At 45.2% G+C, this 72,089-nt stretch overlaps 1 protein-coding gene across 1 annotated transcript; it reads left to right on the plus strand.

Moving 5' to 3' along the window:
* Window positions 1-8,657: 8,657 nt before the first annotated feature.
* LOC141273805 (uncharacterized) lies at window positions 8,658-57,038 on the plus strand. The gene is made up of 14 exons (XM_073686176.1): window positions 8,658-8,910; window positions 10,146-10,250; window positions 13,320-14,336; window positions 25,123-25,276; window positions 29,881-30,072; window positions 30,147-30,270; window positions 30,355-30,437; window positions 30,525-30,630; window positions 36,371-36,507; window positions 36,593-36,787; window positions 36,866-36,989; window positions 37,496-37,593; window positions 37,743-37,851; window positions 55,772-57,038. The coding sequence occupies exons 3-14, from the start codon at window positions 13,321-13,323 to the stop codon at window positions 56,617-56,619; spliced, it is 3,186 nt and encodes a 1,061-aa protein (XP_073542277.1). The 5' UTR covers window positions 8,658-8,910; window positions 10,146-10,250; window position 13,320; the 3' UTR covers window positions 56,620-57,038.
* The last annotated feature ends 15,051 nt before the right edge of the window (window positions 57,039-72,089 follow it).

A 72,089-nucleotide genomic window follows, 5' to 3' on the forward strand; every position in this document is an offset into this window, starting at 1 on the left:
AAGAGTGGTGGAGGTCGCAGTAGCTTAACAAGACGGTTTTAATGCCCCTTGGAAGAGTGGTGGAGGTCGCAGTAGCTTAACATGACAGTTTTAATGCCCCTTAGAAGAGACGTGGAGGTCACAGTGGAATAAAAAGACAATATCAATGCCCCTTGGAAGAGTGGTGGAGGTCGCAGTAGTTTAACAAGATTATTTTAATGCCCCTTACAAAAGCCATGCAGTACAGCATATTCAAAACATTATTCCCATTATTGGGGAGTGGGTCTCCCATAGTCTTTGCCTATGCCTTCCAAGCAAAAACTGCCAAAAATTAGGATGGAGGAATTTGCAATGCTTGCAACACGGACCACGGTCACCCTGGTGGTATAGTGGTGGTGGAGGCTGAGGATAAGGAGAAGAGCAAAGTACAGCCGAAATGAGGAAGCGTATACCCATGTGTGGGTGTGAAGTGGTGCATGGGAATACACCTCCCGAAAAAACACAGTGGATTTGACTTTGTTACTCTGCTGTCATTTGGTGGTGATGAGAAGTCTGGCCCAATCCAGCCCTTGTTCATTTTGATAAGGGTCAGCTTGTCAGCATTGTCAGTTGACAGGCGAGTGCGCTTATCAGTTATAATTCCCCCAGCGGCACTAAAAACACGCTCTGATAACACGCTAGCGGCAGGGCAGGCCAGGACCGCCAAGGCCTACAGAGCGAGTTCATTCCAAGTGTCCAGCTTGGATACCCAATAATTAAAAGGCACAGAGGAATCACGGAGGACGCTGGTACGGTCGGCAAGGTACTCCCTCACCATCTTTTGAAACTTTCCACTCCTTGTTAGAATACCCCACGCCTCAGAGCCTGTAAGCTGGGCGGGTCTCAGAAAACTGTCCCAGAATGTTGACAGTGTTACCCTGCCTCTGCTGGATTGGAGTTGCGTCTCTCTCGCCTGTACGCCTTGGTTGGTCAACGAACTGTGACCTCTGCCGCTAGCGTGTTCAGATGGGAATTGTTTTAACAGTTCTGCAGCATGGGCCTTCTGGTACTGCCCCATTTTTGTAGACCTCTCCACCTCAGGAATAAGAGAGTGAAAGTTCTCATTGTAGCGGGGGTCTAAAAGTGTCACCAACCAGTAATGACTGTCACCCAACATTTTGACAACGCGAGGGTCACGGTTAAGGCAGCGTAACATAAAGTCAGCCATGCGTGCCAGACTGGTAACGGGCAAGACTTCCGTGTCCTCACCAAGATGACGACTGACCATGCTCTCCTCCTCCTCCTCCCCCGTCCTCAGGCCACCCACGCTGAACCGACGGTATGACAGTTGTACAGGTACTACCGTCTACAGCGCATGATACCAGCTCCTGTTCTTCCTCCTCCTCTCCCTCATTGTTCCCCAATGCACGTTGGGATGAGATGAGGCTGGGCTGTGTGTAATCGCCCGCTACGGCTTCTTGATCCATCTCATCCTACTCTGGCTGCAATGCCTCCTCTTTAATTCTCTGCAGAGAGCGTTGCAAAAGACAGACAAGTGGGATACGGACGCTAATGATGGCGTCATCGCCACTCACCATCTTGGTGGATTCCTCAAAGTTTGTCAGAATGGTACATATGTCAGACATCCAGGTCCACTCCTGAGGTCTTATGTGTGGAGTCTGACCTGAATATCGACGGCCTTGTTGCAGCTGGTACTCCACAACTGCTCTCTTCTGCTCACAAATCCTTTGCAACATGTGGAGGGTAGAGTTCCAACGTGTGGGGACATCACACACCAGTTGGTGTGCCGGAAGCTGCAAACGCTGCTGCAACACAGCAAGGGCGGCAGAAGCGGTAGCCGACTTCTGAAAATGAGCTGACAGGCGGCCTACTTTGACGAGCAGATCTGGCAACTCGGGGTACGATTTAAGAAATCACTGAACCACGAGGTTAAGCACATGAGCCAGGCATGGTACGTGTGTGATCTCGCCTCGCCTCAGAGCCGCCACCAGGTTACGGCCATTGTCACACACGACCATGCCTGGATGTAGGTTCAGCGGTCTCAGCCACAGATCTGCCTGCTCTTTCACAGCTGTCCACAACTCACAAGCAGTGTGAGGTTTATCACCTAAGCTTATGAGTTTCAGCACAGCCTGTTGCTGCTTGGCTGAGGCAGTACTGCAGTGCTTCCAGCTTGTAACTGATGTGGTGATATCTGAGATGGAGGCTGAACAAGAGGAGGAGGATGATGTGCAGGAGCTGTACACTGTGGGGGCAACTCTGACTGACATAGGACCCGCAATCCTCGGTGTGGGGAGGATGTGTTCCATCCCAAGGTCCGACTGGGTCCCAACTTCCACTATGTTTACCCAGTGTGCCGTCAGGGAGATGTACCATCCCTGGCCACAAGCACTTGTCCACGTGTCCGTTGTCAGGTGGACTCTCCCAGTAACTGCGTTGTTGAGGGCACGGCAGATGTTTTGGGACACGTGCTTGTGTAGTGCGGGGATGGCACACCGGGCAAAATAGTGTCGGCTGGGGACCGAGTACCGAGGGACGGTCACCGCCATAAAGTTGCGGAAGGATTCCATCTCCACTAGCCTAAAAGGCAGCATTTCCAACGCAAGCAGTCGTGAAATGTGTGAATTTAGGACTGCGGCCTGTGGGGCTTTGGCTGCGAATTTGCGCTTTCATTCAAAGGTCTGGGATATGGACAATTGAACGCTGCGGTGGGACATGGACGTTGATGCTCTTTCTTGAGAAACAGCCATAACAAGTGAAGACTGAGAGGAGGGGGCATCTTTGCATGCAGTATGGACAGGGGATTGCCTTGCACGCACAACAGGGGGTTCTCTTATACGCACAACAGCGGAAGAAGCAGTGGTGACACCCGCTGATACTGGTCGTGGACCCTGGGGTTCGCCCCACAAAGTCGGGTGCTTTGCTGACATGTGCCTGATCATGCTGGTGGTGGTCAGGCTGGTAGTTTTGTCACCCCTGCTGATGCTGGCCTGGAAGGTGGTACAAACGGCCTTTTTGGGGTTATCAACAGAGTCTTTAAAAAAATTCCAGACTCTGGAAGACCTACCAGTTGTACTGGCAACGTCCCTCGTGTTGGTGTTACGGGGAACTTTTGCCCGCCTTCTGTGTGCGGCCACTACACTGCTTCTTCCTGCCTTTTGGGGTACTCTGCCTCCCTCCCCCTGTGTGCTGCTGGCCTCGCTCTGCGTGTCCTCCTGCCACGTTGGGTCAGTTACTAGATCATCCACCACCTCCTCCTCTTCCACTTGCGCACCACGATCCTCCTCCTCACTTCGTGGCAATTGTGTCTCGTCATCGTCCACTTCTTGTGACAAATTGCCAGCGTCGCCTTCCTGTGGCCGTGGCTGTTCAAATATTTGGCCAACGCTACATGGGATCTCCTCTTCCACCACTTCAAGCGGAGCAGGCGAGGGGCCCAAATATGGAAATGGACTAGTGAACAGCTCGTCAGGGTGTCCAACTGTGGGATCAGTTGCTGTCTGACGACACTCGGCATGGTGGGAGGAAGGAGCATCAGGGTGAGGAGGAGTATGCGGTCGAGACTCATGGCTACCAAGACTTGACCGTGTGGAAGACAGACCGGAGGTGGTGGTGCACAGGTGACTGGAAGTATTATCTGCTATCCAATTAATAACCTGTTCACACTGATCAGTTCGCAATAGTGGTGTTGTTGTGTGCTTCCCTAGTAATTCGGTCAAGAAGTGGGAGCGAGAAGATGTGGCTGTTGGTTGTGGCACATTTTCACCTTGGCCACGGCCCCGTCCTCTGCACGCACCATCACCAGAACGTCCAGTTCCACGTCCTTTGCCACGCGCCTTGCCCATTGTAAATGAAGTAAAATACAGTTAGGTCCATATATATTTGGACAGAGACAACATTTTTCTAATTTTGGTTCTAGACATTACCACAATGAATTTTAAACAAAATAATTCAGATGCAGTTGAAGTTCAGACTTTCAGCTTTCATTTGAGGGTATCCACATTAAAATTGGATGAAGGGTTTAGGAGTTTCAGCTCCTTAACATGTGCCACACTATTTTTAAAGGGACCAAAAGTAATTGCCCTAAGGCAGACTTATATATGATAGTGGAACATTTTGCTAATACAGCAATAATTTTTCTCAACTCTAATTGGATTTTTACAATCTTTCCACCTGACACTCATATCTAGGCTATTCCAATATATGGGGATATCACATGTATATATATAACCTCGGTCCTACATTAGAGGGACTAGACTGAGGTGTCCCAAAATTTGCCCTACACTACATCCAGCCAGATCTATTAGTGGGTACCACTTTTACAACTAGTAGGTGGTTACCTTATATGCATCTACAGATGCATGAGCAATTTTATATCTATAGGATTTTAATTAATTAATAAAGCTTATGTATTTTAAAATTTCTTTATATCCACACTTCTCCAACTTTCCCCTTTCCCTATCTTACATGATTATTTTGGTGGTGCACACCTGTGGATATAGATCTGATGAGAATAGACCATTCTTTTGATAAATAAATCTGGCAGCTCACGAACATTTCACACAAATGTGAGAATGCAGCCTAAGGGACTTTACAGATAACATTATGACTACAAGTCACACAGCGCAGATACAGAATAATATTTACATCCAGGCACTTACCGCTGACGTCTCATCTGATCAGAGACGGTTTCTGCTGCTTTTTCTCCATCTGGTCAGACCTTCATATCTACATCTTCCAGCCACAACTCGTCTTGTCACAATGATCACCGCAGCCCTAAAAAAAACAAGGTCACAAATATTGTATACATACATGTGTCTCCCCGGCACTGCACCCCTGAATACAGATATTTACCCCACCATTAATATGCGATTGGCCACGCACCAATCAAAATATATCCATTATTGTACTATCACCTCCCACCTCCATGATTGTTTTCCCCATCCTCATCATTGCTCTCCCCATCCCCATCATTGCTCTCCCCACCATTGCTCTCCCCATCCCCATCATTGCTCTCCCCACCATTGCTCTCCCCATCCCCACCATTGCTCTCCCCGTCATTGCTCTCCCCATCCCCACCATTGCTCTCCCCGTCATTGCTCTCCCCATCCCCACCATCCTCATCATTGCTCTCCCCATCCCCATCATTGCTCTCCTCATCACCACCATCCTCATCATTGCTCTCCCCATCCCCACCATTGATCTACCCCACCACCCCTCATTGTCCTGTTGCTCTCCCCAGTGTATCAGTAAAAAAAAAAAAAAAATTATTTACCTCTCTGCCCGTTCCCCGCAGCATCCTCGTTGCCAGCAACTTTCTCCATGACACAGGCGCTCGCTGCATGATGACGTCATCAAGCCGCGCGCCCGTGTCAGGGAGAAAGCGCCGGGCAGGAAGCATTGGTTTGGATCCCTCAGTTCCGCTGCCATTTTCCTTCCCACATTGTGAGGGCAATCTGGCCATGGGCCCCCGGAGCCTCAGGCTCCGAGAAGCAGGCCAGATTGCCCTCATCATTAGTCGCCCTGCAATATATATAGATAGATACACACAAGTGCATCTCACTAAATTAGAATATCATCAAAAAGTTAATTTATTTCAGTTCTTCAATTCAAAAAGTGAAACTCATATATTATATAGAGTCATTACAGAGTGATGTCTATGTGGACAGAAAAATAAAAGTTGCTATGACTCTGGGAAGAAGGAGAGGAAAAAATGGAAATGCAAAAATTAAAATTCGCCACGGCATCAAGGGGTTAAACACTTTTTTTTTTTTCTTTCAATCTGCAAAAGTTTTTTATTTTTTTTGGTAGGTGGTTTGGTTCTACCTTAGGTGTTTACCTTAGGCCCCATTCACATCTGATTTTCTTGTACATGTGCTGTCCATTTTTTAGCAGATGGTACACGGACAATTATAACATAGGGCTGAATTCACACAATCAATGGTTTAAAAAAAAACAAAGAATCAGAGACATGTCCAAGTTATGTCTGATTAGTGTGAACGTGTTTACGATGTGAAAAAATGACAGAACAGGGTGGCCATTCATGTTGCATCTGTCTGTTAGGACTCATTCACACATCCGTGTTTAAACAAGTATGTGAAGAAAATGGTACCGGTGTTGTCATTGTGTCCGTTTTTACTGTACCATCAGTGTAGGGTCCATGTGTGCGGTATTTATCCCTTGTATGTGGTATTATTCAGTCACTGTGGTGGTAATATGTGATCCGGTCATGGTGTGGCAGTATTTGTCCCTTGAATGTGGTATTATTCGGTCACTAAATGGTGGTAATATGTGATCTGGTCACAGTGTGGTGGTATTTGTCCCTTGTATGTGGTATTATTCGGTCACCATGTAGTGGTAATATGTGATCTGGTCATAGTGTGGCGGTATTTGTTTCTGTATGTGGTATTATTCAGTCACTATGTGGTGGTAATATGTGGTCTGGTCATGGTGTGACGGTCTTTGTCCCTTTTATGTGGTATTATTTGGTCACTATGTGGTTGTAATGTGTGGTCTGGTCACGGTCTAGCAGTATTTCTTTCTTATATGTGGTATTTATTGGTCTTGGTATAGTGGATTGTGTTGTGTATGGAGGTCACTTGTTCTCTGTGATATCAATAAGGGGAAGATTGTTTATTTCCTGTAGATTAAATATTGGGATGTGTAACCCCTCCCTGTCCTGTGACTATTACAGTAGCAATTATTTACTTACAGAGGTTCTCTAGTGAAAACAAGTAATCACCTATCCTAATGTCAGTATTTGGTCAGTTTTTTACCTCAGTATCTTTAAGCCAAAACCAGGAGTGGGTGATAAATACAGAAGTGGTGACGTGTTTCTATTATACTTCCTCTGATTGTTCCTCTCCTGGTTTGGCTTACAAATAAGTATATAACTGAATGTGTGAACGTGGCTTGGATAAATGATAGGTTATTGATTGGTGGGGGTCTTACTGCTGGGACCTGCACTGATCGGCAGAATGTGGAGCTTTTATCTCCATTAGTCTGAAGATCATGTGCGACTCGACCACTGATCCATTCATTCCCTCAGTAGCTGCGAGTGCTGCTCTTGGCTTTTTCTGGTGCAGAAGTAGAGTTTTTCAATAGTGGGTGGTGGGCCTGTGGAAGGTATAAGGGGTGGAGACTGGGCAGAGTCTCAAGGGGGGCCGAAAATGTTACCAATATGGGGACCTGAAATTCCTGGTGGCAGCCCTGGTTGACATACTGTAAAAATAAAATAGCATACCACCTAAAGGCTATGTGCACACGGTCAGGAATGGCTGCAAATTGGACGCAGCATACTTGTGCTGTGTGCAACCCGCAGCGGGCAGATGTTACAGCATAGTGGATGGGAATTCAAGAAATCTCATGCCCACTATGCGTCTCCGTGCTCCTGCGGACACGCGGTGTGTCTTTCCAGACCACGGCATGTCAGTGTCTCTTGCGGAGACGCTAGTCTACACAAGAGACATTCTATCAGTGCAATGTATAGGCTGCGGTGAATCCACATGCGGAATCACCTGAGTGTACCACTGGAAGAAACATAACTGCTGCATTCACAGCGCTGCCAGGAACGATCGTAGGCACATACCCTGATACTCCTTTACTATAGAGACCTATGGGGGAAGGGTGTACATACGGTTTCCTTCAGAGGCAGCGACGCCTTGCGCCAAACACGGCTACAGAGAGACCGCTAGGTGGAGCTATTGGCACATAACAAGCAGTGTTGTTACATCCATACACTACACATAGAAAAGAACACCCGGAAACCGCCCGGGGCACACGGGCTCCCATACTGGAGGTCGCCTCTGTGCACACGGAAGTGGGGGACAGGTTGTCTACACAGCAAGCGCAGCGCACCGCAGACACACGGAGCAAGCGCAGCGCACCGCAGACACACGGAGCAAGCGCAGCGCACCGCAGACACACGGAGCAAGCGCAGCGCACCGCAGACAAACGGAGCAAGCGCAGCGCACCGCAGACACACGGAGCAAGCGCAGCGCACCGCAGACACACGGAGCAAGCGCAGCGCACCGCAGACACACGGAGCAAGCGCAGCGCACCGCAGACACACGGAGCAAGCGCAGCGCACCGCAGACACACGGAGCAAGCGCAGCGCACCGCAGACACACGGAGCAAGCGCAGCGCACCGCAGACACACGGAGCAAGCGCAGCGCACCGCAGACACACGGAGCAAGCGCAGCGCACCGCAGACACACGGAGCAAGCGCAGCGCACCGCAGACAAACGGAGCAAGCGCAGCGCACCGCAGACACACGGAGCAAGCGCAGCGCACCGCAGACACACGGAGCAAGCGCAGCGCACCGCAGACACACGGAGCAAGCGCAGCGCACCGCAGACACACGGAGCAAGCGCAGCGCACCGCAGACACACGGAGCAAGCGCAGCGCACCGCAGACACACGGAGCAAGCGCAGCGCACCGCAGACACACGGAGCAAGCGCAGCGCACCGCAGACACACGGAGCAAGCGCAGCGCACCGCAGACACACGGAGCAAGAGCAGCGCACCGCAGACACACGGAGCAAGAGCAGCGCACCGCAGACACACGGAGCAAGCGCAGCGCACCGCAGACACACGGAGCAAGCGCAGCGCACCGCAGACACACGGAGCAAGCGCAGCGCACCGCAGACACACGGAGCAAGAGCAGCGCACCGCAGACACACGGAGCAAGCGCAGCGCACCGCAGACACACGGAGCAAGAGCAGCGCACCGCAGACACACGGAGCAAGCGCAGCGCACCGCAGACACACGGAGCAAGCGCAGCGCACCGCAGACACACAGCGCTCCACACAGAAAGCGCTGCGCAGACTCACTTTACCACAACCAGCTGCAGCACCACGCTAGGCCGCGCCCACAGGTCACGTGATCTTGACGTCGGCCCAGGTCCTTTGACGTGTAGGCTCGGCAGGCATAGGTAGGTTAGTAGGGACGTAGGAGCAGACACTGCTGTATGTAGCGTTATCCACGTTTATGTACACACGGCCTGTGGATGAAACGTGGACATAAGGCCAGTGTTATACATTCATATATATATACACCTTCAGTCAAGGGCTAGTCGTTCTCCAGAGTATGTGCCCACTAAGGGTATGTTCACACTAGAAGCAAAAGCCTTGAGGTTTTAGAAACCTCATTCACACGCAGCTTTTTTCCTTCCCTGAATCTGAAAGCTGCAGTGTTTTTGCCATTCTGCAGTGTGCCGCTTCTTTCAGCGTTTTTGCATCAGTTTTTATCCTTTAACCCTTTCCTATTAATGAGAAACTGCAAAATCACAATTAGTGCTGCGGTTTTTGGTGAACTAACATGTACTGTAGACAAATCACACATGTACTTCACCTGAAAAATGCTGCGGAAATGCCACATGTGAACAAACACTAAGTGGAAACTATAAGTTCTGAGTTTTTAAGAGATTTTGGATTATTTCTCCTCAAAGGGTATATGCACTGAGCTTCCTCTAGATGCCGGTGTAACCGCTGAGCTTTTGCTATAAGAAAACGCTTGGGAAAACACCAGAAGTGCAACTTTGACAGTTTTTTTATTGTTTCTTTAGAGGCGTCTGAACATATACACAGCAAGTGGCCTTGACATTGCAGGACACATGTGCAGTAGCCTGTTTGTTAGGCAATCCCTGCATGTGCATGGCTGTCTAACAGATGTGACACATGCAGCCACGGTGACACTAACATAGATGCCGAGCTCGCCACAAATAGTAAGAAGGGTTAACAATACACGCTCGCTCATCACTAATGTTCAGTCTTTTTAGAATTGTTAAGTGCTTTTTCAGACCGGTTCCAGGCATAATCTGCCTGAAGAAGACATGATGTGCACACACCCTGAGAGTACGTCTACACGTGACTGGAAGTATCTGCACATTCTGGAGGGGATTTTGTCATGGATCCTTAATAATCAGCATGTATTATATTCAGATTTCATTGTGGGTTTCCCTATACAATACAATGCAATGGTTGTTATCCACAGAAAGAATTGACAGGCTGCTGATGCAAAATCTGCACTGGCTGAGGATTCTACAGGTCATGAATTAGACGCTGTAATTAGACTGTAACACGCTGATGATAATGAAGCCGCTAATCCAGAAGCAATAGCTGCACATGTGAACACGCTCTAACGTACTGAATGTTTCTTTGACCATAGGAGTCCTGGCGTTTCCCATAAGGGATGCAAACATCTGCAGTTGTATTGTCAGCATACCCGATGGTCATACGACTACACAGAAAGAGGATACTGTCGTGACTCCAGGTGGGTAGGAAGCAGCAATTCTATGCTATGTGGCCACAATCCGTTCCAGCAGTGGTTTGGACGCAGCTCACCAGTGCTGCTTCCATACCGCTGCATTGTACAGTACAAGCAAAGTGGATGGGATTTATAGAAATCCACTGCCCACTGTGCTTCTATTAGCCGCTGCGTAAACTCACCAGCAGCGCGGCTTTAGGAGCCGATAGTCTCCGCAACAGAAATTTCACCTATAGAGTGGATAGGGTGCGGTAAATCCGCGTGTGTTCATATATTAACATGCTTATTTACGTGCGGGATCAGATTTGTATTTTTGCATATTATTGCAGTATTTTGGGAATCATTTGAATGTAGGACACTTACTAGCACCATTATGACAGTATTATTTGCAAGTTCTATAGTTGCAAGCATAGCAACAACACTATTGGTGAGGAACACTAGAGACGTATAGGTCATGGGTACTAACTTCCAATGATTCAAAATTTCTGACCATCCAGCAGTTCTGATGACTTTTTCAGACAGTTGTTTAGGAAAGCTGGGTGACAATCATAGCATTTTTGTTATTCAGTCTGAGAGCAGCATAATATAAGGCAAGAGAGCCTGATTCCATGGATGTGTCACTTACTACACTTATTGTAGTTTCAATAAAATTAAGTTTTATCAGCGTTAGATTATCACTACCTGACTAAGTTTTGTGTGCAGCCGGGCTGTGGAGTCGGTATAATATGGACCAACTCCGACTCCTAAAATATATAATAAATTGGGTACAGTAGTTCAATGCAGTTTGTGGGGAATATTTTTTTATAAGAATTTGGGAAAGTTATGAAATGTCCTATAAATGTCTGTCCTATTCCTGATCTAAGGGTCTGGACTTTTAGCAGAGATGAATCTGTGCTACAGTAAATTTATCACTTAAACATGAGCCGTGTATGAGGGAGTCAGAGTTGTGGAGTTGGTGTCGTGGAAATTGAGTCGGAGGTTTGGCTTTCTGACTCCACAGCCCTGGTGTGCAGACCAGTCAAGCTAATCTGTGTAACCCAGCCCCACGACTGATTAGCACCTTGCTGCCTATCAGGGGTGTAGGCAGGGTTATACACTGGGTTATACTCAGCATTAGTGATGAGGGAACATGCTCAGATAACGTGTTTTCCGAGCATGCTTGGGTGTTATCCAAGTGTCTTGGGCATGCTCTGATAATATGTTAGACTCATTGCAGCTACATGTTTTGCAGCGGTAGACAGCCGCAACACATGCAGGGATTGCCTAACAAAAGTCAATCCCCGTATGTGTTGTGGCTGTCAACAACCTCAAAATATGCAGCCGCAGGGACACCTTTTCCAAGCACATTCGCTCATCACTCCTCAGCATTTTAACCACTGCTACATCTACTATTATATAGAAACAAAATGAACATATACCCTGCTGTAAGTAAATAAGGAAAAGCAATAGTGTATATAAATAACATATAGGGTACTTAGCAAACACCCATTTTTGATAAAAAAAAATACTAAAAAAAGACATAAAAGCCAACACCACCAGCGTCTTAGGTTTTTGTCTACTTAATGGCCAGTTTGAACATGCTCCTATTTTGCATAACAAATTATACTCCAGATCATTTCTTTTGGTTTAGTTTTAGGTTTCTGCATTTAGCTCAGGTAAGGGTGTGGCCTCCCTTTCTTTGAGCTGGGCATTACATTTAGGCCACGTCCCCACTATCAGTATTCGGTCAGTATTTTTTCTCAGGAGAGGGTGATAAATGCAGAATTGGTGACTTGTTTCTATTACACCTTTTCTCTGATTGTTCCACTCCTGGTTTTATCTCCCACTCCTGAGAAAAAATACTGACCAGATACTGATAGTGGGACCGTGGCCTTATATAACTTCCCATTTGCTGGGTATTTGTATTTGACACCCGGTCCTGCTAGGTCCTTATTCACACTGACATCACTTTGACATATGGTAAGGTTTCTAATACTAGAGGTTAAGATCATCCCGATTTGGGTACACCTTGATGTAGGTGGGATGGCTTTTATGCTTTTTTTTTTTTTAAATAAAAAATGGTGTTTATCAAGTAACAAATGTTATTTATATTGATTTTAATTATTTAGTTACAGCAGGTTATATGTTCATTTTGTTTCTGTCTTAGGTTTTGTCTGTTAACTGGAAAGTGTAAATATGCTCCTATTTTGCATGTATACCAACTTATACTCCAGTTCATTTTTTAGGTAATACTAGTCTTATATAGTACTATACTGAGTAGGGATCCAGTCCGTAAATATAAATAGAGGTAAACTTGGCACTCAGGGGTTGAGCCTAAGAATAGTGATAATTTTATTTAAGCAATCCAATTAAAATATATATTTGATGTTTCGATCTTAAATTCCGGGCCTTCATCACAATGCAGTGGAGTGCCATGGATGGGGTAGTTCCAGGAGAAGAAGTGCAAAGGAATTGCGACTGTAGTCCACACGTGCAGAGGCGACATTGCTGCCAATAAGGGGTGTGGGTGGGCTTATACACAGCTCAGCATTGTGAGCACTGCTACATCTACAGTAGAGAAAATGGATTCTATCAAAACAGCACCAAACAGTCTAGTAGGTAATACATTCCGAAATCAGGGTCTCTGCCCCTACATCATGCTGCTCTCAGATTACAATACAAAAATGGTTCCAGATTTATATATTTAATCAGCATATGTTAACATGCTATGAATTGTCAGTGGGATTTGTTCATGTAGCATGTCTATATCATTGTATAGCAGGGATCAGTCCTTAAACCATACCTATATCATATTTATTATGGTTTTTAATCTATTCAAATAAAATTTGTTATTTTAGAAAGTGTCTATGACTCCTATTTCTCTTGTTATCTGCTCTCAGATTACGTAGCAAAACCTGCTGACAGATTCCCTTTAATGAAAACAAGATATTAGAAAAAAGTTCTAGAAAGATAATTATTTTATGGGTAATGAAGGTATTTTCCTAGACAAGTCAGGAAAGCTGGCTGGTTGTTTTCATTTTGCATAAAGTAATAAAAGCTAATATGATAATATATGTATTCACCTTCTGTTGACAGCATGCCAGCGTGTTTTGTCCATGGGTGTTGGTATCACTGGAAGAAAGATGATGATGTTATTCTCCATTCTTTTCCACATGAATTTGAGCTCATTAAAAATTGGCTTCTCCACTTGAACCAGGATCTCGGTGACACAGATCAACTGGCTGAGAGAATATCAAATTCTAAAAAAGGGTCTTATAGAATTTGCTCCAAACACTTTAGACCAGAAGATTATGAAGTGAGAGGAAGTTCAAGACTACTTAAAAAAACTTCCTTTCCCTCCATTTTTCCAAAAGCATTACCATCTTCTTGTATACGGAGAAGAAAAAAAAAGAAAAATCCCTTTGGCCACTTAAATGCAAATGTCTTTAATGAAGAGGACTTCACATTTGCCCAAAGTCTGATGTTAGTGCCTGAAAGCTCATTTTTCTCCACTGGTGTGACCAACTTTTTATCTGAACATTCTTACTCATCTGTTCCTCCAGAAGGAACTTGTCCTTCCACTCAGACTGTTGGAACAAATACTGAATATTTCCCAGATCAAAGACATAAAAATATCCAAACGTTTCACCTCATCCACAAAAGTAGCAAAAGGATTCAAGTGTGCCGACGCTTGTCACAGCGCAGTTTTGGAGTCCAGTGTACAATGGTGCCACTACCACCTTTACAATGTTTTACAAGTCCTGGAAATGATACCAAAAAATGCCCAAGTCCCCCTGCTGATCCAGTCTGTTTTCCAGTGGAAGAGGAGGATGATGACGTAGAAGAAGTGGAAGATGATAGTAAAATGATGTTAAATTTAGACATTAGTCTTGACACAACAGAATTAAAAAAATCCAGTACATATGGAACCATCACAGGGGCAAAGGACATTCTGGAAACTGATTTCAGAATGTACCAAAAAGGGTCTACACTGCCAATACTTGGCAATTACCAAGAATCTTATTTGCAGGTCAGTCATCCACTAACTGAGCATCACCTGGATAGAGGTGGCATTTGGCGATCATCACTAAATACTGGAGCAAGGCTTTCTAGGTGGGTTTTATATCCTTTGTCATTTACATTACCGGATAATATAATGTCCTTCGCATTTCAGCTGTATTTCACTGTGCATCTTAGCAATTTTTAGGACCATTTTTAATTTATTACAATTATAGCATATGATCACCTAATCCCTTTATTGGTGATCACTGGGGGTACAGCTACTGGGAACCTTGCCGATCCCAAGAACAAGTTTTGAAAAGTAAATGGGACTGCCATAGATAGTTGGCATGCATTTGTATTCACAGCTCTATTCTAACAGGGTTCTCAAAGCCTGGGGGTTGAACGCTCAGCAATCCGCCATGTATCACCTTTTCTATGGATAGATGATACATTTTGAAAATGGAAATAGCCTTTGAAGCAGGGGTGCACAGCCTGCAGTCCGAGGACCACATATGGCCCTCTTTGCCATTCTGTGCGGAGACAGAAACGCTTTCTTGTGTGTGGCTGTGTGCATGTAGTTTCCATGACAAAGAAAAGATGGGTAGCACAAAGTCTCTGTGTCCCCCTCCATACATTTTAAGAGAATGGGGTCCCTTGACCCTTCTTTGTTACCCCAGAAAGATGTATATGAGTTTTACAGATGGTCATGTATGCTTGTGGCTTTCTACATTGTAATTTATGACATTTCAGCTTGTAATAGGGAGAGCCATATTCACGCATGGCTTTCTTCTCTCCTAAGTGCTAACTTAGTTGCAGTTACACTTCTTGAAGAGTTTCAAGAGAAATCCCTTGGAAGGTCACATGTTTTTATTCAAATTTATCATCAAACAATAGATCTGTAAGATCTGGTGTAAAACAAAAGCCTTGTGTTTTGCAGGATGCGTTAACGCTTTTAGTGATTACTATATATATATTTTTTACTTCATTGCCGTGTTTTTTCATTTTTTTTACAGTATGTGATAAATCATGGGACAGTCTTATAGCTAGGATCATTCCTGATGTGGAAATACTAATAATGTGTTTTTTTGGGAGGGGGGGGGGTTCCTTTTTTTTTACTTTTAATGTCATAATTGTGCATGATTTTTTTTTGCATTTATTTGACTAAAAAATAAAAAAAAGTTCAATAAAATTTGCAAAGTAAATCTTTACTTTAATTGCTGGTTTAATGTATTGCAATAGTTTTATATTGCCGTGTATTAGACGTGCCAGTGTTACACTGGCCGGAGGCCTGTTAGGCCCTGCTTATGGCAGGTCTTATGGAGCCCTTGTAGGTGGCAGACCCTGAAGCCATTATTTATCCTTCGCATGCCATGGGAACTATGGGCACCCAGCGATCGCTTCGTGGAGGTGTCACTGGGGTTAAAGAGGGGTGGGCTCCCTGTCTCTGTTAGCCATGTATAGTGCCTTGAAAAAAAAAGTATTCATACCCCCATCCTGAATTTATCCACATTTTTTAACGTTGCACTCACAAACTTGAATGTAGTTTATTAGGATTTTATGTGATAAACTAAGACTAAGTAGCAAGTATTTGTAAAGTGGAGAGAGAATGATCTAAGGTTTTCTAAATATTTAAAAAATATAAATCTGAAAATTGTGATGTTCATTTGTATTCAGCCCCCCTGAGTCAATACTTTGTAGGACCGCCTTTTGCTACAATTACTGCTGCAAGTCTTTTTGGGTATGTCTCTACCAGCTTTGTGCACATCTAGAGGCTAAACATTTTTGACCAACCTTCTTTGCAAACTAACTTTAGCTGAGTGAGATTGAATGGAGTGTGTCTGTGAACAGGAATTTCCATGTCTTGCCACAGATTCTCAGTGGGACTTAGGTCTGGACTGTGACAGGGCCATTCATACACATGTACATGCTTTGATGTAAACCATTCCATTGTAGCACTGGCCGTATGTTTAGGGTCGTCCTGCTGGAAGGTGAATCTACACCCTAGTCTAAAATCTTTTGCAGCCTCTAACAGGTTTTCTTCCAGGATTGCCCTGTATTTAGCTCCATCCATCTTCCTATCAACGCTGACCAGCTTCCCTATCTCTGCTGAAGAACATCATCCCCACAGTATGATTCTGTTACCTCCATGTTTGATAGTGGAGATGGTGTTTTCAGGGTTATGTGCAATTTTAGTTTTCCGCACATAGTGTTTTGAATTTTGCCCAAAAAGTTCTACTTTGGTCTCATCTGACCAGAACACCTCTTTCCACGTGCTAACTGTGTCCCCTACATGGCTTTGTGCAAACTGCAAACGGGACTTCTTAGGCTGTGTGCCCACTATGCATTTTTCAAGCGTTTCTGCTGCGGAATTTCCGCAGCGAAAACGCTTAAAAAACGCTTGGTAATCCGTCCCCCATGGTCCCCAATGACAAGCCGCAATGTCAATGCCCATGCTGCGGATTTTTCCACAGCGTTTGTGCTGCGCTCAAAAATCCGCAGCATGTCCATTCATTTTGCGGACACGCAGCGTAATCGCCAACATTGACTTGCATTGGACCGCGTGACATCCGCATCACTGCATCTGCACAAGCGGATATCACACGGTTCAATGTGCGGATGGTACCCAGGCCTGGAGGAGAGTAGGCTCTCATCCAGACCCGGGTACCATAGAAACGGTAAAAAAAAAAAAAAGAATTTAAAATAAAAATAAAGATTATACTTCCCTTCCGATGTCCTCCCGGTGTTCTCTCCCCTCCGTCTAGTCTGCTGTTTGGGTCGCATTGTTGTGAAGGACCTGCGGTGACGTCATTGAGTCATGTGACCTGTCACATGACTCAATGTCGTCACCGCAGGTCCTTCACACCACCGCGAGCCGCCCAAGACACCGGACGCAGCAGAGAAAATACCGGGAGGACATCGGAAGGTGAGTATAATCTTTTTTTTTTTTTTAACTAACTTGGTCACACTATATAAGTCTATGCTGGTTGCATGGATTTATATAGTGTGAACACGTTGTCAAGCACTTTTCCAAATGATGCTAAAATCGCTTGGAAAAGCGCTTGATAACCCGCATGCAGAAATGCATGCAAAAACACTTGACAAACGCTTCTACCTGGCAGGAAAAACCCATGTAAAAACTGCATGCGTTTTTCCTGCGAGGGAGAAGCGGAAAAAATATGCAGCATTTCTGCATCGTGGGCACATATTCTTATGGCTTGCTTTCAAAAATGGCTTTCTTATTCCCATTATTCCATAAAGGTCAGATGTTTTAGTTTACGACTAATAGTTGTCATGTGGGCAGATTCTCCTACCTGAGCTGTGGATCTTTGCAGCTCCTCCACGGTGACCACGAACCTCTTGGCTGGTTCTCTAATTAGTGCTCTCCTTGCTTGGGATGTCAGTTTAGGTGGTCGGCCATGTCTTGGTAGGTTTGCATTTGTGCCATACTCCTCCCTTTTTGGATGATGGATTGAACAGTGCTTTGTGAAATGTGAGTCTGGGCAATTTTTTATAACTTCACCCTGATTTACTCTTTTCCACTACTTTATCCCTGACCTGTCTGGTGTGTTCTTTGGTTTTCATGATGCTGTTTGATGCCTATTTTTTTCAAACAAACCTCTGAGGCCTTCACAGAACAGCTGTAGTTTTACTGAGAATAAATTACACATGCGTAGACTCAATTTAAAAGTTTTTTACTTGGTTTTTTTTATTAGGTGCCCTCTGAAGGCAATTGGTCATTCATGATTTTATTTAGGAGTATCAGAGTACAGGAGGATGAGTACAAATGCATGTCACCATTTTCAAATTTATATTTTTTAAATAATTAGAAACTCATGTGTCATTTCCTTTACTTCAAATACTTGCTGGTTGTATTGGTATATCATATAAAATCCCAATAAAGTACATTTAAAGGGAACCTGTCATGTCATTTGGAGCATGTAAACTGTCCCCAGGTCGTTGTTAGTGATGCAGTGTGCATCACTAACACTTTTTTCATGAAAATCGACGATATAATCCTTTGCCAAAACCACTTTATATATTTATATCTTACTTGCTTGTTTAGTTGTAAGGGTGTTTTCCATCGCGTTCAGTCACGTGTGTCTCCGCCCACTCAGTTTGAATTATGTCCCCGGGTTTGCCCCAACGTCACATGAATCTTCGTGTTCAAATCCTGCCCTTGCGCACTGTGTAGTGTGAGCCGCACTTGGGCAATGTGTATTCATTGTCGATCGGTGATCCGCCTTGACGAGCAGGCGCAGTGAAGCTGTGTTTAGTTCCTAGCTTCATTGATTGTGTGCGTCACATTCAGTACCTATATGTCATAGGTCGTAAAGGAGTTAGGTGTTGAAAAAAAAAAATTCAGAAAAATTTTTTTCCCCTTCTCCCATGACAGCACCACCTGAGAGATGGTATCCGCCCACGAAGGACAGGAACCTACTGAATAAAAAGGCGGTACCTCTCTTCCGCATCAGTTTTGGTTCCTGATGGGAGCTTCTCTAGGTGGTGCCTCGCCTACCTGATCGTGGGGTCTGGAGCGTGGATCACGGGATCGATGTGGCCTGGAGGCCGTGAAGACGCAGCAGATGGGACCTCTGTTCTCAGCCCCATCTTGCTGGTACCTGGGTCTGCTTTCAGGGGTGGGGGGGCGACCTTCCGGGGTCCTCTCCCGCATGCGCCGGGGCTGCGCACGCACAGGGGTCCGTGGCTGGGCGCACCGGCAGGCGGGCTTTCCGGGTCTGCGCACATACAGGTCGCGTCGCGCGCAGTGATGTAGCGCGCCGGAAGTCCGGGCTGCGCACACGCAGGGTTGCGTCGCGCCCTGCCACGAGTGGGCCAGAAGCCCTGGTCTGCGCATGTGCGGGGTGTGATCAACATGACGCATCCCCGTTCACAACCGCGCCGGGAGTAACTGGGTCTACGCACGTGCAGGAGGGATCCTGCGGCGTAGAGCACCAGCTGGCTAAGGTGTATGTGTATATATATATATATATATATATATATATATATATATATATATATATATATATATATATATATAATATATATGTATATATAAAAATTAAAAAAAGGGAGAGAGCACGCAGAAGGCTGGGAAGCTCACCTGAGAAATCATTCACTACAGGGCCTCTGGTCAGACAGCGAGACGGGTCTCTCCTCCAACATGATGGAGCTGTTGGCAGTCAGAAACGCTGTAGTAGAGTTCAATTCTCAACTTCGGGGTCAACACATCCGGATAATGTCGGACAACAACCGAACAACAGTCGCCTATATCAATCGTCAGGTGGGAACAAGATCCCTTCCTCTGATGTTAGTGACAGAACAGATCCTTCATTTTGCGGAGAGTCATCTAGTTACGCTCTCGGTGCTGCATATAAGAGAAGAGAACGTAAGAGTCAATTTTCTAAGTAGGCACATCTTGAAACAAGGAGAATGGGAATTGAATCCAGCGATATTCCAGCAGATTGTCGGCCAGTGGGGGCAACCTCAGATAGATCTGTTTGCAAACAAACAGAATCGGAAAACCAAAATCTTTTGCTCCCTAAATCCAAAGGAGAAACCTTTTGCTGTGGACACACTGCAAATTCCCTGGAACTTTACCCTGGCCTATGCATTTCCCCCTTTAATGCTGATTCCTACTATCCTGAGGAAGATCCAAGAAGAACAGGCGAGGGTTATATTGATCGCCCCATTTTGGCCCAAGAGACCATGGTTCACTTTGATCAAGAGAATGTCCCAAGCGGAACCATGGGTCCTTCTGGACACCCCAGATCTCTTCAGGCAGGGTCCAGTCTTCCATCCCCAGAGATCGGGCCTGCATTTGACGGCTTTTTGGATTTTGAAAGGTCACTACTAACACAGGAAGGGCTTTCTCCAGATCTAGTTGCTACTCTGCTGGCAAGTAGGAAGCTGGTGACCACTAGAATCTATGGCAGAACCTGGGCTAAATTTCTGTCTACCTCGGGTCAGTCAGCCAAAGTTCCTATTGGGGCCATCCTGGAGTTCCTTCAGAAGGGCTTAAGCATGGGGTTAGCCACCAGTACCCTTAAGGTACAAGTATCAGCTCTGGGGGCACTATATAATTGCGGCTTAGCAGAAAATAGGTGGATAATCAGATTCATTAAAGCTTGCAGTAGATCTAGACCCATTCCTACTCCAAGGATGCCACCTTTGGACCTTAATCTGGTTCTAGAGGCGCTAACCAAGCCTCCATTTGAGCCCTTAGAGAAGGTTTCGGAGAAAGTTCTCACCTTAAAAACAGTCATGCTGGTAGCTCTAACGTCAGCTCGTAGGGTTAGTGATCTGCACACACTGTCAGTAAACCATCCATTCACTCAAGTGTGTATGGTTAGAGTAACCTTAAGACCAGACCCGGCTTATCTTCCAAAAGTAGGCTCCAAATTCCATAGGACACAAGTAATTACTCTCCCTTCCTTCTATCCGGATCCTAGAGATTCAGAGGAACAAAGGCTTCACACTTTAGATGTAAAGAGGGTATTAGCCCAGTATTTGGAGGTGACGAAGGCCTGGAGGAAAAGTGACGCCTTATTCATCTCATTTCAGTGGGCTAGAAAAGGGCTTAAGGTTACGAGGGGGACCATAGCTAGGTGGGTCAGGGACACCATTGGTTTAGCGTACTCTTCTATCAATCCGCCAGTTCCAGAGAACCTGAAGGCCCACTCCACCAGGGCTATAGCTGCTTCCTGGGCTGAGAAGGCGGATGTGCCCATCTACATCATATGTAAGGCGGCAACTTGGTCATCCCCCTCTACATTCTACAAGCATTACCGTCTTGACCTTTCTTCTTCTACTGATCTGTCCTTTGGGAGAAAGGTGTTGCAAGCGGTGATCCCTCCCTTTGGTGTCTGATCTCTCTAAATCTCTCAGGTGGTGCTGTCATGGGAGAAGGAGAAAAGATCCTAGTTACTTACCGGTAGCGGGATTTTACAGAGCCCATGACCGCACCCTATTAATTCCCTCCCCTCTATCACTTATGGTGTGCACTTCCAAGGGTGTTTTTATAAAGAAATGTTTTGGTGATAGTTGTGTACTCACCTATTTTTCAGAGGCCCTCTCATGCTCTGAAACAAAAACTGATGCTTAAGAGAGGTACCACATTTTTATTCAGTAGGTTCCTGTCCTTGGTGGGCGGATACCCTCTCTCAGGTGGTGCTGTCAAGGGCTCTGTAAAATCCCGTTACCGGTAAGTAACTAGGATCTATTATTTTTTTTTGCTTGTGTCTCCATTTCCCGAGACCTATAACACTTTCTATTTTTGAGATATGGGGCTGTGTGAGGGCTTATTTTTTGCGCCCTTAGCTGACGTATTTACAGATACCACTTTGAGGTAGATACGATGTTTTGATCGCCTCTTATTTTATTGCAATGTTGCAGCAGCCAAAAAAAAAACATAATTCTGGTGTTTTGATATTTTTTTCTCTCTACACCATTTACCAGTCGGATTAATTTACTTTATATTTTGGTAGCTTGGAGTTTTATGAATGCAGCGATGCCAAATATATCTATTTTTACTTTTTTTTATTATTTTATTTTTAATGGGGCAAAAGGAGGTGATATGAATTTTTTGTGGGGTTTTTTTTTTCACATTTTTAAAAACATTTTTTTCACTTTTTACTGTATTTGTTAGTCCCCTTAGGGAACTTGAAGCTGCAATTATCCGATTGCTTGTACCATATATAGCAGTGCACCAGCACTGCTATGTATAGTGAAGATCACAAACTTCTATGAACATCAGCTAAACGCTGGCTTTCACAGGAGTATCGTAATAACCAGTACGGGGGTCTTCGGAAGACCCCCAGCTGTCATGGCAATCCATCGGCACCCCGTGATTATGTCACAGGCACGCCGATGGTCGCACTACTACCCTGCCGATGTTTTTTAAATGCTGCTGTCAGAAATTGTCAATGGCATGTGACAGGTTAACAGCTGCTGGCTGTTAATCAAATCAGGCATCATGTGCCAGGAAAGATGCAGGTTCGGTGTGTGAGCCCGCATCAGAGTCGGGGAGCTGGCATATGACGTACCAGTAAGTCATATGTCGGTAAGGCTTTAATGACCACCGTAAAAGTAGTATTGGCGGTCATCAAGGGGTTAAAAAGCCTAAAATAAATAAAGTTTTCAAAATGCAATCAATTGCCAAGTGACCTCACTGTTCTAGATCTCACCCAATGAAAATCCTCATGTCAGAGGCCTTTGCACATTTGGTTGCCTATGGATACATGCTCAGTTGACATAGTGGGTTTCCTTTTCTTACTTTGCAGTGAGACGGTGCATGTGTGATCACGCACCATCCTCACTGAACAGGATGGACATTGTCATTGGCACTGTGTGAGCACATCTGCCGAAGGAGACACAGCTTATCCTCCTCTCTCACTGTGCAACAGACACAGCCAAGAAAGCGCAGAACAACTAAACCACCAATGACTTTTCTCATTAAAAGCATGAATATTTCTGTCCATGCTTGTTAATCAGAGCACAGTTTTATTTTTTTTAACAACTCTGGTAAAGTGAAAGCTGAACTGTGATTGGTTTCTATGAACAACAAAGACAGGTCTTGGAGATAGGAGAAGACACATAGGGGAATATAGCTGAAACAAATTAAGAAATGGAGGATTAGAAACCATATATACAGTACAGACCAAAAGTTTGGACACACCTTCTCATTTAAAGATTTTTCTGTATTTTCATGACTATGAAAATTGTACATTCACACTGAAGGCATCAAAACTATGAATTAACACATGTGTAATTATATACTTAACAAAAAAGTGTGAAACAACTGAAAATATGTCTTATATTCTAGGTTCTTCAAAGTAGCCACCTTTTGCTTTGATGACTGCTTTGCACACTCTTGGCATTCTCTTGATGAGCTTCAAGAGGTAGTCACCGGAAATGGTTTTCACTTCACAGGTGTGCCCTGTCAGGTTTAATAAGTGGGATTTCTTGCCTTATAAATGGGGTTGGGACCATCAGTTGTGTTGTGCAGAAGTCTGGTGGATACACAGCTGATAGTCCTACGGAATAGACTGTTAGAATTTGTATTATGACAAGAAAAAAGCAGCGAAGTAAAGAAAAACGAGTGGCCATCATTACTTTAAGAAATGAAGGTCAGTCAGTCCGAAAAATTGGGAAAACTTTGAATGTGTCCCCAAGTGCAGTTGCAAAAACCATCAAGCGCTACAAAGAAACTAGCTCACATGAGGACCGCCCCAGGAAAGGAAGACCAAGAGTCACCTCTGCTTCTGAGGATCAGTTTATCCGAGTCACCAGCCTCAGAAATCACAGGTTAACATCAGCTCAGATTAGAGACCAGGTCAATGCCACACAGAGTTCTAGCAGCAGACACATCTCTACAACAACTGTTAAGAGGAGACTTTGTGCAGCAGGCCTTCATGGTAAAATAGCTGCTAGGAAACCACTGCTAAGGACAGGCAACAAGCAGAAGAGACTTGTTTGGGCTAAAGAACACAAGGAATGGACATTAGACCAGTGGAAATCTGTGCTTTGGTCTGATGAGTCCAAATTTGAGATCTTTGGTTCCAACCACCGTGTCTTTGTGCGATGCAGAAAAGGTGAACGGATGGACTCTACATGCCTGGTTCCCACCGTGAAGCATGGAGGAGGAGGTGTGATGGTGTGGGGGTGTTTTGCTGGTGACCTTATTGAGGATTTATTCAAAATTGAAGGCATACTGAACCAGCATGGCTACCATAGCATCTTGCAGCGGCATGCTATTCCATCCGGTTTGCGTTTAGTTGGACCATCATTTATTTTTCAACAGGACAATGACCCCAAACACACCTCCAGGCTGTGTAAGGGCTATTTGACCAAGGGGGAGAGTGATGGGCTGCTACGCCAGATGACCGGCCTCCACAGTCACCAGACCTGAACCCAATCGAGATGGTTTGGGGTGAGCTGGACCGCAGAGTGAAGGCAAAAGGGCCAACAAGTGCTAAGCATCGCTGGGAACTCCTTCAAGATTGTTGGAAGACCATTTCCAGTGACTACCCCTTGAAGCTCATCAAGAGATTGCCAAGAGTGTGCAAAGCAGTCATCAAAGGTGGCTACTTTGAAGAGCCTAGAATATAAGACATATTTTCAGTTGTTTCACACTTTTTTTGTTAAGTATATAATTCCACATGTGGTAATTCATAGTTTTGATGCCTTCAGTGTGAATGTACAATTTTCATAGTCATGAAAATACAGAAAAATCTTTAAATGAGAAGGTGTGTCCAAACTTTTGGTCTGTACTGTATATATGCGGTATGCGTTCAGTGTCTACGCATACCGCGCGATCTCCGGCGCCATACACCTCCTCTTACCTGTAGCGGCTGGATGCGTGCTTCTCTCTGGAGCCAGACTGCGCCTCGTGCATGCGCAGTCTATCGAGGCTTCAGACAGAGGGACGCTTGCAGCCTTATATTATAGATATATAATAATGTCTATCTGGTTGTGAGGGCCGGGTTATACAGAGCTCAGCATCCAGAGAACTGCCAAATCTACAACAGAGAAACAGTGATTTTATCAGACAACCGCAAGCAAGCCCAGTAAGTGACACAATGCTGCAGTCATGGTCTCTGTCCCTATATCATGCTGCTATTATATTGCATAGCAAAAAACCTAGTAACAGATTCCGTTTAACAGGTCAATTCCACTGAATATTTATCAATTGTCTTGTGCATACATCTGCCTTGCTGATATTACCTGCATTTGCCTGTTCTTAAATTGCTTGGCTTGCTGGAATAGTGTGCTACTCTTTTACATACTGCTGTATTTACCTTACTGAAGAGCAACTTTTGAATAAATGAGTATGTATTTGTCAGAGGATGCAAATTGGGGCTTAAATAACTATAAAACTTGTACATATTTCTATTTCTAGCACAGGATTTTCCCAGATGAAGCCTTTGCATGGACTACATCATAACACAACAGTGTATTCCTTGAATGACTCTCTGATGGAGGAATCAAGAATCAAGGTTTCAAAGAGGATGTTAAACCTCACCATGGAGATCCTTTTACTGCTGAGTGGGCAGGTGAAGCTTTGTGGCATCATTTCACATTTCATCACTTTTCACTGTTAAAGGGTTATTCTTCTGTTCTTAAATTGTTATAACTAGACAGCGTAAAAATAAGCACATTCGCAATTGACTTGCATTTTATATCTGCTTTCATTCTCCTGCGCTATGAAAGCTTTTATCTTTCATATTGAACAGCTTGTTGCCAAGGAGATTGAGCAGCATAGCCTCGCCAAGTATGCACAGTAGTTATATTCTAGGCTGAGACGTTAACTCATGAGATCCCAGCCATCTCTCACCTTGATTTCTAGAAAGCAGTTAGACAGCTGCTCTCATCCTCCCCCCTCCTTGTCAGCTCCTGATCCAGAACTAATCTCAATCCTGCAAAATCACAATGTTTTCAGAGCAGTTCTCCTATTCATTGATTACTTGAGCTTGATTGCACTTGTTCAATGGCCCTGTTATCTCCTATGTGCAAATATAGTGACAATAAGTTAAGGCCCGTCACACTTAGCGACGCTGCAATGATCCCGACAACGATACGACCTGTCAGGGATCGTTGCTGCGTCGCTATGTGGTCTCTGGTGAGCTGTCAAACAGGCAGGCTCACCAACGATCAGGGGAGCAGCGACATCGTGGAAAGAATCTTTCCACGATGTCCTGCTCCTGGTTACCAGCCTGCTGAAGCAGGAGCAGGCTGGTAACCATGATAAACAGCGGGTTACTAGGGGCACACGCGCACCTAGTAACCCGTTGTTTATCATGGTTACCACTCTGCTACGGTGATCGGGAGGTTACCGCTCACTTTAGCAGGCTCGTAACCATGATAAACAGCGGGTTACTAGGTGCGCGTGTGCCCCTAGTAACCCGATGTTTATCATGGTTACCAGCCTGATCGCTGCTCCCGCTGGTCACACACAGCGATGTGTGCTGACCAGCGGGAGGGCAACGACCAAAAAATGGTCCAGGACACTTTGCAGCGATCAGCGACCTCACAGCAGGGGCCTGATCACTGCAAAGTGTCACACATAGCGACATCGCTGGTGAGGTCGCTGTTGCGTCACCAAAACCGTGACACAGCAGCGATCTCGCTAGCGATCTCACTATGTGAGACGGGGGCTTTAGACTCTAGTACTAGCCCCCCCAGAAATAGGGAAGTGAAAGGAAAGAGGATGTGGAGCAGTATGCGGCTGAGGACACATGTTGGAAATAACCCTTTTACCCCTTTCTGACATGATCAGTAATAGTACATCGCACTGGCCTGGGCCTATTGGACCAGGTACGTACTATTATGCATCATGGGATCTGATTGTCACAGCTGATACCCGGTGCTATGTGCCAGGAGAAGTCCTGCACTGCTCCCAGCACATTTACCCCCGAAATGCTGCGATCAAAGTCGATCGCAGCATTCCGGGAGCAAGGGGAGGTAAGTGCTGCTTACTTACCTCATCTCCGACATCCCGCACTGTCTGTGCCGGGTCCCGGTGGTTGTCATGGTGACCCTTTCTCGTCATGATGACATTCTTGTCACCAGACAGCAGGAAGTTAGCTAGATCATGCTCAGCGCGCGGTCTAACGAACTTGTGTGTGCAGGGCTGCAGCCTGCATAGCATAGAGATACTGCTGCAGCATTTCTATGCTATGCAAGCGATCTGGGTTAAAAAAGTGAAAGTCCCATAGTGGGACAAAGTGTGAAAGTAAAAAAAAAAGATTCAGAAAGTGAAAAAAAAATTGTAAAAATCTAAAAAAAAACAAATGCAAAAAAAAATCCAAAAAAATAAAAATATACTGTACCCATAAATAAATATTATTATGAAAAAAAAGCAAACCAATAAAAGTACACATATTTGGTATCACCGTGTCTGGAACAACCTGACCTATAAAACTGTCCCACTAGTTAACCCCTTTAGTGAAGACGGTAAAAAAAAAAAAATAAAAAACAAAGCGAAAAACGATGCTTTATCAACATACCGCCAAACAAAAAATGGAATAAAACGCAATAAAAAGGACTAACTTAAATAAAAATAGTACCGCTGAAAACGTCATCTTGTCCCGCAAAAAACAAGCCACCATACAGCTCCATCAGCTGAAAAATAAAAAAGTTATACCTCTCAGAATAAAGCGATACAAAAAAAGTATTTTTTCTTTAAAGTTGTTTTTACTGTGTAAAAGTGCCAAAACCTAAAAAACGATATAAATGTGGTACTGCTGTAAACTTACTGACCCAAAGAATAAAGCTGCCTTATCAATTTTACCACATGCGGAATGGCATAAAAAAACAACAATTCCTTAATTGTTGGTTTTTGTTTATTCTGCCTCCCAAAAATCGGAATAGAAAGCGATCAAAAAATGCCCGAAAATGGTACCAATAAAAACGTCAACTTGTACCGCAAAAAACAAGCCATCACATGACTCTGTCATCCGAAATATGGAAAAATTATAGCTCTCAAAATATGGCAATACAAAAAATGTTTTTTAGTGTGTGACTGGTGTCAATCATAAAAACCTGATATGAATCTGGTATCGCTGTAATCGCACTGACCCGAAGAATAAAGTCATCTAATCACTTATACCGCACGAGGAGCGGCGTAAAAAATAAACTCTAGGCTTAGAGTTGTGCTAGGCTTAGGTTAGGGTTGTGCTAGGCTTAGGGTTGTGCTAGGCTTAGGGTTGTGCTAGGCTTAGGGTTGTGCTAGGCTTAGGGTTGTGCTAGGCTTAGGGTTGGGCTAGGCTTAGGGTTGGGCTAGGCTTAGGGTTGGGCTAGGGTTAGGGTTGGGCTAGGGTGGTGCTAGGGCTAGGGTTGTGCTAGGGCTAGGGTTGTGCTAGCGCTAGGGTTGTGCTAGGGTTAGGGTTGAGCTAGGGTTAGGGTTGAGCTAGGGTTAGGGTTGAGCTAGGGTTAGGGTTGAGCTAGGGTTAGGGTTGAGCTAGGGTTAGGGTTGGCTAGGGTTAGGGTTGGCTAGGGCTAGGGTTGGGCTAGGGTTAGGGTTGGGCTAGGGTTAGGGTTGTGCTAGGGTTAGGGTTGGGCTAAGGGTAGGGTTGTGTTGGGGTTAGGGTTGTGTTGGGGTTGGGATTTTTTCAAAAGTAAAGAAAAAAAAATGATATGGCGACTAGTATTGAGCGCAAGTGCTCGCTAGTTGAGTTTGCATCACGTATGCACCGAGTATCGTGGGTGCTCGAGTGACATGCTCGAGTCTCCGCCCCATATGTTTTACAGCTGTTATACAGCCAAAAAAAACGTTGCGTGGATTGCCTGCCATGCACGACCGTGAAACATGCAGGGTGGGGACTCGAGCATGTCATTTGAGCACCCGCGATACTTGGTGCATACGACTAACGACAACTTATTCAATATGATGACCTAATGTTATCAAATTCTGTGTCGTACCTCTGGATTCAAAATGTTCACTATACCCCTTGATAAAATCCTTGAGGAGTTTTGTTTCAAAAATGGGGTATCGGCTTACTCAGGAGAAATTGCAGAAAAAATTGCATGGTGCAATTTCTCCTGTTACCCTTATAAAAATGCAAAATTGGGGGCTGAAAAACATTTTTGAGGGGAAAAATGTGAAAATTGAATTTTTACGGCTCAATGTTATAAACTTCTGTGAAGCACCTGGGGGTTCAAGGTGCTCACCACAAATATAGATAAGCTCCCTGAGGGGTCTAGTTTCCAAAATGGAGTCACTTGTGAGTGGTTTCCACTGTTTAGGCACATCAGGGGCTCCCCAAACGCAACATGGCATCCACTATATTAAAGCAAATTTTACATTCAAAAAGTCAAATGGCGCTCCTTCCCTTCCAAACCCTGCCATGTGCCCAAACAGTGTTTTTCCCCCACATAAGGGGGTATCGGCGTGCTCAGGAGGAATTGCACAACAAATTTTGGGGTCCATTTTTTCCTGTTACTCCTGCAAAAATAAAAAAATTGGGGTCTAAAGTAACATTTTTGTGAAAAAAGTTAAATGTTCATTTTTTTTCTTCCACATTCCAAAAATTTCTGTGAAGCACCTGAAGGGTTAATAAACTTCTTGAATGTGGTTTTGAGCACCTTGAGGGGTGCAGTTTTTAGAATGGTGTCACTTTTGGGTATTTTCTGTCATAAAGACCCCTCAAAGTCACTTCAAATGTGATGTGGTCCCTAAAAAAATGGTTTTGTAAATTTAGTTGGAAAAATGAGAAATCGCTGGTCAACTTTTAACCCTTATAACTTCCTAACAAAAAAAAAAATGTTGGTTCCAAAATTGTGCTGATGTAAAGTAAACATGTGGGAAATGTTATTTATTAACTATTGTGTGTGACATAACTCTGATTTAAGGGCATGAAAATTCAAAGTTAGAAAATTGCAAAATTTTTCACAAATAAACACAAGTGTTATCGAAGAAATTTTACCACTATCATGAAGTACAATATGTCACAAAAAACAATCTCAGAATCAGGGGGATCCGTTGAAGCGTTCCAGAGTAATTACCTCATGAAGTGACAGTGGTCAGAATTGTAAAAATTGGCCTGGTCATTAACATGCAAACCACCCTCGGGGGTAAAGGGGTTAATAAGACTAGGGAGATGAAGGACTCTGGGACTATATACAGTGATATTACAAAATGTCTTTCTTCCATGTATAGGATTATATAATTGTTAATAAGTCATCTGGTGAGAATTTACCACCTAGAAATCATCATCGAGTATCAGGGGAATGTAGCAGAACCCTGAACTCCATCATACAGCCTCTACCTCCCACATTGATACTTGAGACAGACAATGGGCGGAAGATCCTAGAGCTCACCACCGAGATCATTGAGCTGCTCACTGAAGAGGTGAGTGCTGCTGGGATATTATGAAGTAACTCCAATAGAGATATAAGAATGGTGACTGTATCACTGTATGTCAGGTTCCTATAAGGTGTCAGGATGTTGCTGTCTATTTCTCCATGGAGGAGTGGGAGTATTTAGAAGAACACAAGGATCAGTACAAAGGAGTCATGATCGGGAGTTATCAGTCTCTTACATTGCTAGGTGAGACATTTTTTGACTGTGATTGAGAAAGCTATGTGGATGGATGTCCTAGATGTATCCTATTTCATGGTGTGTTTTAAACAGATGAATCAAGACATACAGCAGAAATATTTCCCAGACCTCTGAGCTCTTCAGAGGAAAATCAAAATGTAACGAAGGATCCACAGGTAGATAATCCTCACCATGATAATCCTGGAGATATACTGCATAATCTTTAGATTAGTTGTTTATTATTTGTTGTGTATGTGAATCAGGATGAAGAAATCATTGGTGTGAAAGTTAAAAATGTGGAGGATGAAGAGACTGTGATTGGAGATCAGCAATGTGAAAATGAGGAAGCCCCTCTTACTGTTTATTCAGGTGAGTAGTGAACCACATATTAAAGGGATTTTCCAACAAACAAAGCACATATTAATTAATAGATCTTGGAATAATAATAAGTTTCACAATTGGATGTGTTTAAAAAAAATGTTCCTGTGCTGAGATAATCTTATAAATGTGCCCCTGCTGTGTACTTCTGACCGTGCAGGAACATGTTCTAATCATACCACCGCTCCTTGGGCAGCCTTGTTTTCTATTTAAACTCTCATTATCATGCTGAATTACCACGCTTTCACTCTTCCAAAAGCTTATTAGGGTCCAAACTACACACTTGCAGAGATTTTCAAAAGTAGTGTAAAGGAAGAGCCTCAGACTGATGATTTTTCTAAATATAACTTATTGGCAAAAGTGGTCAGAAAGATCCCTGATGCCACCATAGAGGACCCTACTTTCTGGCAAAAGTTGGGTCTGAGCTTTCAGGTTGTGGGATCCTGGCATGCATAACAGCATCTCCCAACCCTTTGTGGTCCTACTCACTGTGAAGGTGCGTGATCTTGTGTGTTACCGCAAGATTTCGCTCTTTGCACTGACAGTGCTACAGCATCATTTACTAAGCAGGGTAACTGCTTAGTAAAGGATGTGGCAGTACTGAGGAAGTACAAAGAGCAGGATCTCACATGTTATCATGCTTTCAGAGCGAGACGGGCCATGGTGGGTTGTGGAATCCCACTCTGCATGCATCAATCCTACAGTTTGTATTTTTTTTTTAGTAAAAGTCTGTTTCTTTCAGGGGCATTAGGGAGCCTTCTGACCCATTTTGCTGATAAGTGATGTAATGTTTCTATATAAGTTTGAGGCTGCACTCTTTAACCCCTTTCTGGCCCAGGGCGTATTAATACTTATCTGTGCCCTGGGCCTTAGGGCCTGATACGTCTTAATACGCCCTGGCGATTTCGCCCGCACACAAGCGGTGCGGGCGAGATCGCCGCCGGGTGTCAGCTGATTGTTACAGCTGTCAACCGGTACTATGTGCAGGGAGCGGTCCCGCACCGCTCCTGGCACATTAACCCCCGAAATGCTGCGATCGAAATCGATCGCAGCATTCCGGTGGCAAGAGGAGGTAAGCGCAATACTTACCTTCTCTGCCGGCGTCTCGCGGCTTCTGAGTCCGGTCCCGGATGTTGCCATGGTGACCCGACGTCATCATGACAACATCCGGGACACCAGGAGGCAGGAAGTTGCTTTGGTAATGCGCAGTGCACGACCAAAGCAACTTCTCCCTGTACAGCGCTGACAGGCTGCATGGCATAGGGAGCTGCTGCTCTCTATGCCATACAGCTGATCAGGCTGCAAAAAGTGAAAGTCCCATAGTGGGACATAGTGTAAAAGTAAAAAAAATGTCAGAAAGTGAAAAAAAAAATTGTAAAAATATAAAAATAAATAAATAAATGAAAATAATAATAATAAAAAAATAAAAATATATTGTACCCATAAATAAATAATCTTATAAAAAAAAAATAAACCTATAAAAGTACACATATTTGATATTTGGCCGTCCGGAACGACCTGACCTATAAAACTGTCCCACTAGTTAACCCCTTTAGTGAACACGGTAAAAAAAATAAATAAAAAACTAAACATAAAACGATGTTTTATCATCATACCGCCCAAAAAAGATGGAATAAAACGCGATCAAAAAGACGAATGTAAATAAAAATGATACCGCTGAAAACATCATCTTGTCCCGCAAAAAACAAGCCGCCATACAGCTCCAACAGCCGAAAAATAAAAAAGTTATAGCTCTCAGAATAAAGCGATGCAAAAACAATTCTTTTTTCTATAAAATAGTTTTTATTGTGTAAAAGCGCCAAAATATAAAAAAATATATAAATGTAGCACCGCTGTAAACATACTGACCCGAAGAATAAAGCTACCTCATCAATTTTACCACACGCAGAACTGCATACAAAAAAAATTCCTGAATTGTTGGTTTTTGTTTATTCCGCCTTCTAAAAATCAGAATAGAAAGCGATCAAAAAATGTCACGTGCCCGAAAATGGTACCAATAAAAACGTCAACTTGTCCCCCAAAAAACAAGCCGTCACATGACTCTGTTGGCCAAAATATGGAAAAATTATAGCTCTCAAAATATGGTGATGTAAAAACTAGTCTTTGCAAAAAAATGCGTCTTTTAGTGTGTGACAGCTGTCAATCATAAAAACCCGATATGAATCTGGCATCGCACCGCTCAAGGAACGTTGTAAAAAATAAACTCTAGGGTTAGGGTTGTGCTAGGGTTAGGGTTGTGCTAGGGTTAGGGTTGTGCTAGGGTTAGGGTTGTGCTAGGGTTAGGGTTGTGCTAGGGTTAGGGTTGGGGTTGGGCTAGGGTTGTGCTAGGATTGGGATTAGAGTTGGGGTTGGGCTAGGGGTTGGGTTAGGGTTGGAGTTGGGCTAGGGTTAGGGTTGGGCTAGGGTTAGAGTAGGGTTAGGGTTGGGCTAGGGGTTGGGTTAGGGTTGGGCTAGGGTTAGGCTAAGTTTAGGGCTAGGGTTAGGGTTGGGATTTTTCAGAGTTCAAGTGCTCGCTACTTGAGTTTGCATCGGGTGCTCGGGTATGCACCGAGTATAGTGGGTGCTCGAGTGACATGCTCGAGTCTCCGCCCCATATGCTTCGCGGCCAAAAAAAACTTGCGGGGATTGCCTGCCATGCACGAGCGATCCCCGCATGTTTTTTCTGGGTGTCTAATAACCGTAAAACATGCGGGGCAGGGACTCGAGCATGTCACTTGAGTACCCGCGATAATTGGTGCATACCTGAGTACCCGATGCAAACTCAAGTAGCGAGCACTTGCACTCAAGACTAATGACAACTTATTCAATATGATGACCTAATGTTATCAAATTCTGTGTCGTACCTCTGGGTTCAAAATGTTCACTATACCCCTTGATAAAATCCTTGAGGAGTCTAGTTCCAAAATGGAGTCACTGGTGGGAGGGGGGGGGGGTTCCACTATTTAGGCACATCAGGGACTCCCCAAACGCAACATGGCGTCCGCTAATTATTTAAGCAAATTTTACATTCGAAAAGTCAAATGGCGCTCCTTCCCTTCCGAACCCTGCCATGAGCCCAAATAGTGGTTTTCCCCCACATATGGGGTATCGGCTTACTCAGGAGAAATTGCACAACGAATTGCATGGCGCAATTTCTCCTGTTACCTTTGTGAAAATGCAAAATTGGGGGATGAAAAACATTTTTGTTGGAAAAATGTGAAAATTTTATTTTTACGGCTCAATGTTATAAACTTCTGTGAAGCACCTGGGTGTTCAGGGTACTCACCACACATCTAGGTAAGTTCCCTAAGGGGTCTAGTTTCCAAAATGGGGTCGCTTGTGGGGGGTTTCCACTGTTTAGGCACATCAGGGGCTCCGCAAACGCAACATGGTGTCCTCTAATTATTCAAGCAAATTTTACATTCAAAAAGTCAAATGGCGCTCCTTCCCTTCCGAGCCCTGCTGTGCGCCCAAACAGTGTTTTTTCCTCACATATGGGGTATCTGCATGCTCAGGGGAAATTGCACAACACTATTTGGGGTCCATTTTTTCCTGTTACCCCTGCGAAAATAAAAAAATTTGGGTCTAAAGTAACATTTTTGTGAAAAAAGTTAAATGTTCAATTTTTTCTTCCACACTCCAAAAATTCCTGTGAAGAACCTGAAGGGTTAATAAAGTTCTTGAATGTGGTTTTGAGCACCTTGAGGGGTGCAGTTTTTAGAATGGTGTCACCTTTGGGTATTTTCTGTCATAAAGACCCCTCAAAGTCACTTCAAATGTGATGTGGTCCCTAAAAAAATGGTTTTGTAAATTTTGTTGGAAAAATGAGAAATCGCTGGTCAACTTTTAACCCTTATAGCTCACTAATAAAAAAAATTTTGGTTCCAAAATTGTGCTGATGTAAAGTAGAGATGTGGGAAATGTTATTTATTAACTCTTTTGTGTGACATATCTCTCTGATTTAAGGGCATGAAAATTCAAATTTTGAAAATTGCGACATTTTCAAAATTTTCGCCAAATTTCCGTTTTTTTCACAAATAAACGCAAGTGATATCGGAGAAATTTTACCACAATCATGAAGTACAATATGTCACGAAAAACATTCTCAGAATCAGGGGGATCCGTTGAAGCGTTCCAGAGTAATTACCTCATAAAGTGAAAGTGGTCAGAATTGTAAAAATTGGCCCGGTCATTAACGTGCAAAACACCCTCGGGGGTAAAGGGGTTAAGCAGGATAACAAGAAAATGAGCATTTATAAATTTCGACTCCAGACAACCATAAGGTCATGTGTCTAATAAATTGTATCCCCCTTGGCAGACAGTTTTTAAGGGAAAGTCTGACTAGTGCAGATGAACATCCCAAGGGCTTTCTGTTGGCTTGTTTGCCCACATTTCCTGTATTATGTGTGGCTTTGGGGGATAGAGACAAACAGCCCTATTACTTTTATCTCATATAACACCTTTAACCCCTTCACTGCTGTTTTTGTGTTTTTTCCCACAATTTTTGTATCTGGTAGCCAGGACAATTTTCACACTTTGGACATGTACAATTGAAATCTAAATGACAATAAGTTTTAATACATTTTTACATAGGTATACATTTTCTGAAAATAGACAGCTGGCACATCGGTAAATTGTCAGTCAGCCCTTTATACACGCCGTTACCTTCATGACGTTTTGCGTCAAATTTAAATGTTTTATGGGAAAAAAATGCATAAAAATTGATATTAGTGGCTCAAAGAGATTTTTAGATACACCTCCAGGAGGGAGAAATGCACTCTGTGGAAACACATCATAACACTGCCCTTTAACCCTAATTGGAATCTAGTTAATTTTCTACATACCATTTAGAAATGTACTTATATACACAAAGCCCACACTTTCTCAAATATTTTTTTGCAGTGAGTTTTGCATTCAGTCCTTTTTCACTCTTGCTTGCCTTATTGGGTTATGTATGATCTGCTCTATAGGCTATATTAGGCTAGTGTCTTTGACACTTTGTGCGCTGTATGCTTGTATTTTTTATGAATAATGCTAGCTCACTCAGTTTTGTATACATTTCCCCCTTGGGAATATGATCTCTGATATATACATGCTATGATTATTCAAGTTTGAATCTGTATATGTATAAGCTCTACCCTTTTCTGCAGACCTGGTGGTGTGGGGTCTCTTTGTTACCTCTCCTCATTTTAATATACCACACTTTTTAATGGTTGTATTTAATAAAGACATATTTGACTTTTAAGCAGCTGATTGCTTCTTTCATTTCAGATATTGTGCTTTTTGAAGTGCTGCATATAGAGGCCAGGTGTTTAAATCTGAGATTTGTGTAATGTAGGTAAAGAGAGGCTGAATCCAATGATGTATCACTTAGATTACTGGATGCAGCATTTCCGACACAATCAGAGCTCTTAGATTTAGAATGAAGCAGAGCTGAGAAAGCTGCCCCCGCCCACACCAGGCTCTCGCTGTACAAAGTCCATAGACAGTGAGGTGCTTATCACAGGACAGGGAGTTGCTGGACTAGTGTAGTCCGGCAATGTTAAACTCTTCGTGATAAACCCTTCACAATTAGTAAACAACAGCACACACTTTGACAAGTTACATATCCCTGAATTCTGTGTTTCAGCATCTATCTCCTGCTGTCTTCAGATTCCCTTTAATAACACAATTGAGAATCTTTCACAAAACATGATGTCCCAATGTACTTCTTAGTATCTTAACCTTTCAGGTCCCAGTTCATCATCTCATTTGGCCTTTTTTCCTAAATTAATCCAATTGCCTGACCCATCCAGAAGGCACAGGGAAGACATGACCAAGAGGATACTGAATCTTACCTTGAAGATTATCTACCTGCTGACCGGAGAGGTGAGGCATTTTTGGAACTGACTGATGAGGTTATGGAGTTTCTATTTTTTTCTATTTCCATTTATCAGTTTCTCTTTATATACAGAATTACAAAGTGCTGAAGAAGACATCTGACGAGTTTCTAATCCCCATCAGCCATTCCAGTATGTCTGGAAGAGGGTGCAGCAGAAACCAGAGTTCCATTACAATGCCTCCTCCACAATCACTATTAAATGAGAAAGACAATAAACAGAAGATCCTTGAACTTGCAGATAAGATAGTACATCTTCTAACTGGAGAGGTGAGCAATGCTCAGGTGTTATACATGAGCAGCAAAAAAGATTTCTGGTGGTTGAGTCTATCATTGTGTGCATCTCAGGTTCCTATAAGGTGTCAGGGCGGTACTATCTATTTCACCATGAAAGAGTGGGAATACTTGATAGATTGCAAGGATCTTTACAAGGACGTCATGATAGAGACACATCAGCCCCTTTCTTCAATGGGTAAGAGAATGCATCACCCAAAAGACCTGTCATCTGATCATTACATGTCAACAAAATATTAAAGGGAACCTGTCACTTTTTCGCCTCCCAATCTGAGAGAAGCATGATTTTGGGGCAGAGACCCTCATTCACTTACTGGGCTTCTTGCTGCAGTTTTTAAAAAACCACCATTTTATCATCCATAGATTATCACTAGAGGACTGGTAAACCTGCTGTCATGTAATCCTCCTTATTTTGTGTAACCCCGCCCCCACCACTGATTGTTAGCTTTCTGCCTATGCACAGTGTACACTGGAAGCTGACAATCAGTGGTGTAGGTGGGGTTATAGAGCTCAGCATTCAGAGAACTGGGAGATCTGCTGCAGATAAAACAAGAGTTTTACTGACTGCTTGCTGCAGTATTGATAAGTGACACATTGCTAGAAACAGGGTCTCTACCCCTACATCTTGCTGGAAAAAAAACTGCTCACAGATTCCCTTCAAGTCACCATGTGTGCTTCTTACAGATGGTTCTGGTGAAAGAAATACACCAGAGAGATGTGCCAGTCCTGCTTCTTCTCAAGACCTTCAAGAAGAAGGTCACAATGTCCAACTAAATCACCAGGTAGATGACGCTAAGGTTCACCAAATTCCACCCTGCATCTTTAGTAAAGAATCTGAATATGTTGTTCTATATGAGTTTTGTAAATAGCTTTATGGAATTATTAAAAAATATGTTTTATGATGATTTATTTCTCTTTTTTTTAAATTGAGGGACAAGAATTGTTTATTGTTAAAGTTGAAGATCTTGCAGAAGAGGGAATGTATGTTATGGACGAGCACCAGTGTAAGGAGGAAGAAGCCTCTATAGATATTAGCACAGGTAAGCAAGCCTGGTATCCAATTGGAACGTCACAGACATTGGCTCTTATTTTTTGTTTTATGTTTCACAGAGATCATCAAGATGGAAAATCATAGTCAACGGTCACTAGAAATGCAATGACTTATGATAACAGTAGTGAATCTTTACATGCTCTGAAGTGTTTGCCTCAAGGTGGAAAAGCTTTCAGTTGTCACTTTATTCTGCTGTTTGGGCAGCCAATCTACCTCTGTATGGCATCTTATTACAAGCAGTGCTAAAGGAGGAGAATACCTCTGTAAAATAGTATTACAGCTGCTTCTCACTAAATTAGAATATCCTCAAAAATGTAATTTATTTCAGTTCTTCAATACAAAAAGTGAAACTCATTATATAGAGTCATTACAGACAGAGTGATCTATTTCAAGTGTTTATTTCTGTTAATGTTATGATTATGGCTTACAGCGAATGAAAACGCAAAAGTCATTATCTCAGTATATTAGAATACTTTATAACAGCTTGAAAAATGAAATAAAATCCGAAATGTTGTCCTACTGAAATGTATGTTCAGTAAATGCACTCAATACTTGGTCGGGCTCCTTTTGCATCAATTACTGCATCAATGCGGCAATGTGGCGTGGAGGCGATCAGCCTGTGGCACTGCTGAGGGGTTATGGAAGCCCAGGTTGCTTTGATAGCAGCCTTCAGATCGTCTGCATTGTTGGGTCTGGTGTCTCTCCTCTTCCTCTTGACAATACCCTATAGATTCTCTATGGGGCTAAGGTCAGGCGAGTTTGCTGGCCAATCAAGCACAGCGATACTGTCGTTTATAAACCAGGTATTGGTACTTTTGGCAGTGTGGACAGGTGCCAAGTCCTGCTGGAGAATGAAATTTCCATCTCCAAAAAGCTTGTCGGCAGAGGGAAGCATGAAGTGCTCTACAATGTCCTGGTAGTTGGCTGCGCTGACTTTGGTCTTGATAAAACACAGTGGACCTACACCAGCAGATGACATGGCTCCCCAAACCATCACTGATTGTGGAATCTTCACACTAGACCTCAAGCAGCTTGGATTGTGGCCTCTCCACTCTCCCTCCAGACTCTGGGACCTTGATTTCCAAATGAAATGCTAAATTTACTTTCATCTGAAAACACCACCTTGGACCACTGAGCATCACTCCAGATCTTTTTCTCCTTGCCCAGCTAAGACGCTTCTGGCGTTGTCTATTGGTCATAAGTGGCTTGACACAAGGAATGTGACACTTGTAACCCATGTCCTGGATACGTCCGTGTGGTGGCAGCTCTTGAGGCAATGACTCCAGCAGCAGTCCACTCCATGTGAATCTCCCTCAAATTTGTGAATGGCCTTTTCTTAAGAATTCTTTCAAGGCTGCGTTTATCCCGGTTGCTTGTGCACCTTTCTCTACCACACTTTTTCCTTCCACTCAACTTTCCATTAATATGCTTGGGTGAACAGCCAGCTTTTTTAGCAGTGACCTTTTGTGGCTTACCCTCCTTGTGGAGTGTGTCAATGACTGCCTTCTGGACATCTGTCAAGTCAGCAGTCTACCCCATGATTATGGAGCCTACTGAAACAGACTAAGGGACCTTTTAAATGCTTAGGAAGTCTTTGCAGGTGTTTTTTTATTAATTATTCAAATTTACTGAGATAATGACTTTTGTGTTTTCATTCGCTGTAAGCCATAATCATCAACATTAACCGAAATAAACACTTGAAATAGATCACTCTGTTTGTAATGACTCTATATAATGAGTTTCACTTTTTGTATTGAAGAACTGAAATAAATGTTATTTTTGATGATATTATAATTTTGTGAGATGCACCTGTATATGTTGAATTCTGTATGTCATATAAAACTGTCATTGACACACACTTGCTGTGTGTGGATCTATATAACTCAGAGATTGTATGTAGCCATTAGATAGTGCATTAACTCCTTTACGGCCTTTGACGTACCTTTACGTCATGGTCAGGTAGGGGTTTTCGACCTTTTACATTTAGGTACGTCATGGCAATCATGTGGAAACAGAAGTGATGCCCATGCAATTAGCCACCGGGAGCTCAGCTTATGTGATAGTCGAGACCCGGCACTGCCAGGAGCTGTGCCCGCACCACCCCCGGCTGTTTAACCCCATAAATGCCGCAATCTACCGTATATACTCGAGTATAAGCCGAGTTTTTCACCACATTTTTTGTGCTGAAAAAGCCCCCCGGGTATATACTCTGGTATATACTGTAAGGTAGCGGTATTGATCATGTTGGGGGGGCACTCACTTCACCGGGTCAATTAAAGTACACAAGCCACCTTTTCCAGTAAATGAAAGCCCAGCAGTTTATTACACATCATAAACTGCTTATAACATAGCCCATCTCAGTGGGCCTAGAGCCTTTCAGTGGCAGCTACGCCCGCTTGGCTTCAGATACAGACTTCAGCAAGGTACAGCATCAATGTCCATATAAAGAACCAGTTTTACCTTTGCCGGGTCTTAGTTGCTTCTCTCAGCTCTGTTCTGCCACAGCTGTGGCTTTAAGGCTCCCCAGCCGTGGTCTCCAAGCCACGTGCCTTCCAGGGCTACTGGCGTCCCAAACACAGGGATCTATCCTCTTGCCTCACCAGGCCTCTCCAACTGTTTCAAAACCACCCTTATTTATATATCTTTCTATGCACACAGGACCTGTGATGATGTCACAGTCATGTGATCAGTCACCTGAGGGGAGGTACATGGTCAGCCAGAACAGACCCCCTGGACATTTTAGCAATGTAACAAGCCACTGCATTACATACCCCCCCCCCCCCTGTTCAAATTTGTGGGGTTGAACACATAATATACACAATCACATTATCACCTACGGTTCACACAGAGACCATGTACTTGACAATTGCGCTGCTCAGCCCCTGGAACATTAGTCATCAACAGTAGCCCATTCCTTAGGGACCTACTGTCTGCCATTGTCACTGACTTCCTCAAGTCACATTTCCGGGTCGTAACCTTGTCAGACCTCCCCCGCTCCCTGCAGTCAGTCGTAACCTTGTCAGACCTCTCCCGCTCCCAGCGGTCATTCGTAACCTTGTCAGACCTCCTCCGCTCCCAGCGGTCAATACAGCAGTGTGACTCACATGCCCTTGTATCTAAGGTCCGGTCCGGTCCGACTCCGTACTGTCCCGTACTCTATTGGGTCGTTTGTATAGTCCTCTCAGACCTGAGTTACTGGAGGTCTCACTACCTCTAAACCCACGCCCACTATCCTCAGGACATCTTGGAAGGTCTCTAACTTCTGCTGTAGCCATTCTATTATTTGAAGGGCCCTTTCTCTGTCTGGTCTCACAATTTCTAGACAGCTGCCATCTTCTGCTGCTCAGGTGATGCTGTCTTTCCACTCGCAGTCTGGCGAGATTGAACTGTTCTAACTCCCACAGGTAGGTCACTCGGTACTCCATCAGCATGCGTATATATGCAAGATTTTCTTCCGTTCCTACAGTGGAGAATGACACCATGCCGTCTTCATCTGGTATCCAGTCCTGACGATCACGTGGACTGCTTACTGTTATCACACCAGACTTCTTTACCATCATTTGCATGGTTCAGCCATTTCTCCCAATGAGCTTTCTTACCAGAGCATGAGGCACCCTGGATGAGTTCCAGTTGTCTAACGGCTTGTTCCATCTTCAACCGGACAAACCGCTTTGTGCGAATACATCGCCAGTGCATGTCACTTAGGATAGCCACCCTCTTCACTGTGACTTCGGTTGTGGACAGGACCAGCAGCTGTTTAGCTTCTGAGGTCGAGTACACCTTACAGGCTCCCACAGCCTTCTTAAACTCTTCATGCACTGACTCTCTGGTGCAGTCTTCTCTCAAATCTTCAGGTACATCTATGAGGCACTTGTACCGAGACGTTTCTGTCTCACCAGTGGTTTCCAGACGATTATCCGGCTAAGGTTTCAGGGACAACTGACTTTCAGCTTCTTCACCCTGTATGCTTCCCCTGAGCTGCCTCACAGCTATGAACTCAAAAATTCTTGTCTTGACAACTTCCATTCCATACTTATCTTCTTTTAACACTCTCTCAGCCCTCCTCAGGTCCACCTTCTCATGGTTTAAAGGATTAAGTGTAATTTGTTTGCCCTTCTCCTTCTCCAAGGGGGCCTCGTTCACTGATTGGTACTTTGCCAGGAAACCTTTGAGCTCGACAACTTCTTCCTCTAGCTCAGCTACTCGCCTCTCAGCAACCCATCTCTGAAGCTCTTCCTGCTTCAACTGCTCTTTTATCAGCAGAAATCTCTCAGACCCCTCTGTCTCCAATGCGCCCACTCGGCTCTCGACAGCCAATCTCTTAAGCTTCTCTTGCTTCAAATGGGCTTGTAATGCCTCCTTGAGCTCCTTGATCTCGGCTCTTACATCCACCGAATCATCCAAGCTCGCATTATTCGAGGAGGCATTTGCTTCATACCTCCCTTCTTTGATAGACTCCTCCATCTTTTCCCGCTCAGCTTCCATCCTGCCGATTCTATCCTTAAGGCACGTCTCTGCCCTCTGGAGATCATCAGAGAACGTCTGCAGCTCCTTCACCTGAGCTTCCAGTCCCGAGATCTTTCTACGGAGATCATCATTCTCATCAGGGGTGTCCTGTAGAGTCGTCTCAATCACTTGGCGTCTGTGCTCTGCATCCGCCTTATCATCCTCTAGTTTTTCCTTAACCTGGAGGAGATCCTCATAGTCTCTCTTAGTTTGTTGCAGTTCCCTATTGAATTTTTTCCGCAGTTGTTTTAGGTCTTGATCACGTCCAGAAACTTAATCCTTCAGCGCCTCCTTCTCAAGCTTCAACTGCAAAACCTCCTATTTGGTTTTGCGGAGGTCCTCCTTATTTTCCTGGAACATTTCCTTCCATTGGTTGATTTCCTCGCTGCTTTCCTCCAGTTCTTGGTCATGATTGGCCACTTCCTCTTTCAGGGCTGTCGGATCATGATCCTTTTGTCTCAGTAGATTATCCTTCTTGTAACGAATCTGAAAAACTGCATCCAACTCTTCCACCTGATCTTCATTGTTGTCTGATACTGTACCGGAGGTTGCTACTGGCAACGTCACCTCCTCTTCCCTCCTCATCTCCTCTGCTTCTAAAGGAGGATCCACACTCGGAATAAAGGCACACAGCATTGCATTTTCTTTAACTGCCCTTTCAGCAAAGGTAACAGGAGCAACTTTTTTGTGGCCCTTGCGCCTTCGACGACGAGAGGGGGACTTTCTCACCTCGTTTAACTCCTCCTGACTGAACTCTCTTTCTACTTTCGTAATGTCACTGTCAGTTGTGGGGTCTGTGTCACTCCCCCTGGTGTTGTGGACTAACAAGTCACCTCCCACTTTCACGTCAGCCCCTTCTACTGGAGCTACCCAGTTATCAATGGTCAAATTGTCATTTTTAGGCGGTACCAACACACGACCAGTAACCAACTTTGGTATTCTATGCTCCATCTCCTTCTGAGACTCCACCCCTTTTGGACAACCACACCTGTAGGGGGTACTTTAACAAAAAAAACCTCAATAGTCTTAGGACCCAGTTCACAACATCTCTTACTACCTCCTTGGGCACTCTGGGATAGTACCGGCGCTACAGGAGAACTCAAGGAATGGTCCGCTGCCACCATTCTGTAAGGTGCCAACAGCTCCTGCCGTTCCTGCGCCAAGTCCTGTTGTCGTTTCTCAAATACCTGCTGTTGTTTCTCAAATACCTGCTGCAAATCCTGTTGTTGTTTCTCAAATACCTGCTGATGTTTTTCAAATACCTGCTGCAGACACTTTAATCGCTCAACAGCTTCAGTCTCATTTGCTGCTCCCTTCACAACCATCTTTATCAGCTCCTGCATTTCTTCAGGATACTCTATTTTGTTGAAGAGCATTTGCAGCCGGTCATCTAACCCCTTCTCCATTCCGTCTGGGGATACTGCTCACACCGCTCTCCCCGTAAAAATTTTTGTGGCCCCACCAAGCCACAGCAAACCAGGTTTGAGTGCGACGACAATTTTCGTAACCCCGCCGAGTTACAGCCAGATGCTTTAATCTTCATGGCCCCGCCGAGCCACAGCAAACCAGGTTTGAGTCCGACGACAATTTTCGTAACCCCACCGAGTTACAGCCAGATGCTTTAATCTTCGTGACCCCACCAAGCCACAGCAAGATGCTTGCATCCACGTTTGTCGTCCTGTGCCGTTACCCCAATTGTAAGGTAAAGGTATTGATCATGTTGGGGGGGCACTCACTTCACCGGGTCAATTAAAGCACACAAGCCACGTTTTCCAGTAAACGAAAGTCCAGCAGTTTATTACACGTCATAAACTGCTTATAACATAGCCCATCTCAGTGGCTTACAGGAATGTTACACATGTAGCTGTGCCCGCTTGGCTTCAGATACAGACTTCAGCAAGGTACAGCATCAATGTCCATATAAAGAACCATTTTTACCTTTGCCGGGTCTTAGTTGCTTCTCTCAGCTCTGTTCTGCCACAGCTGTGGCTTTAAGGCTCCCCAGCTGTGGTCTCCAAGCCACGTGCCTTCCGGGGCTACTGGCGTCCCAAACACAGGGCTCTAGCCTCTTGCCTCACCAGGCCTCTCCAACTGTTTCAAAACCACCCGGATTTATATATCTTTCTGTGCACACAGGACCTGTGATGATGTCACACTCATGTGATCAGTCACCTGAGGGGAGGTACATGGTCAGCCAGAACACACCCCCTAGACATTTTAGCAATGTAACAAGCCGCTGCATTACAATACATATTCCGTTGGTGGATAGTGGTGGGAGGGTTGCAGCGGAGGAGCGGGGCACATGCAGTAGCCGGCTGCTGCAGCTACCATGTGTGTCCGCTGCTAAAGGGAAATGAATATTCCCTCTTCTCCACGCCCATGGGCATGGAGAAGAGGGAATATTCATTTCTCTTTAGTAGCGGACAAGGAGGAGCGCTGAGCCGCAGCTCCTGCTGACAGTGCCCGCTGCTAAAGAGAATGCATATTCACTCTTCTCCATGCCCATAGTCCCGGCGTGCAGAGGAGTGAATATGCCTGCAGCTCACATCAGCTTCTGAGAGCGCATGGCTGTGACTCCATGCGCTGCTCAGATGCTGACATGAGCTGCTGCAGCAGAACGGGTCTCAGCGCTGGAGCAGAGGTGAGGAAGGAAGGTGAGTATAAGTGTTTATTTTTTATGTGTGCAGTGAGGCCATGCATACCAGGATTTGGGGATGAGGAGGCCATGCATACCTGGATTGGGGGATGAGGAGGCCATGCATTACCAGGATTGGAGATGAGGGGTTCCATGCATACCATTATTGGAGGATGAGGGGGCCATGCATTACCAGGATTGGGGATGAGGGGGCCATGCATTACCAGGATTGGGGATGAGGGAGCCATGCATTACCAGGATTGGGGATGAGGGGGCCATGCATTACCAGGATTGGGGATGAGGGGGCCATGCATTACCAGGATTGGGGATGAGGATGCCATGCATACCAGGATTGGGGATGAGGGTGCCATGCATACCAGGATTGGGAATGAGGGGGCCATGCATACCAGGATTGGGGATGAGGGTGCCATGCTTACCAGGATTGGGAATGAGGGGGTCATGCATACCAGGATTGGGGATGAGGGTGCCATGCTTAAGAGAAATGGGGATGAGGGGGCCATGCATACCAGGATTAGGGGTGGAGGGGACCATGCATACCAGGATTGGGGATGAGGAGACCATGCATACCAGGATTGGGGATGAGGGAACAATGCGCACCAGGATGGGGAAATTTACCAGTAGCTGCTGCATTTCGCACCCTAGGCTTATACTCAAGTCAATAAGTTTTCCCAGTTTTTTGTGGTAAAATTAGGTAACTCGGCTTATACTCGAGTATATACGGTATATCAATCACAACATTTCGTGGGACTAGGAGAGAGAGGGGGCTCCCTCTCCTGTCTGATTGGTGTCATCGCGGGGGCCCGATTGTTGCCATGGCATCCCGAGTTCGTCATGAGGATCTCAGAGTCTGCCAGCGATGGTGGCCTGCTTAGACCATGCCATGAGCATGGTCTAAGAGGCTTCGGTCAGTGTAATACTGACATGTATAATGCATGCAATGCATTTATACCAGCGATCAAACTAATAAAAGTTAACGTTCCATAGAGGGACAAAGTAAAAAGTAAAAAAAAGACAGTTCTAACATTTTTTAAAATGATAAAAAAAATAAAACAAAAACAAAATGAAAAAAATATTACATTAATAAATAGGTATATTTATGTAAAAACAAAACAAAAAAGTACACATATTTGGTATCTCCTGTCCCGTCCCAAACGACCCACCCTATAAATCTGTCACACTAGTTAACCCCTTCAGTGAACACTGTAAAAAAAATCTAAAAACATGGCAAAAAACTATGCTCTTTTTTTCATCATACTGTTGAATAAAAAGTGGAATAAAAGTCGAAGGCAAATAAAAATGGTATAGCTGAAAACGTCATCTTGTCCTGCAAAAAAAGCTACCATAGCTCCATCAGCAGAGAAATAAAAAAAAGTTATAACCATCAGAATGTAGCAATGTAAAAACAATTATTTTCATATAAAATAGTTTGTGTAAAAGCAGCAAAACATAAAACATGATATGTGTGGTTTCTCTGTAATCGTACTGACCCGAAGAATAACGCTGCCTTATCACTTTTATTACATGGTGAACGGCATAAAAAGAAACCCGAAAAACAATTCCTGAATTGCTGTTTTTTGTTTATTCCACCTCACAAAAATTGGAATAGAAAGCGATCAAAAAATATGTGCAGCACGGTGGCTCAGTGGTTAGCATTGCAGCTTTGCAGCGCAGGGGTCCTGGGTTCCAATCCAACCAAGGACAACATCTGCAAGGAGTTTGTATGTTCTCCCCGTGTTTGTGTGGGTTTCCTACGGGTGCTTCAGTTTCCTCCTACATTCCAAACATACTGATAGGGAATGTAGATTGTGAGCCCCAATGGGGACAGTGCCGATAATATCTGTAAAGCGCGGTGGAATTATAAATTAGTAAAAAACAAGCCCTCACATAACTCTGTCAGCAGAAGTATAGAAAAATTATAGTTCTAAAAATATGGTGATGCAAGTTTGTGCAAAAACAAAATGCTTTTTAGTGTGTGACAGTAGCCAAATATAAAAAAAAATATATAAATCTGGTATCGCTGTAATCGCACTGACCCGGAGAATAAAGTAGTCATACAACTTATACCACACGGTGAAGAACATATAAAATAAATAAAACCAATTCTTTACCTGCTGTTGATTTGTTCATTCCCAAAGATTGCAGTAAGGCTCGACTCAGATTTATCCTGCGCTGAACGCTTACACAGGGGTTTCCGTGTAAATCTCTGAAATGCGTGATTCAGACAGATATCCCCCAACAGAATATTCCCTGTAATGAGGCAGATGGAGACATTGTGGATGTCGTCTGGCCTATGATCCGGCGGTGTCTGTCTTTTTAAGAATGCATAAAAGCGCGGTCGGCCACATTTTTGTTCACCTCTGAACAGAGGCCAGACGGAGTACAGAGTAACTCAGTTGCCCCATCATAGTGAATGAGGGGTTTAATTTGAATCATGTCATTCGGAGACTTGGATGGAAACCCTCATGTAATTGCTCAGCGTAGAGCACAGGATAAATGTGATCCAAAATGTTCCCAATTAAAGCTTCAACTCAATCTACAAAAAAAAGCATGCCTCCACTCAGATCCATCATCTGTCAATGAAAATATAAGGGGCTTCCATATTACTGGCAGTACAAAAGCTCTGGAAAAGCAGTATGCCCCCCCAAAAGAACTACAGTGAATTCTGCGCTCCCAAATCCAAATGCTCCACTCCCTTCCGAACCCCACAGTGTGCCTAAAACATATTTAGCGTCCACATGTTTGGAATTTCTGTAGCAATGAGAGCTCACTTAATTTCTGAGGTCCATGTTTCCAGAATTACGAGCTGGGCACAATGTACGGGCTCTGCAATGTATGGGGCACTACAATAGCAGATTTGCAAATATCACTCAGCAACATCCACTGCTGCTCGTTTCTGGAAAACACCCATGGAGTAAAATCATCACTACACCTGCAGATAAATTCCCAGAGGGGTGTAATTTCCAAAATAGGGACACTTGAAGGGGGATTCTGTTTTCTGGCACTTAGGGGGGTCTGTATATGGAATCCACAAACTATTCTACAATATAATTTGTTCTCCGAGAGTCAAATAGCGTTCCTTCCCTCCCGAGTCTCACCGTGTGGCTAAGCAGTACTGTACTGCCACATATGGGGTATTGCCATGTTCAGCAGAAATTGTGTGATAAATTTTGGTGTAATTTTTACCCATTTTAGTGAAAAATTGGTAATTTTCCAATGACTCTGCCCAATGTTATACAATTCTGTGAATTGCCTGAGGGTTAAAAATGCTTACTACACCCCTAGATAAATTCCTCAAGAAGTGTAATTTCCAAAATGAGGGGGTATTTCTGCTGTTTGGCATGTCAGGCTCTTCAAATGTGACATGGCATCAGCAATCTATTCCAGCCAAAATTGCTCTCCAGAATTCCATTGGCGCTCCTTCCCTTCCGAACCCTGCCGTGCGCCCATACAGTAGTTTCCCACCACATATGGGGTATCGGTGTACACAGGAGAAATCGCACAACAGATTTTGTGGTCCATTTTCTCCTGTTACCCCTGTGAAAAGGAAAAATGTATGAAACATTTTTGATGGAAAAATTTGATTTTTTATTTTTACAGTTCAACGTTATAGATTTCTGTAAAGGACCTGGGGGTTCAAGGTGCTCACCACACATCCATATAAGTTCCTTAAGGGGTGAAGTTTTCAAAATGGGTCACTTGTGGGGGAGGTTCCACTGTTTAGGCACATCAGGGGCTCTGCAAACGTGATATGGAGTCTGCTATCTATTCCAGCCAATCTTGAACTCCAAAAGTCAAGTGGTGCTCCTTCCCTTCCGAGCCCAGCCGTGTTTCCAAACAGTACTTTTCCACCATATATGGGGTATTGGCGTACTCAGGAGAAATTGCACAGCTAATTGCACAGTCCATTTTCTCCTGTTACCCTTGTGAAAATGAAAAATTTTGGGCTGAAGCAACATTTTTGCAGGAATAATGCATTTTCTCGGTAGCCTCATTGGGGGACACAGAAACCAAGGGATAGGCTGCTGCCACCTCTAGGCTGCCACTTATCATTACATCATGAATGAAAATTGGCTCCTTCCCAGCATACTATACCTCGCTTGCTAGTATCAGGCCTCCTCAGTTGTTTGTTGTCAGTTGGAGGTAGACCTGTTCCAAAGGCTTTTGACATGGTAGGTTAAGGTTTTTTAACCCTTTGCGCTTTTTGTATTTCAGATGGATCATAGGAGTAACGGTGTAACTGTGCACTCCGTTTCACCCTGCCTAGCGACAGAGAGTACAAACTGTATTGTTCAGCCTGTATACTCTCTGGTCAAAGGAGCCGGATTTTGTATCTAGACGCAGTTGGAGGTCAGATACCGTGATGGTGGTCCGTTATCCCAGTTGTTTCCCGCCCACCTGCTCTCTGTAGCCCACATGTATTCAGGACGGTATAAGTATGTTCCTCTTTGGGATTCTCTTCTCTCTACTCTTAGCTTTAGCTCATTCAGTGACAGAATTAACCAGGGTTTCTTAGACTCTAGTTACAATTGTGGAACGGTTACCAAGGGCTGCTACCGCCCCCTCTGACCGCCTCTGTGAGTGAGTCAGACCCCCCCCACTACCACACAACAGCTTTGCTGATCACAAAGGCGATCCAGGCGACCTCAGTTCAGTTCATCATCCAGATCTCTTTCTCGGGGAAGGCACATACTATCTTTCTCTTTCTCTTAGGAGTTAGATTCCCCTCAACAGTCATACCTTAGTTCAAGCTCGGAGTCTGTTCTGGATCCTTATCAGGTAGGGAAATTGAGGGAGTTTTCAGAGAGTCTGGTTTCAGCTGTGGACTTGTCTCTTGGGGTGTTGGCGGTGGCGGATCCCCTTCCCCCACTGGGACAGGATTTTCAGGCAAGATAAACACGTGGATAGATCATTTTCTAATCACAAGGAGTTTGTAGAGGTGTTGCTAAGAGCTTGGGAACACCCGGACTAACGTTTTCAAAAACATAGTCGCATGGAAGTGATGCACTCCTTTTCAGCGGAGTTTGTAACATCTTGGTCCTCTCTGTCAGTGGTGGATACAATTGTGTCCCACCCATCTAGAACCACCACCGTGCCCTTCTCTGGAGTGGCAGCTCTTAGAGATCCTACGAATAGACATATGGAGTCTATGGCCAAATCTGCCTTTGAAGCTGCAGGCTTTGCCTTGTGCCCAGCTTTTTCTGCCACTGGGTATCTAGGGAAGTTACCGTGTGGGCGAATCACCTGCGTCGGGGTATTCTTTCCGGGTCTCAAAGAGCAGAGTTGGCTGAGGTAGATAACCAGATTGTTCAAGCCGGCAGGAACATAAGTGCTCGGCTGATGCCGCAAGCAATAGTGTGGCCATCCGTCGGATTTTATGGCTGAACGCATGGAGGGCAGATCTTGTCTCAAAAAAGTCTCTAACATGTCTTTCTTTTCAGGGCTCACATCTTTTTGGGACTACATTAGACAAGATTATCACTGATGCTACAGGAGGTAGAAGCACTCTTTCACCTCAGGCCAGGGTGAACCACTCATTTTGGAGACTCCAGTTTCGCCCCCTTTGCCAATTTCCGACACCAAGTGAGGTCAGTTGTCAGGTTAGACCAAAAGCCCATCAGGGTAGAAGGAGGTCAGCCTTCAGGTCCACACCATGTGAGCAGCCTCAGAACCAGAGAGGTAAAACCCCTGGTTCCAGGGTTAAGAGAGGAACCAATGCATGAAGGGTTGCCCCCACTTGGGAATTCTTTTTGCTTGGGAGGCTATCTCCTGTCCTTCCAAGGAGTATGGTTGGAGGCGATCAGCGTTGTCTGGGTAAGAGAGGTAGGCTCTTCAGGGTACAGGATAGCGTTCTCTGCCCTTCCACCACATCGATTTTTCAGATCCCGTCCCCCATGATAAGAAACAGTTTTGAGCAAGCCATATCTTCTCTGATTCGGGCAGAACTAATTACAAAGGTTCCTCCTTCAGAACGTTTCAAAGGATTTTACTCAAATCTTTTTGTGATACCCAAAAAGAATGGTTCAGTGCAACCCATCTTAGATCTGAGGCGTCTGAACAAGTGGATTCATGTTTACCAGTTCAAGATGGAGTCTCTTAGTTCGGTCATTGCTTCCATGGAACCCAGAGAATTTCTGTTCTCAATAGATATTCAAGACACCTATCTCCTATACTCATTTATACACTCATCAGAGGTATCTTTGCGATAAACCAGGATCACTTTCATCTCATGGCCCTCCCTTTCGGCCTGGCCACGGCTCCCAGAGTATTTACAGAGGTTCTGGCACCAATCATGGCGTTGCTCCAAAGCAGCGGAATTGTGGTGATCCTTTACCTGGACGACATCCTTATCCGAGTGCCTTCTTTCTCTCAGAACTCGGAGAGCCTTCAGATCATCCTAGACTTTTTAGCTCGCTTCAGATGGATCAACAGGGCAAAGTCATCGTGGATTAAAGTACAGCGACTACGGTTCCTAGGGATGACATTCGACATGTCCCAAGTATCGGTCTTTCTTCCAGAGGAAAATAGATTAGCTCTTCAGTCCGCTATTCGGACATTGATGTGACCAGGGAAGCGTCCTCTCCGATTCTGCATTAGGGTCCTAGGCAAGCATCAGAGGAAGTCACGTTTCCACAATTTCACTCAAGGGCTCTTCAGAATGCCCTCTTGACAAGTTGGGACAGATTGATACACTCTTTGGATCGGCTTGTAATCCTTCCGTTTCACAGCCATCTCTCTCTAAGATGATGGTTAACGTTGCCTCTGTTAACGCCCCACCCAATGGCAGGTGCTGACTACGGATGCCAATCTTCAGAGATGGGGAGCGATCTTCTGCTATCTATCCATTCAAGAATCCTGGGGGGAGCCGGAGAGGCTTCTCCCGATCAATGTACTGCAACTCGGAGCAATTTGTCTGGCTCTTCTTGCATTGGCAACATCAACTTTCAGGATTGCCAGTTCGAATTCAGTCGGAAAATGCCACCGCGGGGCATACATCAATCGACAGGGCGGAACGTGAAGTCACCCCCCCCCCCCATGTCAGAAAACGCAAGGATTCTGGAGTGGGCAGAACACAGGGTACCATTGATCTCGGCAGTTCACATACACTGGGTGGACAACTGGGCAGCATATTTACTAAGCCGCCAGCAGATAGCCGTGGGGAAATGGTCTCTAAGTATTCAGCAAGATCTGCTGGCGGGGGGGCACCACGGATATCAATCTGATGGCATCCAAGCTAAACCACAAGATGCTCAGGTTTGTTGCCAGGTCTCGAGATTCTCTGGCAATCGCAGGAGACTCCTTGGCAATCCCATGGTCCCAGTTCGCTCTTCCCTATATCTTTCCTCCTCTAGCCCTTCTGTTCAGGGCATTCCTGTTATCCTTGTCACGTCGGTATAACCTCGAAGGCCCTGGTATGCAGATGTGATCAACCTATTGGCAGATGTTCCTTGGGTCCTACCGGACCGCCCCAATCTGTGTCCAGGACTGTTTTTCCACCAGAATTTACGGTCGCTCAATTTGATGCCATGGCTGTTGAGGCCACGATTTTAATAGCAACAGGTTTATCGAAACCAGTGATTTAGACCATGATGAAGGCATGAAAGCCCTCTTCATTGCTTGTCTATCGTTACCCTAGGAAGGCCTGCTTTTGGTGGTGTGAGTCTAATGACTTCACCCCAATGTCATTCTTCTTTCTCCAGTCAGGGTTAGAAGCTGGACTGGTGCTTAGTTCGCTGAAAGGTCAGGTCTCCGCTCTGGCTATTTTATTTCAGAAGGATCTGGCATCTAGACCACAGGTCAAGACTTTTTTTTGAGGAAGTGGCACATTCAAGGCCTCTGTACAGGCATCTCCTTGATTCTTGGGATCTCAATCTTGTCTTGGAGGCACTTCAGTCTCCACCTTTTGAGCCTATTAAGGAAATCTCCACTTTGTGTCTCTCCTATAAGGTAGCGTTTCTGCTAGCAATCACTTCCATCACAATAATATCGGAGTTGGCGGTTCTCTCCTATCACGCTCCTTATCTAATCCTTCACTAGGACAAGGTAGTTTTCAGCCAATTCCATTATTTTTCAAGGTGGTTTGGGCTTTTCATCTTAAAGAAATTGTCTTACCATCTTTCTGCCCTGGGTCCCCTTATCTGACTGAGGAAGCTTTAAACAAATTTAATGTCGACCAGGAGGTGCGGACCTATCTGTCCGTTACCGATCCGTTCACATGGTCAGATTCCTTGTTTATTATTCCATGGGAGTCTCGAAGGAGACTAGCTGCTTCTAAGTCGACCATTACTCGCTGAATTAGAACAGCCATTATTCAGGCGTATAGGTCAAAGGGCAGTGTTCCTACTTTTAGGGTATAGGCGAACTCTATGAGACTGGTAGGAGCTTCCTAAACAGTTCGTCACCAGGCATTGGTTCTGCAACTCTGTAAAGCAGCCACGTGGTCATCTCTGCATACCTTTACTAAGTTTTACAGGGTCCAAACTTTTACTTCTCCAGATGCAAATCTGGGCAGGAAGATACTATAGGCAGCGGTCGCTCAAATGACAGATTGAGCTACAGTGGAAAAATTTTCTGTGGTAAAATGTAATTTTTTTCCCACCCCAGGGATATCATTAATACCCTTTGGGTTCAAGGTGCTTACCACACCTCTAGATAAATTCCTTGAGGGGTGTAGTTTCCAAAATGAGGTCACTTGTGGGAGTTTTCCACTGTTTAGGCGCATCAGAGGCTCTGAAAACTTGACATGGCCAATTTTGCTCTCCAAAAGTTGAATGAATTTTTTCCCCCTCCGAGCCCTGCCATGTGCCCAAACAGTTTTCCGCCACATGTGGGGTATCTGTGTATTCAGGAGATATTGCACAACAAATAGTGCAGTCCATTTTCTCCCGTTACTCTTTTGAAAATGCAAAATTTGGGGCTTAAGCAATATTTTTGTGGGAAAAAGTAAAATTATCATTTTTTCCTTCCACATTGCTTTAATTCCGGTGAAGCCCCTAAAGGGTTAATAAACTTCTTGAATGTTGTTTTGAACACTTTGAGGAGTGCAGTTTTTAAAACGGTGTCACTTTTGGGTATTTTCTGTCATGTAGGCTCCTTAAAGTAATTTCAAATATGATGTGGTCCTTAAAAAATTGGCTTTATAAATTTTGTTTTAAAAATGAGAAATTGCCGATCAACTTTTAACCCTTCTAACTTTCTAACAAAAAAAAAAATGTTTCAAAAATGATGTTGATGTAAAGTAGACATGTGGGAAATGTTATTTATTAATTATTTTGTGTGATATAACTATTTGATTTAAGGGCATGAAAATTCAAAGTTTGAGAATTGCAAAATTTCAATATTTTCATAAACGCAAATCATATAGACCAAAATTTACCACTAACATAAAGAACAACATGTCACAAAAAAACAGTCTCAGAATCATTGGGATATGTTGAAGCGTTCCAGAGTTATTACCACATGAAGTGACACTGGTCAGAACTGAAAAAAAATTGGCCTGGTCAGGAAGGTGAAAACATGCTGGGGAGTGAAGGGGTTAAAGAGGACCGGTCACCAAGTCAAAAGTGACCAGATTTTGCTCTTATTTTATTCCTGCTGTTCCCTGAGTACGGTTTTTCTTGTCTTTTTAAAATCTGCCATATCTTCCAGATATGAGCCTTTTTGATTAGTGCTAATTTTTATGGTCTTTACTGAGGTGCCGGGGCTCGTCCCCACAGACTCTAGTGAGCCACGCCACCTTGTAAAGATCATGAAAATTAGCACTAAATAAAAAGACCCATATCTCCTGGAACCATATGGCGGATTTAAAAATAAATAAAAAAAAATACTCAGGGGGAGCAGCGGAAATAAAATAAGAGCAAAACCTGGCCACTTTTGACCTGTTGATAGGTCCTCTTTGAAGAAGCACTCTCAGCAACATTTTTTTTTCCCAGAATATCTTCTAAATGTGTATGTGATGTAGTATAAGTGCATTAACATACTTACTGATCGCCATCTACCCCCCAGCATCTGCCTTTACTCCACCTACTGCTGTTAACCACTTAAATGCTATTGTCAATCTTTGCACATGAACTGGGGTGTGCGCCGCTCCACACACCCATTGCGCCACCCACCTTCCCCGTGATGCAATTGCGGGGGCCAATAGGTTGTTATGGCAGCTGGGGGTCAGGTGAAGATGTCCGTGCTTGCCTGTATAGACCAGTCTGTGGATGAGGTTCATAGTGATTTTCACTATATATTTTTGCTATATACTATACATATAGTACAGTATATGTGATCAGATGATCGCAGTTTCCAAGGGAAATGAAAAAAAAAATGTTTTTAAAAATTCAGAACTGTAAAATGAACATTTTAAAAGCAAAACCCCCCAAAAAATAGCAAAATTGCATTTATTGCACAATTTCACCGTACTTGGAATTTTTTTTACTATTTACCCATCAATTAAATGGTAAAATGAATGGTGGTTATTCAAAACTATAACTTAATGCGCCGCAAAACCCCAAGCCCTCACACGGCTATGTGAACGGAAAAATAAAAAAGTAATTGCCTTTGAAAGATGGGGAGGAAAAAATGAAAAGCGCAAAAAAGGAAAATCACCATGTCAGGAAGGGGATATTGCATCGGCACTCCATTACATACATACATACATACATACATTTAGGAGGGATAATAGAAGAAAAATTAGCTGGGAGGGCTTATTTAAGGCTGTCTATTTGATAGCTAACAACAATATATTCTATTTTCTTCTTAGAACATGAAATGGGATATTCAATTGCTGATTGTGGAAAGTCGTTAACTGATGGATTACAACTTCTTGAACATCAAAAAACCCACATAGAGGAGAAACCGTATATCTGTTCAGAGTGCAGGCTGTGTTTTATACATCACCTTGACCTAGAGAAGCATCGAAACTTTCACAGAGAAGAAAAGCCTTTTTCATGTCTGGAGTGTGGAATGTGTTTTTTTCAGAATTCTGATCTTGTTGAGCATGAGCGAATTCACACAGTGGAGAAGCTGTTTTCATGTCAAGAGTGTGGGATATCTTTCACGCAGTTGTCATATCTTGTTAAACATCAAAAGATTCATATGAAGGAGAAGTCATTTTTATGTTCGGATTGTGGGAAATCATTTACACTTAAATTTTATCTTGAGAGACATCAGAAAATTCACACCTATGATAAGTCATTTAAATGTACAGAATGTGGAAAGTATTTTAATAAAAAGTCAGATCTTGTTGTACATCAGAGATTTCACACAGGGGAGAAGCCATATTCATGTCCAGAATGTGGGAAATGCTTTTCCCAGAAATCCGATCTATCTAAACATCAGAGGTATCACACAGGTGAGAAGCCATATTTATGCTTAGATTGCAGGAAACGTTTTTCCCAGAAATCCGATCTGGTTAAACATCGGAGAACTCATACAGGAGAGAGACCTTTTTCATGTTCAGAATGTGGGAAATGTTTCACTCAGAAATCAGTTCTGGTTCAGCACCAGAGAATTCACACAGGGGAGAAGCCATTTTCATGTACAGAGTGTGGGAAATGTTTTACACACAGATCAAATTTTATGAAACATAAGATTGTTCACACACGTTAAAGATTAAACTATAACACTTCTTATATATTTTGGTCATGGTTCACAATATCTAATGGAGGAAATGAAGTGCAATGTGTTTGGAAGTAGCTGAGCTAACACATCTTCCTTGTTGCTGTAGTTTTTACGAGATTTTCAGAGAGTTCTTCCAACCTGAAGTGTCACCTGGATTCTGCAGAATTGGTTACTGACCTGACTGTTCTTTAGCCATACACTACTCAAGTTGGTAATGTTAGGAAAGCTCTACCAAACCTCACAAACTCTCCAAAAGTATACTGTCATTTATACATGTCGACTATTTTCTGCTGCACTTAAAAATGTCACTTTTTATTAGCAATTATTTACCTGTAAATACTATTATCCAGTTTCTATTCCATCCATAGAATGGATCTCAATAAACAAACTTTTTCTACATCTTCAAAGAGGTATTCTGTCTAATCTCTATGTACCCAATTTGATTCCTTCGCGAGCCTTCAAAACAACATTTTTCTAGGGTGTTGACTTTTGTTTCCTATGGAATGTCTATCTACCTTTCCAGTCTGATTTTATTTTTATAATGTACTGAATTGTATTGGTGAGATATTTTTTACAGTGTCTGAAAATTTTACTGAATTATAACATCTATCAGGCATAACATTAAAACCCCATTTTGCAATATACAAATGAGATTTACTCCATAGAGCAATTATTCCACATAACAAAACATAAAGATAAGTAGAAAGATAGGGGCGCAATAGCGCTGTTATCCAACAACAACCAAGTAGGTAAAAAGAAAATGTGCTCACCTTTATGAGTTGTGTAATGCACAACTCATGTAAGAATTAGTAACGAAGGGCTGCAGCCAGCACAGAATCCCTAGGGGTCTTGTAGGTAGTCTGTAGTAGGATGAAGTAGGTGCCGGAAAAAAAAAATCCGCGCTCCTCCGTAGTGAAGAAATTTGACGAGAGATTGTATAATTAAACAATAGCTATGTACCTGAGGAAGTGGACGGGACGTCCACGAAACGCGTAGTAATCGTAGCTTTTAACAATAAACTACAAGATTGTTTAATTATACAATCTCTCGTCAAATTTCTTCACTACGGAGGAGCGCGGATTTTTTTTTCCGGCACCTACTTCATCCTACTACAGACAAAACATAAAGATAACAAAGGTTATGCTCGATTGTTTGCTGCTCCACCCTGCAGGCCCTTACCTGAGGGATCTAAACATATTTCATATAGATCTCTAATGCACCATGAAACAAGCGGGGTTAGCAACGGGCACTGTTATTCCAAAGAAAACCAAGTGTAGGTTTCTTCTCCTGTAACATTAACATATTTATGCCAATAAAACACATTTCAGTCAGTCTGATTTCAGGTGAAGAAGTCCTGTAAGGTGCAAGGAGGGGCTTCCATGGATCAAATTTGTTTTTCCTGTACATTCCATAGATGCTTGATTGGTTCAAGACTAAAGATGTATTTGCACTTTTTTACAACCAAGATGCACGCTCTGTATTCTGTTTTTGAAATGACAGTATTTTTACCCAAATTGAATCCCATGGGTTATTGATGCTGCGTCCCAATCCAATGCGAATACTGTGTTGCGGATTCGCTAAGATTGTTTTACAAGCACATCCAACAAATGCTTGAGATCTAAGAAATTTGGAGGCAAGGTTAACATCTTTTACTGTTTGTCATGTTCCTAAAATTTTGGAGTGAAGCAGGGCACACTATCTTGCTGAAAGGAAATACCCTTGCCATGAAGGTAACGGGTGTCAAAAGTAGCATTTTCCTTTCCCGGCAGAACATTGCACAGAGCATCACATTGCCTCTGCCTGCTTGTGTTTCTCCATTTGTGCATCTTGAAGTCATCTCTTTTTGCTAAGTAAGAAATGTATCAGTCAGTCTACATCATACATGTCAAACACTGGCCCATGAGTGCAAGATTCCTGTTTAGTAGTTCAGTGCAAGACTCCAGGAAGTAAGCTTTAATATATGTAAGGGAGCGTCACATAAGAATTCCAATGCAGTTTTCATAATTGGAATTCTTAGGCTGTAATATACCTTGCTTCCCACAATGTAATAAACAATGCACAAAACTTTCAGTAAATGCATGTGTTTATTTATGCAAATTGCCTCTTCAGAGAAAAAGAGGATTTGAACTCTATAGCGCCACCTATTGGAAGCAGCAATCCTACATGTCACAATCAACCCTTTTAGTCATTATATATAATATCCTGCCACATAACAGCTGTTAGAAATTATGCAGGGAGGTTGATGCTCATTCACGTATGTTCAGACAATATAGTAATATTTGCATTATAGATCTGTATAAATGTACATTTGGGATCCAAAATGGCCAACTTCAAAATGGCCGCCATGGTCACCATCCATCTGGAAAAGTTTCCCCCCTCCTATATACTAATATGCCACAAACAGGAAGTTGATATCACCAACCATTCCCATTTTATTTAGGTGTATCTATATAAATGGCCCACCCTGTAGATAAAGTATAGAATAGAACTGGCCATTAAATGGCACTATTGGTAAGAAAATAGGGGAAATGCATGCTTGTTTCATGTGAAACAGTGATACATATAACAGGGTTCAGTCCACATGAGATCCTAAATAACACTGAATAAGTTGTAAATAAAGATGATCGAATCTTTTGAAATTCGAATTCACCAGGTTGGACCAATTTTTCCCAAAATTTTGATTCTCGGCAAATTGCAAGCAGTCTAATTACTCTGAAAAGATGTGTATAACATTTTGCAGTCACTCAGGAGAATATCTAACTTTTTTTTTTGAGAAGGGGAGAGAGGAAGACCCTCTGCACAATACCTGACCCTGATTGTGTGATTTTACACTCCAAACTATTGTATTGCATTTTGCTGCAAGAAGAAAGAAAAATGTATTTTGAATATAAATACAGAATAGATTATATATACACCATATCATTAGTGTGGCGCCCCTGCGGGTCCAGTTGCCACAGAGGTACTGCATCTCACCCAGAGGGAGCACTACCCGGGACCCACACACCTACATCCAACACTGCAGCACTCCAGACCAGCATGTGGGTCAAGATGCACTTGGTCACTGCTGAGCCCTGTCCCTGGCTGGAAGGGGGAGAACCAAAAGAGAGGGAAGCATGTAGTGGGTGTGGGTGGAGGACGAAGTTTAGGGGAGCACTGAGAGAAGCATATAAAAAGAAGGGTGGAAAGATCTAGAAGGAGTTCTGCTCAGGGGAGCAGTTGAGGTCAGTCCTGCTGAGGAGAGCAGAGGAGTGGGGCCTAGTGAGAAAGGCCCAGGAGGAGAGGAGACAGAAGCCATGGGAAAGGCTCCAGATATAGAGGGGATCCTAGGGGCATGGTGAGTGGAGTCCACCCGTGCGCCCGAGTTCACGCTGACCGTGGAGGGATCAGGCCGCAGTAGGGGACCGGCCCCAGACTATTGAAGTACTTCAAGTCTCAGCTAACAAACCAGAGGTTGCGGTATCTTCATGTGCCGTAGCCACAATCCACACATAATCACTGAAAAGGTGGCCATATAGGACCAAGGGGACTCAGAGGACGTCGCCCAACAAGGCCCGCGGCCACTGGCTCGGGACACTGTGTATGAGGCGCAGGACAGGAGGGCGAGAGCCAGTGCAGAGAGACGACCTGGGAAGGTACACAGAAAGGGGTCCCATTCAAGTGCACCCAAATTATCTGAGAGTTGGCTGGATCACTTCCCCGAAGGACACAGGACGACGTGGGCGGTTACAGACCGGTAACTGTAACCTGGAGAACTTAACAACTGTGAGTAAAACCTGAAGACTGCACCCCGCTGTGTCCTTGAATAATTGCTGCGCCATCACCTGCCTTGCACTACATCAGCAACATCTACAACATCCATCTAACATACTGCCCTGGGACTTAGCTCTACCCGTGGAGAGCTGCACCATCTCAGCTGCGTCACCATCAGCCCCAGTGAATCTGCACCGCAGCGGCGGCCCCATATAGCCGCACACCACGGGTGGCGTCACAAACATTATCCCCAAATTTTTATTTCAGCAGCAGAAGGGAAGGAAGGGAGACACAGATTCTCTACTTCGTGGGTAGGCGGAGCCCCATAGTATAGTCACCTCAGATTGGAAAAAGACGACCGGCCCCTCCAGTATATAGGCTCCTCCTACTCCCATGTTCATCAGTCTTTTTATCTGAGGTCTCAGAGGATAGTCACTGCTTCGGCAGCTCCTCAGAAGAGTTGTTATTTTATATCCAGCGAGTCCTCGACCCCCCGTGGTCTAGAGGTCTCTGGGGGTCTCGGCGCTGCTGAGACCCCTGACCCTCCCCTGGCAGCTCTGTGTACCCCTTGAGGAGGTTCCCACTTATGCCTGCCGGCCCCGGGGGATACAGGGCGCTCCCTGGCGGAGGCGCACACCACACATCTGAGAGGGTCCCTGCGTGCTCCGCCATAGGGGGGAGCAAAGGGCCATAGCGCCACAGATCCCTGAGGATCCCTGTGGCGTTTAGCCGGGTAAGTGCTGTTTGGTCTAAAGAGTATCTTTGACGGCTACGGCAAGTGTACTGCCTGTGTGTTTCTTGTCTATTTCAGACGCTGCCTTGACTGGGGAGCAGAGACGGAGGCCAGTAATTTTTATTTTTATTTGCGCATGCTTTTTCGTTTTTGCTTCCTGCCTTCATTGAGGCAGGAAGCTCCCTGTATTGGCGCGCGTTTTCTTGCTTTTATTGACTTGCTTCCTGCCTTCATAGAGGTAGGAAGTTTTCTGCCCTCATTTTTGTTGTTTGAATAAGGCGGGGGGCGTGGCCTAGCGGGGGCATGGCCTAGCGGGGGCGTGGCCTAGCGGGGCATGGCCTAGCGGGGCGTGGCCTAGCGTCTCCTGGCTTCCTGCCGTCATTACTTAGGCAGGAAGCGCTTGGTTGAGCGTGCACTGGCGGTCCCTGCTTCTCCCTCCGGCGTCCAGCGGCGCCTCCTGCTCTCTGCTCCCCGTCCGTCCACACACTTAGGAGGAGCGGTCGCCGCAGTACCGGTGAGTCCCCTCTGCCTCTGGCATAGGTTCGTTGTCAGTGCTGTCACTTCGGCTACCTATTAGGAGTCCTCAGGAGCACTGCCGCTTTCTCTCCTAAAGCTATTTACTTCACTGACCTTTTAGGCTGTGTAGTATTATAGTTGCTGTGATGTTAACCCCTTCTGAAAAAGTGGAACTTTACGGGAAACACATGGTGTTTAAGGGAGTTTCCCCCTATTGATTTTTTGCTCGGCATTTCTGGGGTAGCTCTTTTCTAAGGGTGAGCTTTAACCCTTCAGAGCCTGTCGCATATATAAAAAAATAAAAATAAAAAAAAAGTGAGTTTTGAAAACAGGCTGTGCAGCTTTCACACTTTTTTTGCCATCCTTGTTGTACATCCTGGCATCTGGTGTGGGTGGCATGTCGGATCAGGGGCCTGGGAGTGCGGATCGGTCTCCTGATCCGTTTCAGGTTCAGTCGCACGCCTCTGATACACTCAGGCCTTCTACTACATCAAGTTCAACGCTCAGTGATGTTAAGGTGGAGGCGCTCACTCGCTCCATTGATAGTCTCTCTGGTCTCCTGGGACAGTGGGTGTCAGCTAGATCACACCCAATGCCACGAGGTAAAAAGCGCCGCAAGACTATGGTGGCGTTGTCTCCCTCGCAGAGGGCTTCGGATTCACCAACAGATTCGGTTGATGAAATTTCTGAGTCCGAAGAGGAGGATCAACAGGATCGCTCTGTTTCTCTTTCTGGTCGCGTAGATGGGCTTATTAAGGACATGCGGGAAGTATTAGAGCTGTCTGAAGAGCCGACAAGACCGTCTAGGTCGGGCCGTCTGTATCAGAAGACGCGCCGTGTTCGTTCTACATTACCTGCGCATGAGGAACTTAACGAAGTGGTGGAGAAGGAGCGTCAGTGTCCGGATAAACGCTTCCGAGGAACGCGTTTTTTTGATGCCCTATATCCCTGTGCCAAGGAGATGGTTACTAATTGGATTCCCTCTCCTGAGGTGGATATATCTCTGTCTCAGCTGACCAAGTCTTCCCTGCTTCCTGTTAAAGGGAGAGCCAATCTTCAGGATCCTTTGGAAAGAAGATCGGAGTCAGTGGCTAAATCCATCTATGAAGCCGCGGGTCATGGTTTCCGAGCGGCCTTGGGGGCCATGTGGGCCGGTGAGGCTTCTCTGCGGTGGTTGGATCAGCTGCGTGCGGCGTGGCAGGATGGGACTTCGCGTTCAGAAGTGGAAAAGCTTTTTCAGCGAATGGAAGAAGCTATGTGTTATGGCAGAGATGCAGTACTGGACACTGCTTCAATTCTGTCCAGGGCTCAGGCTTCGGCAGTCACGATTATAAGAGCTCTGTGGCTTAAACAGTGGACCGGGGATGCAGTATCCAAACAGGGATTGCTTAGTCTGGCATATAAGGGCGGTCAGCTCTTTGGTTCAGATCTTTCAGAACTAATTGCCAAAGCTAAAGCTAAGGATGTTACTCTGCCTGGGAAAAAGGCAGTGGCATCCACAGCCAGCAGGACAGGGCCCGGCAGAGGTCTTCGGTCCTTTCGGGCCAGGGGACGATTCAGTCAGCCTTCTTGGAGATTGGGTCGTCCCTCATCCTCCGGCAGATCCGCCCAGAAATCTTGTACTCCTTGGAAGCAACGGTCCCGTCAGGACAGACGGGAGGTTGATAAAAAGTCCGCTAAGGCTGACTGACGCCAGGGATCCCCCCGAGGGCTCTCGGGTGGGAGGTCGTCTGCTACAATTCGGGTCGATCTGGGCATCCCACATAGCAGACGCCTGGGTGACACGGGTTATGTCGGCAGGCTATTTCATAGAGTTTCATTCGCTGCCTCCAGACAGGTTTCGTCTGACGGGCATTCCGTCTGTGCCAAGACTGGCTGCCGCACTGTTTCAGGAGGTCGACTCTCTCCTACAGCAGGGTGTGGTGGTTCAGGTTCCTGCGGAAGACCAGGGAAAGGGTTTTTATTCCAACCTTTTTGTGGTCCCCAAAAAGGAGGACAAGTTTCGTCCGGTGCTGGATCGCAGGGATTTGAATATTTACGTCCAGACACGGAAGTTCCGCATGGAGTCTCTCCGATCGGTGATAGCGACCCTGTCGCAGTACGATTTCTTGGTGTCCATAGACATCCGCGACGCCTATTTGCATATCCCTATCGGCAGGGCTCACCAGCGTTTCTTGCGTTTCGCTATAGGTCAAACCCATTACCAGTTTGTGGCCCTGCCTTTCGGGTTGGCCTCAGCTCCCAGAGTTTTTACAAAAATTCTGGCTCCTCTCATGGCGCTTCTTCGAAGACAGGGGGTTACGATCCTCCCCTACCTGGACGACCTGTTCATAGTGTCACCCACAGCGGAGGAGGCAATAGCGGCTCGCGATCTATCCCTTCAGTACCTGATGGACTTTGGGTGGCTGATCAATTGGAAGAAATCGTCATTGGAGCCAGCACAGTCCATTCTTTTCCTGGGGATGCAGTTCGATACTGTTCGGGCAGTTGTGTCCCTGCCTCCTGTCAAACAGACGAACCTTCGTCTTCTGGTCCAGGCTATGAGATCGGCGCTGTCAATGTCCCTTCGGGAATGCATGCACCTTCTGGGTCAAATGGTGGCAACTATGGAAGCAGTACCATTTGCACAATTTCATTCCCGGGATCTCCAGAGCCTTATTCTGACCCATTGGGATCGATCGCTAACTTCTCTGGATCGCTCGGTCATTATCTCCCGCAGGGTGCGAGAATCTCTTGGATGGTGGTTACGTCCGGAGACTCTATCCGTGGGGAAATCCTTCCTTCCTCCGAGATGGTCGGTGGTGACAACCGATGCCAGCCGGACAGGCTGGGGGGGAGTTTGGAACAACCTCTGGATTCAGGGAGTCTGGTCGCCAAAGGAGTCGTCTCTCCCGATCAATATTTTGGAATTGAGAGCAATATTTCTCTGCCTCCAACATTGGGCGGTCTTATTGAGCGGTCTACCAGTCCGGATCCAGTCGTACAACGCTACGGCTGTCGCGTACATCAACCACCAAGGCGGGACGAGGAGTTCCAGTCTCATGTCGGAGGTCTCTCGGATCCTGGTCTGGGCCGAGTCCAAAGTTCCAGCAATCTCTGCAATTCACATTCCAGGGGTGTTGAATATCTCGGCGGACTTCCTCAGTCGCGAGCAAGTGGACCCTGGGGAATGGAGTCTCCATCCAGAAGTGTTTTTTCTGCTGTGTTCCCGTTGGGGGACTCCTCAGGTGGACTTGATGGCATCCAGGCTGAACGCCAGGGTTTCCGACGTTCATGTCCAGGTACAGGGACCCGGAGGCGGTGGATGCTCTAGTGGCCCCGTGGGGTCAGTTCAAGCTGATCTATGCGTTTCCGCCGATATCCTTACTACCTCTGGTGATCCGACGGATCAAACTCGAAAGGGTATCAATAATTCTGATGGCACCAGACTGGCCGCGGAGGACATGGTATTCGACGCTGGTGTCTCTTCAGGCGGCACCTCCGTTTCCGCTGCCCCTTCGCCTGGACTTGCTTACTCAGGGGCCCATTCGTCATCCGGACCTGAGGTCCCTTCGTTTGACGGCGTGGCTCTTGAGACCGAGATCTTGACCCGTCGCGGTTTTTCGCCCGAGGTCATTGCTACCTTGCGGGCGGCCCAGAGTCCAGCTACATCCAGGATTTATCACAGAACTTGGGAGTCTTTCTATTCATGGTGTTCTGGATCCTCAAGAAACCCGAGGGTTTTTTCCATCCCCAACTTCTTGGCCTTTCTGCAATCTAGTCTGGCCAGGGGTTTGGCAGTTAGTACGGTGCGGGGACAGGTATCTGCTCTTTCCGCACTTTTTAGGAAGGCTATTGCATCTTGTAGGGATGTGCGCTTTTTTTTTCGCGGAGTCGCACGTCAGTTTCCGCCACGGAGGGCAGTTGTGGCTCCATGGCGGCTTAATCTAGTCCTGGAAGCCCTTCAGCATAGGCCTTTTGAGCCTATGGATTCTGCTAAACTTTCTCTACTTTCTTGGAAGGTGGCCTTCTTGGTGGCAGTCACCTCTTTGAGAAGGGTATCGGAATTGGCAGCACTTTCTTGCTCACCTCCTTTTCTGGATTTTTTTCCGGATCGCGTGGTGCTTCGTACTCGTGAAGATTTTTTGCCTAAGGTAGTGTCACAATTCCACATTAATCAGGACATTGTGTTGCCTTCCCTTTGTCCAGGACCTAAGAATCCAAGGGAGCGGGCCTTGCACTCATTGGACTTAGTGCGGGCATTAAAGTTCTATCTTACGATCACCCAAGGTTTTCGGAAGTCGGACTCTCTTTTTATAATTCTGGCAGGTCGTCGGCGTGGTCAACATTCTTCCAAAGACACGATAGCTCGGTGGATCCGTTCAGCTATCCTGGAAGCGTACCGGCTCAAGGGCGAGCCTTGTCCGGTTAAAGTTAAAGCTCATTCCACGAGAGCCATTGGCTCATCGTGGGCTTTTCGTCAGCGGGCCTCGGCAGCGCAGCTCTGCCGGGCGGCCACCTGGCGCTCCGTTCACACCTTTACTAAGTTTTATAAGGTGGACGTAAGTGCTTCAGCCGATGCGGCCCTGGGACGCAGGGTCCTGCAGGCGGCGGTAATTTAAGTTATCCCTTTACTTAGTTTTCCGTTATTTTAGCGCGGTTTGCGCTCTTGCCTAAGTTTTGGGGTATGGAAGCTTCTGCCTCTATTTCCCACCCTTAAGTAGGTACTGCTTTAGGACGTCCCACGAAGTAGAGAATCTGTGTCTCCCTTCCTTCCCTTCTGCTGCTGAAAGCCGGATTTTGGTAAGACCTTACCTGTAAAATCCTTTTCAGCGAAGGAAGGAAGGGAGACACAGCACCCTCCCAGGGCAGAAGTGTTTTTTTGTGTTTCTAGTTGCAGCGCGTCTCCTTCCTGATGTCGATCTTCTGGACTGGGTTTAGCGCTCTACGGCTCTCCTTCCAGTTTCGCCAGCTCTACAAAGTTGTCAGGTCCAATAGGGTATGCCTAAGACTGTGTGTTTCTATTACATAACCTGTTTTCTCTCATTTCTGAAATTTCAGAAGGGGATATGTTGTTCTGCTGGTTGGTCTGCTCTTCCTTAGCTTGTGTACGGACTGATGAACATGGGAGTAGGAGGAGCCTATATACTGGAGGGGCCGGTCGTCTTTTTCCAATCTGAGGTGACTATCCTATGGGGCTCCGCCTACCCACGAAGTAGAGAATCTGTGTCTCCCTTCCTTCCTTCGCTGAAAAGGATTTTACAGGTAAGTTCTTACCAAAATCCGGCTTTCCCCAATTGACTGTTACTTTAATTGACCGCCCTGGGTCACGGACCGGGTCACTGCCACCGTGACAACCCCAATAGAAAAGGACCGGCCTGGCTACCGAGTACCCCACGGCCAAGGGGGCGCGTCATTAGCAACAACCTAACAGGTTCCCCATGTCCGCTAAATCACTAGCAGTTGTGTGTTCCTGTTTAAATTCCCTGCCTAACAGTCCCTTTATTTTGTTGGACACATAGAAATACTTTTCCTAAAGATCTGTTTCAAGTCAGTTCATCATATGCAAATTGATCCTATGACTTGTCGATGGTGCATTTGTTTCCCCAGACTAACCATCCCTCTGTAGGCGTGATAACATGATTTGCAAGAGCATGCGTTATTGCTTCATTCTTGTTCCTGCTGAGTCTGGCTCTTCAATGGATGTGATAAACAGACTTTAGAAGTACTTTTTCTAAAGATCTGTTTGTGTCCAACAAAATGAAGGGACTGTTAAGTAGGGAATTTAAACAGGAGCATACAAGTGCTGGTGGTTTTGGGGGCATGTCATGTGTACCAGTGTGGTCTGAGGGGGAAAGGTTTTCCTTGTGGCAACCATCAAGTTAATGTTGGGAAACTTCTAGGCTGTGCAATGCTTCCCTGTGAAATTAAATATACAAATAGAGATATTGCTGCCATATACTCTTGCAAAGTTTGTTGGCGCGGTTGGCTGTGTCATTGGCTTGGCTTTGGTCACTTTTCCTGTTGCAACTTGGCCACGGTGAGAAGCCTTGACTTTGCTTATGGTCTGTGCCATCAATATGAGCAGAGACTTTGGTAGGAGCTAGATGACTTATGGGCATGGCGGTAGATCACATCTTCCACTGGGTCCAGTTGCCAACTTTGAATGATCTGTCTAACTGTGGCCTCTGTGCAGAGTGGTGCTCCATATGCCTTTATGGGCTTCCATCTTTTTAAGCTGGGCACTAACAACTAGGATGGCATTTCTGAGTACTGCATCGGTGGAGCGGTCTGGTGCCGGTCTTGCATCCTCACGGGAAGTGTCACAGCTGTGCCCGGGAGTCGAGCCATAGATTTCTGGGTAAGCATGCCTTGTCATAATTTTCTAATGTCTCTATAGCGTCTAATAAGTACTCACAGTTCAGCTAAAGGTTTTAGTACAGCTGTATCCAAGTCAGACTTTTTTGGGATCTTGGGTAAAGAAATTAGAAGCCGCCCGGTCTTGTGGAATTACACAGGAATGTAATCTCCCCAATTGTCCTAAAATTCAGGATCAAGGTGATCACCTTCCAGTAACTGCAGCTTGCCTTTTCAGTGATGGAACCTTACACTGCCTATGCTACAAGCATTGGAACGCGGAATTTATACTGAACCTACTACCAAAACCCACAAGGTACACTTTCTAAAAAAAAAACCTCTTATCTTTCAGGTTCTTTCATTTTTTTTTTTGTTTGTTTTTTTAGGAGAAAACCTCACAAATTCACATTATCTATTTAAAGAGGATCTGTCACCGGGTCAAAAGCAGATAGTTTTTGCTCTAATATTTTCCTGCTGCTCCCCTGCGTATACTGGTTCTTGCTTTTTTAAAGTTAATCACACAAAGCCAAAGATATGAGGCTCTTTATTTAGTGCTAATTTGTAGTCTTTCCAAGGTGGCATGGCTCTCAGGGTAATTATGCAGAGCAGCCTAAAGATATGCCACCAGATATTCCTGTGAGCCATGCCCACTTGTAAAGACCATAAACATTTGCACTAGATAAAAAGGTCCATATCTCTGGTACCATATGGCAGATTTAAAAAAACCTGAACACTCAGGGGTGTTGATTTACAATCACTGAATTAGGCAATGTCTGCCCGCATAAAGCATAATAATGCTGAGCTACCAATGAAGGGACACTGGTAACTCGGTGACTAGCTTAAAAGTGGTTTTCTTTACTGGACAACCCCAGTTTAACCATTTCAGGACCACATTTAAGATAAAATATATATATATTACAGTACAGATGAAAAGTTTGGACACACCTTCTCATTTAAAGATTTTTCTGTATTTTCTTGACTATGAAAATTGTACATTCACACTGAAGACATCAAAACTATGAATTACCACATGTGGAATTATATACTTAACAAAAAAGTGTGAAACAACTGAAAATATGTCTTATTGTGATGAACCTGTAGCCGCCATCTTGGTAATGATAAATCATATCCAGGGATGGCCACACTTCAGCAGCCCCCACCCTTGGGACCTTCTGTTAAAACGTCAACTAGATAGTTTCCCCCCATCCAGGCTCCTGTAAGATAAGAAGCCTACTTAACACTTGAATGCTAGGAGCTTCAAAGACTTCGAGAGGAAACACAGCCAGCAGGGGGGGGTGCTTCGTCTATCTGTACCTGACCATTTGTCCCATAGGACTAGTTTCTTTGTCTGTCACAAGCATGGAGGCATAAGATATAGAAACATGAATAGTACACGCATGTTGCGTGGGATGGGCCAATAAAAAAATATCACGGCGTCCCGGAGCCATTGCGCACACAAGCCTCCGCGGTAGACGTTTGTACGTGCTCTGGAAGCCAAGATATAGCGCGGAGCCATTCCTGAGGACCGTATGGTATCATAATTGATATCAAAAGGTCGGTTACGGCGGCCCGAATCCATGGGAACCCCTGGGGGTATCATGAGACCATCCCAGAAGAAGTTATTGGGTTCCATAGAATTTGGGCTTCTGATCGAAGTTAGACCTGAGGGTGGAGACTGAGCCAGCTGACCTCACCAGCAGTGGGCGGGACGGGGCAGGTAAGATAGCAGGACAGACAAGAGACAAGTCAGTCTTGACCCAAGAGTGGTGTGCTGAACATCTGAGCACCAGCTGAGGCCACCAAGGGGAGGAGCAGTCTGACCATGCGGTGGTAGGCCTCAGCCTGTAACAAAGAACCGTGCCTGCGACCGCAGAATCCTCTCCCTGCGTCACAAGAAAATCAAGAAACCGGTAACTGATATGCTGTGGTGATTCTGTGTGTTGTATTCCATTGTTGTATAGTTTAGCCTGACCTTATACCTGTGTATATTTAGTTGTATATCGTGTATCTAGTGTATTATTATAATCAATTACCTCAAGTAATTGTGGGCCTGCCTTTTATTCTGCATAACGAACGCACGTCCGTGTGAGCTCGGCTCAAGCCAAAAACGCTACCCAGGGTTGGTTCCTGACCCGATATAGGCCCATTCACGGACTGGGCGTATATCTAAAATAGGGACTGGTGGCAGCATACCAACTGGGGATTGGGGAAGGCTGGTAGTGACGGTCGGAGGTTCAGATATATATATTCCTGGCGCGGCCAAGGAAGATATATATACCACCCTCACTACAGAGGGCCCCGATACCCAGTAGGTTACAGGACAGTCTCTCTGGCGACCGCTTATCCTAGGTGCAGTTCCTTGACTGGCCTGAGGCTAAGAGGGCGCTAGCGAGTTGTGCTGTGTAGTGACGTTACGGTTTAGTGACGTTGAAGGGGAACACTCTACCGTGTTCCCTGCGCTGGTTGCAGCTTCCTGGCACTACTTTCTCTAGGTGCAGTACCTTGACTGACCTGGAGAGGTAAGGGGGCGCCAGAGAGCTGCACCCACCGGCCGGCTTTCATCACATTGGTGGCAGAGCGGTGGGATTGCAGAATAATAGTGTTGTGGGACCCCTACTCCCAGGCACTAAAGACTGCCAGTGGTAACTTCCACTGCTGGAGTCTTAAGGTCAGCCCAACGTTAGACGGTCAGGCTAAAAGTATAACAAGGTGTGTGCAAACTCAGGGTTGCAGCGGTGTCGGTTACCAAGATGGCAGACGGCACCAGGAGCAAGACCCTGCAAGAGGCTAATGCTACGGTCCGTGTGGCAGGAGGGGAGGACATTGTTACTCATGGCGAGGAGGAGTCCAGCCCGGGCACCTCAGGGAGCCAGTCCCCAGTATACGGTCCCGCAGTGGGCTGCCCACCACCTACCCAGCCCAGCCTGTCCAGATCACAAGCCCTTTTACAAGCGGCTATGGCAAGTCTCCAGTCTCATGGCGATGCCGTCTACAAAACCCTCCTGGCAGCATCAGAGAAGGCAGCGGAGGAGGAGCGTGCAGAGCGGGCTGCGGAGCGGGCTGCGGAGCGGGCTGCGGAGCGTGAAGCTGCAGAGCGCCGGGAGGCTGCGGAGCGTGAAGCTGCAGAGCGCCGGGAGGTTGCGGAGCGTGCAGAGCGAGCTGCGGAGCGCCAGCACCAACTGGACCTGGCCCAGCGGGGGCTTCCGCTAGAGCAACCAACCCATCAGGAGACCAAGTCGTCCAAAGTCCGAGCTGAGGACTTCCCTCTACTGGAGAAGGATGGGGACCTGGACTCCTTTCTGGTGGCATTTGAACGGACCTGTCTTCAGCACCATCTGGCCCGGGATCAGTGGGCCAGATACCTGACCCCCCGTTTGAGGGGTAAGTCCCTGGATGCCTTGGGGGACTTACCTGCCGGGGAGGTACAGAACTACGACTGCATCAAGCGGGCCCTGATCCGGCAGTACAACCTCACTCCCGAGTCGTACCGCCAGAAGTTCCGGAGCCTGCTGCGTGGCCCCAAGGACACCTGGACCGATCATATGCGGGCGCTGTTGAGAGCCGCAGAGCACTGGACCTCGGGTCTAGCGCTTACTACCCGCCAGGAGGTCCAGGAACTGTTCGTCACGGAGCAGTTCTTGTGGAACTGCCCAGAGGACCTCCGACAGTTCCTCCGTGACCGAAAACCAACAGGGGCTTCTGCTACAGCCGCCCTGGCAGACGAGTATGCCAATAACAGGGCGCCTGAGCTGAAGAAGTCTGCCAGCAGCACCTGGAGAGGGGGTAAGCCCAGTCATGCCCCTGTTTCCCCGGCCCCTAGAACACAAGGGGTGTATCCCCCTGTTGCCCTCTCCAGGCAAGGACCAGACGTAAGACGTTGTCATCTATGCAACAAACCAGGACACTTTAGGGCTGAGTGTCCCCAGCGCCAAAAGACCCCATCCCAGTCCCAGAGAGCGCCCAATGTTTTGTGTGTGGGAGGGGGTGGTGGTAGGTCCCTGGACAACATCCAACCCGTCACCATAGGCCGTTCTGCGGTCATGGGACTGCGGGACACGGGCGCTGAACGAACACTGGTACGGCCTGAGGTGGTGTCCCCCCAGGACTTGGTACCAGGAAAGAC

The sequence above is a fragment of the Phyllobates terribilis genome, unplaced genomic scaffold, assembly GCF_046119375.1.
Source record: "Phyllobates terribilis strain yellow unplaced genomic scaffold, ASM4611937v1 Scaffold_5__5_contigs__length_657084704, whole genome shotgun sequence".
NCBI lineage: Eukaryota > Metazoa > Chordata > Amphibia > Anura > Dendrobatidae > Phyllobates > Phyllobates terribilis.

Bases quoted from the DNA above. Each gene is read 5' to 3' on its own strand.
- LOC141273805 (XM_073686176.1), top strand. From the start codon at position 13,321: ATGCCAGCGTGTTTTGTCCATGGGTGTTGGTATCACTGGAAGAAAGAT. The intron at 25,277-29,880 runs GTGAAGCTTTGT...TTCCATGTATAG, and splicing joins TTTTACTGCTGAGTGGGCAG to GATTATATAATTGTTAATAA. The intron at 36,508-36,592 runs GTGAGGCATTTT...CTTTATATACAG, and splicing joins TCTACCTGCTGACCGGAGAG to AATTACAAAGTGCTGAAGAA.